General features: G+C 39.7%; 1 protein-coding gene and 1 long non-coding RNA gene across 2 annotated transcripts; one reads left to right on the top strand and one right to left on the bottom strand.

The window, feature by feature from the left end:
• The first annotated feature begins 12,456 nt into the window (after positions 1 to 12,456).
• Positions 12,457 to 67,172, top strand: ARID4A (AT-rich interaction domain 4A). The gene is made up of 24 exons (XM_076345674.1): positions 12,457 to 12,517; positions 13,404 to 13,475; positions 14,738 to 14,848; positions 17,319 to 17,384; positions 18,322 to 18,412; positions 29,329 to 29,408; positions 29,511 to 29,605; positions 30,234 to 30,366; positions 32,336 to 32,415; positions 34,174 to 34,250; positions 36,133 to 36,299; positions 44,836 to 44,908; positions 48,631 to 48,725; positions 48,873 to 48,970; positions 50,909 to 51,137; positions 54,277 to 54,527; positions 56,447 to 56,644; positions 57,876 to 57,960; positions 58,137 to 58,338; positions 59,524 to 60,654; positions 60,848 to 60,952; positions 64,271 to 64,486; positions 64,713 to 64,859; positions 65,348 to 67,172. Exons 2-24 carry the CDS (start codon positions 13,470 to 13,472, stop codon positions 65,449 to 65,451), a joined length of 3,840 nt encoding a protein of 1,279 aa, XP_076201789.1. The 5' UTR covers positions 12,457 to 12,517; positions 13,404 to 13,469; the 3' UTR covers positions 65,452 to 67,172.
• On the bottom strand, positions 64,861 to 66,726 carry LOC143163799 (uncharacterized). Its single transcript, XR_012995965.1, has 2 exons — positions 66,412 to 66,726; positions 64,861 to 65,499 (listed from the first exon to the last, which is right to left on the bottom strand). It is a non-coding gene; the product is annotated as an uncharacterized LOC143163799 (long non-coding RNA).
• Positions 67,173 to 67,666: the final 494 nt, after the last annotated feature.

Genomic DNA, 67,666 nt, shown 5'->3' with positions numbered 1-67,666 from the left:
GGGATGGGAAGCGTAACAACAGTTACACAAGTCAGGTTTCAGGGTTAAGTGAGCAGAGCGAGATCAGTTGTGTGTATTTACAAGATAAAGTGGAAGGAAGGTGTTCTACAATATGCAGAGATATAGGTAGGAACAGAGCCACCTACTTGTTTATTCAGAATTTCCAAGTTGCCATGTTCTCCAATAAGTAGCTATCTATCTAAAAAGCTCCTTTAAAAGAACCACACTCTGATTTGTTGCTTGTTGTGGAAGGGTGTATAATAAAGTCCAATGAGAAGCAATTCAAGAGTATGTGCATTTTGCAGTGGAGAGTAGTACATACAAAGTACTGCACAGCAGTCTTGCCTGTCATGGCAACATTTAGTTAAACAATACCAAGGTGATTATTACTGTCAGGTTCTCTTCCAAATTAAATCACTAAGTTATCAGAGTATAGGCTCAACCTGTTTATGAGAACTGATCTTTGTCTATGGTAAGGAAAAAAATCTGTTGCTTCCATTTCCATTGACTGCAGTTGGGGAAGGAGGATAAAAGTGAGCATTAGAAGGTGGGGAAAAATATTTGCCTTAATTCAGGAGAGGGGGGCCAAGGAGGAAAAAAGCAGGAAAATACTGAATAAGCTATTTTAGTATTGAAATTTGCCTTAACTTTAGAAACAGAAAGCTAGCAGGCTTCTATTTGATCTGAAATTAAGCATTGCTACCTTTTAACAGTAAGGCCCGGGGAACATCAGAGTAGGTTTCTAGTCCAGAAGGACTCTCATTTCAGCAGAAAAACTACTGCAAACTCCCCATTACAGCTATTTTTGTAGCCTTAACCTAGTTGCAGTTCCAACTGGGATAAATGCAACATGGCTGTCTCATTGGTTAACAAGCAACTTACTAATTTGAAGCTAGTTACTTAAGAATGCTTAATTATACAGTTGTGCAGTAGCCATCATAATGTGTCCCTAATTTAGTCCACACCTGATAGGCTAAGTGCCAACTTTAATGAATTTTGCTACTGAGAATTAGTATTTACTTGTTGCTGTGTCAAACAGTTGAGCAGGGGAAGAAGCCTTCCAAAAAGAAGGAAGTGGCTACTCACGGCAGCACTGACCACATAAAGACTGAAAAATGCAGTGGGACAGCACAGCATCATTAAACTTTGATTACATGTTGAAAAGCATGGGGTTTTTTTTTCCTAAATATATAGAACTGTCTGAGGCAAATCACTTGGTGAAAGCTAAGCTCCAGAAGGGCTCAAGCTGGATCTGAGATTATTATGTAAGTGAGGACTAGATCTGTTACAGAACAAGAGAAAAGAATATTAAATCTCAACCAAAAAAAAAAAAAGCTTACTTTTAGCAGAGGCTCTGTTTTAAGTACAGGACTAGGGAAAAAAAAAAAATTCTAGCTGTGTTATAGATCCTTCCTTACCCTCCAGGCTTAAAGTATCTAGGGCAAAGTGTTTGATTTAAGTTCAGAGAATAACAATTGATCAGGTAGCTAAAACAAAGATTTGAAAGCTTCCACAAGTCAGTCTCCTGTATCTTCAGCTGTGGGGCATGTCTGGAGAAAGTACATATGCTCAGAGCCTGCAGAGTTGAAGCTCCAGAAGAGCTGTTCCTTGAGCCAAAGGACAGCACGTACTCCTACTTAAATCTTAGTACTTTTGAGTAAGCTCACTCTGAGAACAGCACGTCTCATAACATGCAAAGGGACTAGGGCAGCCCAGCTGGCTGACTCGATTCAGAGCTGCTTGCAACACATGCAAGCCCAATACGACAGACCTAACAGCAGCAGTCTGTGACAGTGACCTCTGAAGGCTCCCAGAGCCAGCCTTCAGCAGCAGAGGCAGCATGCTTTCCTACAAAAGTAGGGCTTTTATTAAAATTGGCTTTTCTAATTCACTTTAAAATGGCCAATTACAACTTCTGTGTAACACTGAAATGTGAAAATGCATTGCGAGGCTAACAGCTGGGCAGGGTCGAAGTTTCTGAATCAGAGATTTGAGCAAGAGGTGATTCTTAACAGTCTCATTTGGATTGTTTCTGCCCAAAGCACTGTGAAGTTTCAGTTCTGAAGATATCAGAAAAAGCCTAATTAGCCCATACCAAGCAGCACTTCTTGCTTCAGGCTCAAGTAACCTACTTAGTCCAGACTTTGGCCATTTATGGGAATACATAACAGCAGAAAGTCAAATACCCACTTGGAATGTGTAACTGCAATTCTTGCCATGCTGAAACATTTTACGTTCAGAATTCTAATGGCACGTGCTGTTGCTTAAGACCCAAAGCACAGCCTTTAACAGAGCACCAGGAAGTGAGACTGTATAGACCAACTCATCTCTTAGCTTAAAGTCTTCCCTCCACCAAGGAGCATTTTCAAAACACATAGATCCAACAATGACACAAGAGTAGGATGTACAGTAAGATGCTTCCTCTCCTTTTAAGTCTCATACATCCACTGACTGTTACTCAGCACCTGATGAATCACTGCTCTGATATTTAATAGGACTGGATGTGTCACGTTCCCTGTTATAATTATTTAGTCAGCAAGTCCACATACAGAAGCCTTGTTAAAGAGAATTAAGAAGAGAACTATGGTGAACTGCAGATGACAAATTAAGAAAAAAAAAAAAATGCGTCTTCATGACTGCACCAGGACAGATTTTAGAATATGCAACTGGACTTGCAGAGCTCAAAAATCAAGTTCAGGCTATTGCATCAGGATAATCAGTTTTCATTCTTTGTACTACCTTTACATGGCCATAAAAATTACTGGTTTGGATAGTATCTTCATTACAACTGACTAGTACCGCTGATGGAATTATGGTAAGATTGAGCTGTTACAGGCTTAAAGAAGAACAGCTCACAGAAGTAACCCATATGCAAAATTTCCTGTGTGGCAGACATCTGTAAGGGTATCTCCAGAAGAAATACTACTCATCTGTATTTGGTGCCGACTCTCAGAAAGGAAATGTTTCAAACAGAATTCATCTCATGCAGATCTGAAGTCTGCTAAGCATCAGGTCACTTGTTGCTTCCTTCTCATCACCAAAAATAGCTTGATGGCCTGAGGTTAAAAGCCCCGCGTGCTGAAAGTGCGACTGCCCATACGGATGCAATACGGCTTGAGACGCTATCTGGCTATACAGTCCGAGTCACCCTTAAGGAAGAAGATTTGGATTAACTACATGTGCTGTTTTGCAAGTCTCTTCCTCAAGATAAAACTGTAACCATAGAAGGGAAGACAAAACAGTGAATTCAACAATGCATCTTAAGCATTTATCAGCTGGAAGATAACCATGACCTTAAAATAAAGTGCACAGTTTCAAGATTCCGAAGAGAAAAATAGTATTAGTTGTCATGACAATTTTGAGACTAATAGCACCAGAAATACAGTACAGAGACTGTTCGTTCCCCCTCATTTTCTTCCTTCAGTTGGGTATGCCTATAAGACAAGGACTAGCTTTTCCTCCACCCACCAGTTTTTCGAGATACACGCAGCAAGGAAGTTACTTTTGCTTAAGAATTGAGAGCTATTTTGAGACACCAACTGCTTGTAACTTTCCATCACAGAAGATCTTGCTACCTGTTATGTCTAATTATACAGAGTTGCAGAAAACAGGTGGTAGAAGAGGTAAGAGTGCAGCCTACCTGTTTGTCCAGTAAATACATTCTAGTATTTGAGAACATGGGATCTACAACCAAGCTCAAACCAAGTCTCCTATTTCCAGATGGACTAAGCGACCACCATGCAGTGCTCTTTCATCTTCAGTACACTGCTGTTAAAGGGCTCTGAAACAGTTGTTTAAAAATGGTTCTTACAAGTTGCTGTGCCAACCAAAAATGGGCAACTAGAATAAAGCAGGCAGCAGCATCACACAGTTTACAGTGCAAACATGTGCATATAATCAGATACAGGAAAAACTGAAATCCCGAAGTCTTCCCTAAAGACAGTGTAAGAACTACCCAAAATACTATTTTAGGTGACATGGCAAGACAAGCCAAGTAAGAGTTTAGAAAGAACATGGGGTGGTTTATTGCTGCATAAAGGTAGATATCATTTGGTATATGTATTGCCTGTGTATCCAAAATACATTCGTTCAGATTCCAATTTCAGCGGATTAATAGTAGGTTCAATTACAGTAAGTTCACCCAGAAGCCGATACATTCCAAACGCGCACACACACAAAACCCAAAAACCCACCCAAGTGACACCTAAGGTTTTAGAAGTGAAATTTTGTTTGCAGGGCTTTTAGAAAAGCAGGAAGTCTGCTAATTTCATTATTTCGGGGAAGGACAGAGACATATTACATTAGACTACATTAACAGGTGTCAAGAGCAGCAGAGGAAGTGCTAGATGACTTTAACGGAATGCTTACATAAAAGCTCAGTTTCAGCTCCAATTCTAGGTGTTTCCACAGTCTACAAAGCACACCACTTGAGAGGCTGTTTTTCCCAAATACTCTTCTATATACATCAGGAATAGAAACAAATCTGAAATACTGTTTTAGGAGGCAGAATCAAAAAGTGCCTTAATGTGTTTCCTGTCAGTCAGTTTAATGAGCAACTACCCCCCCCAGCCAAATGCTTGTTTCTACGCTCATACCAGTTTGTCCCCTGTTGTGCTGCTTGCAAGGAGATCACTCCCACACTAATACAAGATCTTTCATTGATCCAGAATAATTAAACCCTCCAAAGAGACAGGTATTTTGTTCTTTTAGAGTTCTGGATGTCACACACACAGCTCATTTCAGTGGTTCTGTTTACAGCTGTACCGGTGTAACTACTGGGGTGACAGACTACACAGAAGCACCGCAGGGGAAAGCATATCCCTGAAGGTACAAACCTCCTGCAAACAGTACAGTCTTGCAATTAATTCACAGGTTAAGTGTGCTTTACACAGCGTTGATTGGCCAGCTAACTCCCTGGCCACCTGGAAATTAGCTACCTGTAATAATATCCTCCAAACAATATACACAAATAAAAAGTATCTTTTGAAAAAGGCGGCTAAGTAGGAAAAAGATCAGAATTTAATCACTGGCCAAACTCTAGATTCTCACTAACAGCAGCTACTTATAGCTAAAAACATGTAATTCAAAAGATTGAGGGAATTAATATTTTTAAAAAAGAATCGATACTGACCAACTGCAGTCTTGTTAGCTGAGGCTGAAGAGTAAGTTAACCTTAAGTGGTTAAAGTAATTTGGACAAGCAAAAGCCCTAGAAGAAAGGCCAGGTAACCACTGCCTTCAGAAAAGCTTTCTTTTGCTGAGCCACCATGCTTTGCAGAAGCAGTGCTTGCTTCTTTGTGCTAGGCTGCATACTATTAGTGGCATACACGTTGCTTTCTGGAGACTAGTTACAAGGAAGGACCATGCATCTACAGCCCCGATTCAATTGGATCGTGTCGCTCTACAACCTGCGTCTGTAACAATCCGTTATTTTAATCAACAGCTTATCAGCACTGACAAGCTTGAGAGTGACATGCTGGCAGGTGGACCACATCCAGGGACTCACCGTCAGTATTAGAACCCTATTTTTTATCTCTACAAGTATGGAAAGATGTATTTTAGTAGAAATCCAAACTGAGCGAGCCACTTACCAGTGTCTGCAAAGGCTTGCGTATATGAGAACACAGCTCTTAACAGCTTTATTTCCTCCTTGTACTTTTTCACATGGCTACTTCACATGCAGCGAAGAGTCTTATTGGGGTGCAGGAGGGAAGCCTTCCAAGATATAAACTAGCAACAGGTAGCATAAGCGAGGAAGATTCTTACTTCAGATTGGCCATGACAGATCATTCAAAACTACTTCTGAAAACCAAGAAAACTCTAATCTACTAACACAGGTATTGAGAAATTAATCCAACCAGAGTTAGTTCTCTTTGCCAAAGTGAAACAGCCTATTTCAGCTCTCCAACGTCAGCAGCAATCGACATCTTAGGATATGGATAGCATTAGACACCTATTCAGTACGCATTTACTCCCAGTCTGGTATTACAAAAGGCTGAAAAAGTGACCACGCTGTCGCTCCAAAGTAGATGCCAGAAGGTAAAGGAGGAATACCTTCTATTTCAGAAGCTTAACTTATTCAGAAGATTGCAGTAAGGTTCTTCAAATACAACATGCAACCTCATTTAAATGTTAAAACTTTAAAGACTTTTTCTCCTGTTAGTTTTCATAGCAATGAAATATGTAATTGCCCCTCCCCAAAACACTCGGGTGTTGCATTCAAGTTTTACCCTGCGTGTTTGATTTAGATGGGAGGTTACTCAAGCAGTAGTATTTATAAGCAAGATGTGACTCTTAGGAAGAATACAGACTATTTAGAGATTCAGATGCAAATTTAAATGTTTTCAACTTAAGTTTATTTCAGGAACACTAAAACTGTATTTGCTCTGTAGACTGGTGACTGACTATATTTACACAGAAAACCACTCCCCCAGTCCTGTAGAAAAACCATCTCTTCTCACCTTGAAAGATCAAAACCTCCACAGATAAAATGTTTACATCGGTAATAATGTCTACAGCTCAGAAGCCAGGAAAAAAAAAGCTGCATGCTGTAGAGATAATTTGGAAGCCAGTTAAAAAGTACAGAGTTTTAAAAATTAAAGTTCACAATACTGGAATGGCTGATGCACTAACATAGCCCATATGCGTACATGCGTAAGATACATTTCTAGTACTAACTAGTGTCTTGTGCCTGTCACAAAAAATGTTATTCATAAAGCCTGAAATAGAAGGTTTGATTACTCACTGACAACAGGTAGATCTAATCTTTTGCCTTTACTGCGGGCATTCAGAGACAAACTGTTCTTTTGAAAAACAGGTAAGGATGCTCTCCTTCAGCAGCCGCGTGAAGTAACGTTACTACCCAGAACAGTAACTAAATTCTAATTTGACTTCAAGCATCTACTTCAAGTTTTGAAAGACAGACTGATCACTTGATTGCAGATGATGACAACTGAAGTCCTTTGCCGCATCTAAATTAAAGCCGCTGTACAAATCTTCAGCTTCTCTGAAGTACTGTGCGCTATTGTTCTGCAACACTGCACAACCTCCCCGGTGTAACTGCAATAGCCTCACTATTGTCAGCAATGTGAACTTGTAGTCCTTAGAAACAGTGCACGAAATTAAGTAGATTTGTAATCAAATTCCGTATTTTGCATCCCTTTGCTAGGCAACAGAAGAGAAATTAAACATCTATATTCAGAAAATTTAACAGCACATGACAAAACATGCAAAAACTGGCTTTAATCCAATCTTAAGTAAACCCTGGCAACGGGCACCCTTCTTCCATAATTGCTAAATTAGCTAACGTTAACATTCGATACAAATATGTTAGCTATCATAATAGAAAATTACAGACCAGAAAGAATAAAAATAATCTCTTACAATACAGCTCTTACTCTGTCCAAACACAAGATTACCAAATCAGTCTTAAAAAAGGAACATTTTATGTTTGGAATTAAAAAATTGCACGGTACATGCCAAAACACCCCCACACAGCTAACAGGCTAGGATGAAAGCAGCAGTTACATCAGTTGAGAACTAAAAGCTCTTCTCCTGGTGCTAGGCTGCTAATAACACACATCAGTTGATTTCCGCTCGCATTTTATAACACATGGGATTGTAGTTAAGATCTGCAGCCACGGAGCACAACAAAGTCTGGACACAGTTTATTCAGTAAAAATGGGACTACTTCTCCCTGGAGATCTCTGAAGCCGCTAACAAGAGCTACTCTGACAAGCTGAGCACGTAACATCATTTTACTAGTGTTACTGGAAAACAGCAACTACAAAGTCAGTAGTATTGTTAGCTGCAGAGCTGACAGGAAACCCAATTCTGAGATTTTCCTCACACAAATATTTACGGCAGAGTACTCTATGTCATAAATATTTTCATGATTATTCATATCCAGAAGAGATACTGCACTACTGCAAAACATACCCATACCAGATTCAAGAAACAACTACTAAACTTCAGTGGATATAATGCACTAATTCAGGCTTCCTAAGGGTTGCTAAACTTTGTGTCTTCTCCAGCAGCAACACTCACTAGGAAATGATGAAAAACAGCATGCAGAGTTATGTTTGAATAGCTAAATATCCATTTTTCTGAACATGGGGACAGGAACGTGCCAGAGCTGGGGAAAGTGCGGGTAAGTGTTTAGCATCACCAGGTATTTTGGGGTTTTTGTTTGTTTTCTTTCTCTCACACACAGTAATAGGGAATATTATTCAGTAATAATTATTAATTAATAATAATTAAGTAGTAATATGAAGGAACTTACTGCTGATAGTTAACAGTAAAGCACAATTTTCTCCATGACTAGGAAAGAAGGTCTGACCTTTTATTTTTTACAATCCAGCTATTACTGACTGAACTTTTCTTGTTGTCAGCTTCACATTTGTTGGGATTTTTTTTCCTTTATACCTGCACACCAAGGACTTCGCAACTTCTTACCACGCTCTTGACTGAACAGTTTGCAATCACTTAGATAATAAAGCTTTGTGGGAAGCATACATCTGACCTTCATTTGTACAGAAATACAGCAGTTCCACGCAGACAGAGGTTCTGAACCGCAAGGCAGATGCTTGCTCAACCACCACTGGAAAAAATGTTGCCTATTTACTTACAGAATAGAAACACCAAGGGGAAGAGCATTTAAAAAAAGGAGAACTAAACATTTGAGACAAAAATAAAACAAGCTAAAAGTCTCCTGAACATCTGCAAAGTCTGACATAGGATTTCATTACATACAAAGAAGTTCATTGTTAGAACAAGTATTTTTAATATTTCTAGAATATTTTGGCTGTGATTGTATGTGTATTCCGAGTTCTTTTAGCTATGTGTAAATGTAGTATGTCAAGAGCAGCATGTGACTACTGAACAGAATTAAAACATCTTACCCCAGAAGTCTCTCATTATTTTGTCTCTCTTCTCAAGGAAGCCACATGATACATTCAACAGTTTTACTTGGCTGCTTACTCTGCTATTCTTATAGAGAATACTGTAAGATACGGACATTCCTGTACTTGCCTTTTCCTATCGAGTGCCACATATATGGAAGACTTCGGGCAAAACTTCTGTATGTTCTGCAACTAATACACCACAGACATTTTAAAGTATTTTTTTCTAATTTACTTACAGCCATCACCCAAACTCTACAATTACATATTACCAAAGACCAGCGTCATGCTTAGAGTGCCTTAATGCTTTTCTGTTAACTGGTTTTAAATTAAGAAGCCTTGTGCTAATTTGCACAAGCTAAAACCAAAACATATCCCCAGGTGAATCTCTTGTACTTGTACTAACAAAGTACCAAAAGTACAAGTACTGCTGCTTTGAACAATGAGGTTAAGAATTTTCCTACCTTATAGCATGTCTATTTACAGGGAGATTAGATACTAAAAGGACTTACTACGATTGTCTCATTCTAGAGCTTCTAAAGCGTTAACTTTGTAAAGTTGAGTGGCTCATGATAAAGTGGCTTACAACAGAAGAGTCCGCTGCTCATTTCTTCCACTCATTTCAACCGTTTCCCTATAAGGGATCGCACTGGGGGACGGGACACAGCTGCGAAGATCCTGTATGGCCAAGCTGTCTTGAAGTCTCAGGGCTAGTTAATACTGACATACATTTAGGGTGTAAAAATTCAGTATCATGGCATAACTCAGAGTCCTGAAGTTCATATTCCAATGATGAGTTATTTTAAACCAAAGTTAGACGCTTTCTCTGGCTTGCCAAAGGCGCAGCTTTTTCATTCCATTATACCAGACATCATCCCTAAGTTCTGTGAGAATGTTTACGCTCTTTGTTGAGCTGCCTAGCTAGACATTCTTAGGTGCTTTAAATACCATAAAAGAACAAGTCACCTCTCCTGCTGACTGGCTAGATAGCAAGAGAGTCCTTTTGCTCGCGATAGCTAGATGCATGATGTGCCATGAACTTCCTAAGCATGCCAGCTGTAACAGATACATCCAGGTGGACAGGATTTTTCTGCTAGAAATCAGAAACAAGACTGATTAGTTTTGTCACAAACTGTTATTTATTGAATGGTACTATACTTAGTACAGAGATACAAATTGTGCCTCAAAACCAGCTCACAATCTAAGTCATGATTTGGCCAATACATTCCACAGAGAGATGAGAAGTTCACATTCAAAGTGAATTTTTGAAGTTAACATTTGGGTTAGATTTAATATATTCTGAACAGTAATTTGCTCTTCAGTTTATCCACTGCATAAAGTGGAACTACAGCACAGAACTGAGGTTCCCTCAGCACTAAAAGAAATGCCTCAAACCTTTATACGTTTTGTATACATCTTCAAGCATCTTTATATTTACAACCCAAATCCTAACACCAGAACCCTAGAGCTACCCTTCCCCCATGTTAGACATCTCATGCAGCCAATTCTAAACATGCCTCGTGTGCTTATGCCTTACTAAGCCTTCAGGACTTATCTATACTATACACCACTGCTCATTAAACTCCCTAGAGAACTGCCCTTTTGCCTGCTGCTTTCCAAAGCATCAGATTTAATTTAAAAAAAAAAAACAAAACACAAACAAAAAACACCTTGAAACCAGAACCTACATGGAAACCGTACCTCAACTAACAGTCCATTTCTGTCAAATTAGCACAATGGATCTCTTAACTATATTAATAGGTCCCTCCACTGCTGCTTTGGATAAACCTAAGGTATGTCTTGCAGCCGAGAGCGAGCACTGTCAAACATGCTCGTTATTTAGTGGAAAAATAATGGATCTGCATTACATTGAACCATGGGGCAAACTTTACATAAGAAGCCAAAATGTGAAACTAATGTTAAAAAAAATAGAGTTTATTATAGGCTTCAGTTCGTAACTACTGTTTAGTAGCGTCAAAGCTAGCCCCTAAGAGCAGACTCCCTTAGAGGACCTCTGACAGGTGCAGATATCCTGCCTCGTAAGACTGCGCCTTCAGAGAGCATCCCTCACAGGCACGGAAGGACCGCACAAGACTACAGTCCCCCCCCCGCGCACCCCGAAAAGCACTCAGCCCCGTCAGCACTGGTCTTCCCCTGTTCTTGCTGCGTCTTCCTGTGACGAGATGACCTCAGCCGCCTTGGCAGGAGGCCAGGCGGCCATCGCGACCGCCAGCACCATGTGCAGAAGCGACCGGGCAGCGAGAGGCGGTCACATCCCCCTCCCCGGGCTTCACCCCAAATGCGTCACGGGCGGCGGGGGATGATTAACGGCGACGGAGCGACGCCTTCCTCCGAGGGAAGCGCGGCCGCCCGCGCCCCGCCCGCACCGGCTGAGAGACCGGCGCGATGGGAAAGCGGCACGGGCGGCGCCTGCAGCCCCTACCTGCAGCCCCGGCGGCGTCTCTGCTGGGGCGCTCGGCAGCGACCGCGGCGGGCGGGCCGCCTCAGCGCCGCCGCTCGGCTCCGGCGGGCTCCGCGAGGAGAGCGGCGGGGGACGGCCGCTGGCGGGTCCGCGCCTCACCGGTCCGCTCGGCCGGCCGACTCCTCCGCGCCCTCTCGGCGGGCGGTTCCGCCGCGCGCCGCCAGAGGCGCCGCCGCCCCTCCATGGCCGCCGCTTCACTTCCGGGTGCGGCCGGGCCCGCTCCTGCGCCATCGCCGCCGAGCGGGAGAGGGGGCGACGCGGCCGCCGCCACCATCCAACGCGGGGGCGGGCCGCGGGGAAGAAACGAGGTGCGGCCTCTTCGGAGCGCAGGGACAGGCTTCCCGCCGAGCCCATCGCCTCTGCGGTCGCCCGGGCATGGCCCCGCGGCTCCCCCGCCTCCCCCCGCGGGAGAGGCGCCGACCACTCCCGCTCCCTTCCTCCCGCGGCCTAAAATGGGAAAGAGCCGCACACAAAATGGCGCCGGGAGGCTGACCGCGGCGCATGCGCTCTGCGTGCCCCGGGCCGCCGCCGCCGCAGGACGCTGTCTCCGCCCCCCACCGCCCCCCTTCCTCCCTCTCGTCCCCGCCCCACCGCGTCTCCGAGAGACGGCTCGCACCAATCACACCGCGCCGTTCCCCTTCCTGTCCCCCGGTCGTGACCAATCACCGCTCCCAGAGCTCCATCCGGATCCAGCTCCTACCAATCAGCCGCGAGGGAACGCTGACTTCACTTCAACCTCCACCAATCGGCTGGCGCTCCGAGGAAACACCAATCAAAAGTCTTCGTGGCTCTACCTGCGTCGACGGCTGGCCAATGCCCTCTGCCGGCCGCCCCGTGACCAATGGGGGTGCTGTCCGCGGCGCCCAATCCGGGCGGGGCAGAGCCCCCGGGGCGTCACGAGGGGGCCAATGGGAGTTCAGGCAGGACAGATTCTGCTCAACAGCTTGTTATTGGGCTCGTCGCTGGTGACTCGGTGCGAGTCCGGGCTGGAGGGGGTGGAGCGGGGCCGCGCTCAGCCGCCGCCGCTCGCGGGGCTGTCGTCGTCTCGGAGGGGGCTGCGGCGCTGGGAGCGCGGCGGGACCGGGCCGGGCCGGGCCGGGCAGCGCGGGGCTGCCCACTTCGCTCCGAGTTTCCAGGTAGGAGGCAGCGAGGGCGGCGGGCGCCTCGGCAGCCGCAACTCTGCCGCCGTCCCGGGGGAGGGGGCGCAGAGCGGCGCCGGGAGCTCCCCCCTTCCCCCCGCGCCAGCGCGCCCTTCCGCCCCGTGAGGGAGCGGGGACGCCCGCGGCTCCTCTCGCGGCGGGGACGGGGACTCCCTTCCCCGCCGAACTCCGCCCCGTGTCCCCTCCGAGCGCCCCGGCCGCCTCCCCCCCCCGCCGTCCCCCCCCCCCCCCCGCCGTCCCCGGGGCTGCCCCGATGCTCGGCGGCGGGGACCGCCCGCCCGCGCCGCCCTCCGTCCTCAGCCCCCCTCAGCCGCGCGGCGCCGGCCCGCCCCCGCTCCGCCTCCCCTGCCCCGGGCCGGGGGGCTGCGGCGTCCCGGCGGGCTGCCCGGGCGGCCGGCCGCGGCGGGTGTCCGAGGGGCGGGAGCGAGGAGTCCGCCCGGCCGGCGGGTGAGGGGGGCGGGGAGGAGGGGCTCGGCGGCGCGTCCCTCCGCGGGCCGCAGAAAGTTGAGAGGGCCGGGGAGGGGCGGGGAAGGCGGCGGCGGGCCCGGCGAGGAGCCGCCCGTGCGGGGCGGCGGGTTTCCCTCCCGGGTTGAACGCGCGCCCCGGCCCCTCCGCCCCGAGGCCGGGGAGCGGGAGCAATGGCGACGTGACACACCGAGGGGCCGCCGGGCGGGAAGCGGCGGGCGGCGGCCGCGGCCCCGCTCCCTCCGCGGCCCGGCGGGGCCGGGACGGGCGGCGGCTCCCGCCCGCCCGCGCTGGGCTCCCCTCGCATCCCGGCCGCCCCCTCACGGGGGAGACCCCCGCTCGCGCGGGTGAGCCCTCACCGTCCGTCCGTCCTCCCCCCCCCCGCCTTGTTTTGCAGTGTTTTCCCGTGCGCTCGCGGGGAGGAGAAGTCTTTGAGCTGGAATCCCTCAAATAACCTTTAAAGATGAAGGTAGGCTGACCGCGGGGCGGGGAAGGGCTCCCTCTCCCCCCTCGCTAGCTGCTCCGGCGATTTCATTTTTAATCGCACGCCTCGGCCGAGCAACAGTAGGATAACGCTGGACGGGGTTTCGGTGCATGCTGCAAATCCTGTTTCTGCTCTCCAGCTGAGGTGTGGGTGAGCTAAGCTCTTACCGTCTTGCAGTAGTAGTCTGAAAATTCACGACGTCTTTGAGTTGTTGTCCTTTGGGCTGCTGCCTTTAAATGCTTCCTGTATCAGCAGCTGCTATTGCAAGTTTGCAAAACCGCAGCTTTTGTCCCGCCTTAGCTGTTGCCGGGTTTTTTCAGTACAAAGGCTTAACATTTGCAGTATGATTCACAAAAGAGAGAAAAAACTTTTTTTTTTTGCCGTCGGAGTTGAAGAAATAATAGCAATTAAAAAAAAAAAAGTAACAGAAAAAGTTATTTAATATTCTGTGATTTCCTGTCTCGATAGACGTTTTCAACACAGTAATTTTGTCCCTGTTGATCAGTTGCTACAAGTACAATAAAGTGAAATGTTGAGTAATAAAGTCCAGATTAAGGAAAACATGATGAGAAATACTTCTCTCTCTTAAAATGCATAAGCAATTAAGCTTTGATAAAGGCATTTCAGGAAAGAAAAGTACTAGTTAACAGCTGTTTGAATGATTACAACAAATTTCTCTAGAGGTCTCCTTCTAGTCAGCAGGAAAAAAAAAATTCCTATATATAGAATATTACAGGCTTAATTGTAAGTATTGGGATGTTAGCAATCTCAAACGTTTAAAATAATCTGTGTCATTGGATTGCTTATAACTGTACTTCTAAGTACAACTATTTTTTATACTGCCTTTTTGCAGTTGAAATATTTTCTTTTTGTATGCTGTATAGGAATGACTTGAATTAATAGTCACTCCTATACGTTACTACCCTTTTTATAAGGAGATGTTCCAAATATCAGTTCAATGCCCTCAGAAATATTTCTGGGAGACTAATTAGGCTGACAAAATTGGGGGGGGGGGGTGTCAACATCACTGGTAAAATAAAACTTCCTGTAACTTGTTTGTTGGTTTCTTTTTTTTTTCTTTCTCCTTTTAAAGAACAGTCTGATTGCAGTTCTGAGTGCGGACGTTGTTTAGCGCTTAAAAGTCAATAGGTCTAAAAGTTTAGACGTAAAATTAAATATATAACGATGTAGCTGTAAAAATAAATAAGAAGAACTAAACTTTGTTCTTATTTTTTGTTTCTTAATAGGCAGCAGATGAGCCTGCCTACCTGACAGTGGGAACTGATGTCAGTGCCAAGTACCGTGGTGCCTTCTGTGAGGCAAAGATTAAGACCGTGAAAAGGCTTGTGAAAGTCAAGGTAGTATGCTGTGGTTGTTGCTGATTTTATTAAAGCATTGTGTTGAAAGGACTGTCAGAGGAGATCCTAGTCCTGAAGATTAGGAAATGTTCATCGCCTCACTGTATGAATTTTAAAGAAGACTTGAATGTTGTTTTTCATAGTTTGGCGTTGGGTTTGGGGTGGGTTTTGTTTGTTTTTTGTTCTTTTTGGGGGGGTGGTAGTGTTTTTTTTATTTTTTTAGGAGGATGCTGGAACAAGAATGTGCTTTCAAATTACCTATTCTCGCTACTTCTTTCCTGATCACAGTTGTCTTCTGTTTGTGAATGCATCAGTTTCACAGCAATCAGTTTTGATGTCACAAATAGAGGATTATGGCTTTACGTGAGTAATAAGGAATAAGAGCAACCTCTTCAGAAGCAAAAGTTCCATTTCATTCCAGCTGACATTCTCAGTTTTATAGCTCGGAACTTAAGAGGCAATGCCAAAATAAATCAACATAAGAGCAAAAAAGATGGCAATAATTAGTTTCTTAGAATAGGTTTTAGAAATGTCCAGGATAACATTTGTTAAGTTTTGAGCATCTTGCTGCCGCTTCTAAAACAGCATGCTTTGGCTGTAGCTGAGTTTCTACATATGCATAGTACTGGCACATAATACTCATTCACATTTACCGGTCTTACGCCGAAACAACCAAAAAAGAAAGTCATTATTTTGGTGTTGCAGTACTGTTGTTAATGCTAGTATGGGAAAACAAGAATAAAACGTAGTTAAATAAAAGTGAAGAATTCAAAGTAAATACAGAAATTATTCTTCTGCTTTGTTTTGTCAAAATGTTCCCACTTCCTACTTTCTTGTCTACTGTCCAGGATATGTAAATAAGGCATTAGTGACCCAAAAACCCCTAACATAGAGATCAAAGCTTCTTTTTATAACTACACATCTAAGTTTTCGCATGCTTTAATGCGTACATCAAGTAGAAAAAGCTATCAGCCTCTTCAGTTACGTATATAGATCATATCACTTTATCAAAGTGCTTTTCATGATAAGAAAAAAAACCCCACGATTCGGATCTTGGAGTCTTTTCCCCTGTTCTTAATGAGTACTTTTAGAAATTTGTGATGTTCTTTGAAATCTGTGTTAATGAGAAGCTCCGTAGGAAGCAGCGTGCTGCCCTTCCTGGTCTGACATCCTTGATTTTGTATCTGTATCTTTGGTCTGATAGAGTATTTAGACTGTTAATAGGTGTGAGTTTCTTTTTCTCATTAGAATCTTATGCTTTATTACTCCATAGTAAGATTTGGAAGTGTATGAGGCTGCTGTGATTTGGTGGAAATTCCTGTCACTGTATCTCAATTATGTTACAACAATTAAGTTTTAACAAGCTAAGCCTGATATTGTAGTTAAGAGCGCATAGGCACACCCCGGCACACTTGCAGAGAGTCCAAAAAGTCCAGTAGTCTTTTCCTGAGTAGCAACACAACCTGTATTCATCTCAATATAAAATATAAAATTTGAAATAAAAATTGCATAAACTGCATTATTAACCTGAATGTGCGTTAATACCAATGCTATTTTAGCATGCCACTAGTGTTGTATATATAAATACAGCTACAGTGTAGACTGTGGTTGGGGAGTAATTGGGGGAGCTAGAAAACTGGACATCTTTATAGGTGGAAAGGAAGCTCCTGGAACTTTTGATTCCTGAAAAGAAATAGGAATTTTATTATTAAAACACCGTAGGTGTGTTTGCTATAACAAATGGTGGTGAAACAGTTAACAGTGTTGACATCTAAATATTCATCGATTACGTTTCTAAACTGAGTCTCTGCAAACTCAGGGATTCAGATTGCATAGGTTTACATTCACTCTGTCTCATCAGTGTTACCTTCTCAAACAGGATTTTAAAGGGAGAAGCGTAGTTTACTTACACTGTAACTGATCCTTATTTTCATTACACTCGTAGCGATTCATATCTTTACCGTAAAAACTTTCTCTCGCTCAAGGTAGCAGAAGTGGTCGTGTTGCGGTCAGTTCGGTGATTTTTTTGATATATATTTAATAAAGAGAGCTTTTTATTTTGGTTATAGTTTAGTACTCAACGTGTTGTTAACAAAGTGGTACAGTTGAAGTAGAGAGAGAGAAAAAACCTGCTTAATCTTCTGATCTGGAAGCCCAATTCCAGGAATGCCCTGGATTGCATCAGTATCCAAACTCACATCAAAACATATTTTCTTTGCCTTGGAATGGCTGATGTTTCGTTTGCCCTGTTCTTTAACTATGATGTTTCAGATTAAATATTAAGTGTGATACTTGGGGCTTCCTGTGAGTACCACCGTCCATGCCAAGTGTTTTGCATTCAATAATGTTTGAGTCCATTTGATTGATAAAGATCTTATTTTCCAAATTATTATCAATACAGTTTCATATGCTTTTTGTATGCCATTGAAAATAAGAGATATATATATAAAAGTTTATGAATATCTTTCAGGTGGTCCTGAAGGGGGATAACTCAACTCAGTTAGTGCAAGATGACCAAGTGAAAGGACCTCTAAGAGTATGTATATTGCATGCCTTTTTTTTTGTAATCACATAATTGATTTGTAAAATTCTAAATTTTGATGCTGTTTAGGTGGGTACCTGTTCTACAGAATTTAAATCAAAAGGAGGAGGCTCATTGCTTTAGGTCAGATTGATTCTGAGTAATTAGCCTTAACTCTTAACTCTTGTAGCTGAGGCTGTTTATGCTTCTCCAAACGCAAACAGTTTTGCACACACAGTGATTTTTGTATCTTGTAAGACACAAAACTTCTTATAAGAAGTAACAGAGAACTTGATTATGAAGCTAAGTTCAAGCCTGTTAGACGACGGTAAATACGATTGCTCTAACTGCATTTTAAAATAGTTGATGTATTTTATATAAAAGTATGTGTTGGTTTGTATTTTTATATGTAACGGTTGTCTGCTAAAATACATAGCTGCATTATAAAACACTGACTGCAAATAGAGCTCCTTAGAGGAGATCATCTTTTTTTGTCTTTGTGTTTTCTCTAGCTACTGCAAGAACACCAATGCATGTTGTAGGCTGCTAGTGGAATTCTGATCTAGTTGACAGTATAACAATGTTTAAAGGATAAAAAATAGTAGTAATTGCATGCACATCAGTAATAAAGTAATAATTACTTTGATTGAATATTTGAATATTTTTTTCAAATTGGCCTTCTGTTATTTCTTGTGATGATGTAAGTCATGCTGAGATTAGATGTTCCGAGTTTCTTACTGCTTTACTGTCTACTTGCAGTTCAGCCTTCGTGCTTTAAGGACCTTTGTTCTTACCAGCTAAGTAACTACATTTTACAAAGTAACATTTAGCTAAAATGAGTCTTTAAAAAAAAAACAAATCTAGCTTGCTGGAAGAATTAATGTGTACATGTGTTTTTCTCCATTATATGGGTTTGGGATTACATGTAACCTTGAGATACTCCTTTTTGCAGGTTGGTGCAATGGTTGAAACCAAAATGCCCGATGGATCCTTTCAAGAAGCTGTTATCAGCAAGCTGACAGATGCTAGTTGGTATACTGTAGGTGAGTAGCCACATGCTGCCATTTACGGTCTCTAATCTTTGAACAATATATTTCTAATTATAGGTAATAACGTAAGTAATTATATCTTGTGTTGTAAGATCAGAGATAGATTTTGTAGGGGACTTTTTTAAGTCTTCCAGGTCTTGTTTCCTTTTCCATTTAAAATAGGATAATAATTATTTGATGTTCAGGGGGGCTGTTGCAAAGGTAATTGCAGGGCTGAACAATCGAGTTTTATTTGGCACAATGTATGTATACTGATGTTAGCATCACTCACTGGAATTCAGAAAAATTTCTGCAGATTTTAAGACATAAACCTCGTAATTGCACTTCTAGCTGAAAACCTGTGGCATGTAATGAATGACTGAAACGCAAGCCTTCTTTCACTGCATGCAGTCTTGTACGCAAGGAAAACATTGGTCGCACCACTATGCATTCTGAAGTCATTCCTCTGTTCTGTGTAGAGTTGAGGGTCGTGTTTTGTATGAAACAATAGAAAGAACTTTTTTTTTTTTTTTTTTGTAAGAAACAAATTGACACGTCACACCTTAAAAAGAGAAGAGGGGACATTCGCTCATAACGCAAATAACTGTTTGCTTTAAAATAATTTTCAAATAATGATTATACCTAAAGTGAAATAGAAAACTACTTTGCTTCTCGCGTTGGAGGCTCATGCACTTTTCAGTGATTGAAACAGAAACCTCAGAATGCAGGGTCAGCGAAATTTCAATGTTGAACAAAAATTCTTTGCAAGATAAATTTATTTTGAATAATTAGAATTGCTCATTCTGATATCTAGATTTTTCTGAAACAGCTCTAACAGTAGAATGACAAAACCCAGCAACATTCAAGTAATACTAGATAAACAAATAAAAAACCACAGTATTTGAATCAAAGAGCTTTGCAAGCACCCGTCCTTTTTTGCACAACTTTCTTACAGCAGTGGAGCGTTATATTCACTAATAGTAGCGTGGAGGGAATGTGCTCCTCTTAATTCTCCTGTACCTGCTACTCTTTGGCATTGCTTTTGAGATTGGTACTTGTAAATTTGAACTGTTTGTTTCTTACTAGCTGCCTTGTATACTGAATGTATTCAGCTTTACTTCATATTCTTTTGTACTCTCTTGAGGAGTCCTCTACTGCATGGTGTCAATTATTTTGATTCATTAACCCCTTTTTTAAGATATAAGGAAGATCTTTTCAGTAATCCAACATTTCCATTGCAGTAGATAAGGTTATGTCGTCTTTGGTGGGATCAGGATAAGGCTCTCACTGCAGATAATTTGGAAAGATTTATCACTTTATGATTATTATTGTTATTGCATGTTTTAAATATAAGCCAGTTGACTTACCAGTTGACAAAGCTCACTGCTCTTTGCATTTTTCTTCAAGATCGTAACCTTGCTGTAAAATTGTAGATTTAGCTGTAAAATCGTAGTTTATGTCAGGTCAGGGAGGAAAGGCAGGATTATTCTGGAGTGCAGAAGATTTAAAATCTACTTGGTTTAGTACTATGATGTGACATACTCTGTGAAGAACACTGGACCTTCAACTTTGCTTTATATTGACTTAGAGGTTCACCGTTCTGATACAGAAGAGATAAGAAACACAGTCTTGCACTAATAATTTCATGGTTTATGAATTAGCATTTCCATTTTAAAAGTCTGATTTATTTTATTTTTAAAGTAGCGTGTTTAGCTAATTCTGTTCGAATTTGGACCAGAAGATTTACATCAGTAAACCAACCCTACATATTCCCGCTTCAGTGATTAAAAAAGGCTTTAAACTATTAGTTGATAAAACAAACATATTTGTCGTCTTACATTTGACAGGTGAACTTTAAATCCCCTGTTTTGGGGGTGAATTTTGTCTGTTTTTTTCTTTTTTCTTTTTTCTTTTTTTCCCTTTTGAGCAGTACATTTCTGCCAAAAATCTGTATTTGATGAGCAGGTGATTTGAACGGTGAACACATGCTCTGCCCTGTATTAGTGGATTGTTGTTTAGATTTAACAAGTTGTTGAACTCGCCCCAATAATGTAAGAGAGAAATCACGCACGCTATGATTTCTGCTTTATACATTTATTGAAGTGCAGTTCCTCAGAAACTTGAACCAATGGATTAATTTATTATTTAAATTTTCTTTCCCCAAAAAATATTTTTTGACAGGCGGAATAGGGAAAATAAACTCATATGTTTTCCATATGCAAATGTATTAAGACTGCTAGGATTTCATAAAAATCTGGAGCTGGGGGTGCGTGTAGGATTTAAGTAATTTTACAGTAAGTTAACATGAAGTACTGTAATATGGCATGTAGAGTATATATACCTATGACAATGAAAATACAATTGTAACACATTGGAATTGTATTTAGATCTTATGACCATTTTTGTGAGTTGTACGTGGTGGCGTGCTTATTAGTGTCGAAAGCACAGTTAACATGGACCAAAGTAAACAGAACGTGAAGTTTGTGTCTTAAAAAAAGTGGTTATTTTACTTTTAAGACTGGGGAAGTGTTCTAGGTTGAGTACAGACACACTGAGGTGTGAAGAATAAGCCTTATCTTTTGCCTGCTGCTTCCATTGTATCTTTGTAGAAAGTTTTGGATAGCTATTAGGTGTATGTTTATGTTGCTGTGAAGCAAGCAGAGTTGCATTGGTTCCTTTTTAATAGATGGTGGGCTGTACTACTTGGCAGTCTTACTGACTGATTCAGTCAAAGCTAAAGAGTTGAGAGGGAAGTGGATTAAACAGCCTTCAGGTTTCTAGAATGTCTTCCTGAATGTGGTCAGGCTTGAGATGGAAAGCACAAGGGAAGGCCTGTGTTTCAGTAGCGTGTGCTTTTCCTGTACTATTTATTCTCTGTTTTATGTAGCATCTCTTTCTCAGTGATCTAAAAGTAGACTGATATGGATAGGGAAACGAGTAATACATACAGACAAACATTTTCAAAGTACTAACTACAAAAATCCACCAAAACAAACCACATGCATGTCTAGTGAGAAGTGATGATGTTCACTTTTGCAAATCAGGTTCTCTATTTCAGATAGGTATCTAAAGAAGAAAAAAAGTCAGTTGAAACAACTTTGCTTTGTTCAATAAGGTGAACCAGTAGAAATGCTATGTTGAATTTGCTGTAGTAGGCTACTTTGCCACCAACATAACGAAAGAGCTGCAATGACGATCAGTTAGTCTATTTTAACAGCGTCTCCTGTCTATTAGTAGTGTTCGTGTACCCAAAATAAATAAGGATTTATTTTTATTGTAGCTGCCATGGAATCACTTTTTCAGCTATTTTTACCTAATAATGACGTTACTGTAGCCATTTAGTCGTATTGAAATTTTCAGCTGTGATTTGGAAATATTTTTGAAATTACCTTTGAAATTCAGGTTTTCAGTATAAGTAGGCGAAGAAACAAAAGCTGTTTGGAGTGAAAGTTTAACAATGTCGGGAAAATGCCATTGCACAAGTCAGCCCTCTCATCTGCTCAGTTGAATCTAAAGTGGGATGACAGTAATAGTGGTTCAAGTTCTTTGGATAACAAATGGCTCAGTTGGATGTTTTAATCTTTAAAATGCAATTATTTAAAATGAACTTACTTAATTTACGAATTTTAAAGTGCTGCATTGATGCTTTTGAAGTGCCGAATATATTGCTAGGTGATAATTGCATAGCATTAGAATGGTCTATCAGATCTGCTTTCAGCTGAGCCATGTTTGAATTATGGCTTACTTAGCGTACCATCCCCCTGATTCTCTGTTAACTTGTAAAATGCTTCAGGTAAATACTGAAATAATGTCTGAAATGACTAAAAAAAAAAAGAAAAAGAAACCACAACCCAGACCACACCTTACAAAGTGCATAGCTGTATTTTCCTTCTTTCACATTCTCTCTGGAATCTTACAAGCATTACCAGAATTTCAGAAAACAGAAATCCTTATGTAGATGTTCTTTGAGGAAACACTTTTGCATCACTTATGTACAGAACTAGAAGCGATGTAATGTCTATATAAAAGTGAGAAACAGTATTTCAATTGAGCAAGCGTCCGAAGAGTTGCTGTTAGAACAGCCTTTTTTATTGCCCCATCAAAACGAAAGTGTCATCTCTCTTTTGACAAAACTCAGGTCAATAATCTGTATGTGCTTAGATCTCGTTAAGTGTATGTAATTTAACCATATCTACAACTTTAAACAAAAGAAAACAACAGATCAAACACACTGAGCCTTCTGCCTTGTATTTTGCTAGATAAAATAATGGAAAAGTTTTTCTAAAGAGAGAAAGAGAAAACGTGTTAACTTTCAGTAATTTTTCCTCTGAAATGAGTAGGAAATAGGGAGAAAAAACCCAAAACACTGAGGCATTTGCAGTTTCTAGCAGACCTTGCTGTCAACAGTAGGGCTTTATATACTGTTTAGAGTGAAAGGGAGCGTGAATATTTTTTGAGAATTATGGCTTTCAAGCTTCATCTAGTACTTTTATGTAAGCGAGGACATATCTTTTCTCCTTTTAAAAGCTATCATGAAATGGCAGAATATTTTAACGTAAATAGTAAAGAATTTATTTTTCTCATTCTTTTCAACACTGCATGAGTCTGCAAAGCCAACAGAGCTTTTCCTTTTTGGCTCTAGTACGGTGTTGTACATCAACATGGCCCAACTTTGGCTGTGCTGTAAGCCAGACACCACTTCTGAGACACCTCTGTGAGCCCCATACCTCTGCGTGTGCTGCGCTCCGGCCTCACGTGGTGGTAACTCCCTCCTCTCATGTAGTCACTGTGGCAGTTTGCAGGGAACGCTGACTCTGTGCTGGGAGGAGTTAGATACCTGACTGCTCGTCCTCGTGCAAGTGAAATTTTGGGTAGTCCGCTTGAGTTGTTCAGGAAATGAAGTGTAGTCTCAGCCACCAGTTGCATCACTCCGGGGTACTGCATTTAGGAGGGCAGGTGACAGAAACAAAAGGTGTTAAGTATTTGGTTCTAGTCCTCTTTCATGTTGCATGGGTTTTGAAAATTCCAGTTCATAATTCTGAGAATGTTTATCAGAAAATGAACCAACAGTGATGTCCTAGGGCTTTCAGGAGCAGGGTTGCTAACAGGAGCTATTTATAGTCACATTTTCCTATCTCAAAAAAAGTTTTGCTCTTCTGATGCAGTGCGGAGGTATCTGTGCTAACAGGAAAAATTGACTTGGTCCTGGCTCCACTACAACTTTAAGCTCCTAACATGTCTTATTCCTGCATGAAGGGTGATAAAAGCTATCAGTGCCACCACGATCAGTGGACTTCATCCATGCCAGAGGCTTGTCGCTTTGTCTTTTTATAATTTCAACAGCACACATCTTGTAGTATGTGCAAGGCACTGGTCACATTTGTGTGGCTGGTTTGACCAGTTCTTCCCAGCATCCTGTTGAGTTCTACATCCCAGAAGCATCACTTCATCTTCTGGCTGTGCGTGCGTCATCCAGGAATCCAAAACCACAAGTGTGGGAGGGGAACTGTCCAGTTGCCCCCACTTTGCTGGTGCTCTATACCACCCTGACCCACCATAAATTTGTTCTTTTTGTCCTCAAAATGTTGCTTGGGTGGATTTTGAGGAAACCCTGAATTTGCCTGGAGTCCTTCCATGGGACGTATCGTTGTTTAAGTGCACCTGTGGCACATAGAAACTGTGCAATAGCTGTGTTGGTTGCTTTCTGGACAATCTAGAAAAAAAGAATAGCACCGCATTTTGCACTTAAGCGTGTTTAGGCAATGGGCAGGTAGAGGAGCAGATGTGATGGTGAAAAAGTATATTAACTGAACCTTGTTACAAATCAACTGGATAGAGCCTTTGGTTATAAAACCGCCTTTGTTACAATGTGGACTGAGTGTTAAAAAAAAAAAAATTGTGTAGGGATACACAAATACTGTAGGGAAAGCAAGGAGGTAGAATTTTTTTCTCTAATCTCTTCATATGTAACAATAGTAACATTACTGTAACATCTCAGAAGAAGCAGTTTCAGACAGTAGGGTTTTGTTTGTAAGGTGATGTTCTTCTATGAGTAGACTCAAAGGTCGCACTTCTGTGTTTTCAGTGATATTTCATATACATTTCTGTAGAGGAACTGAAGCTCATTTAAAATGATTTTTTTTTTTTTTAAACTGAGTTCTGTAGTCTCTCCAGTAGGACAATATACTGCAGTATCTTGCTCTGAAGCCCTCTTACAGTGATGAATTGGTAGTTAGTACAGCCCTTGTCTACAAGGTCATTCAGCAAGTATTGCATGACTCTTGGTACTTTCCATATTGTTTCCGCAGCTGAAAAACAAAAATCTGCAAAACTTGCCCACATTCATCGAGACATTCATAGATAGCATCTCTGATAGTTCACAGATTACTACTTTGTCAGGCAGTTAGTGAAAATAATTAAGTGTGCATAGTGACCCTGGATCAGTTTTCACTTGTTGGTACGTACTTTCATTGTCTTGGTAGATTTAAAAGTTTTTGAATGGGATGAGGAATGAGAAAAAAGGTTTACTTGCTGTGCAGTACAGAATCTCTCCTCCTTTGGGCAGCAACAGGAACATAACTTGTTGGATTTGAAGTTAGCAAGCAGATGCAGCCTTGAGGGTTGTTTTTCCTGTTCACTTGTATATTACAGGACTGCCTTGTTCTGGTAACACTGATTGCTCTGTGAATAAGTAATATTGTAACTATTATGAGGTTGTTATTGCTAGTGTCCTGCTGTGTTCTCCTTTTTCTTTCTTTTTTTTATTTTTAAAATCTTAGGGATATTTATAAACAAGATTTAGTTAAACTGATCTGCAATATTTTGTGGCAAGTTTCTTCACAGTTCCTAAAAATGGTTTTGATTAGTCGACTCGTTAATATTTCTTATATAAATAAATGGGAACTGATGTTGAGAGAGTGTTTTTGTGAGGACAGGTTTAGTGTTATTTTTGTTAATGGCATATATGGGCCTGCTACAGACAGGGAATGGAAGATACCTGCTCATCAATAGTGAGTTGAAAGTTGCACCGTTTCATGCATTTTTGAGGTACTCAACTTTTAATTGAGAGAATTTTTTTCTAACTTTTGGGATGTATTGCATGATTCCCACTGGGAAGCTTTGTTTTTCTTTTTCTGTCATAGCTTTGGCTTGCCTAGGCTTCCATAAACAGGAAAAAAAAAAAATCCACTGTTCAAATACGCTCTGTACGGAGCATATTGAACTCCATTCTTGGGACGAGAACAAGCATTATAAGAGACTGTTCTTCCAGGTTGTGCTGCTTAGTCATCTTTTTTCCCCTTCTGTCAGCGTTCGTCATTAAGCGACACATTTGGAAGAAAGGCCTCTGGCCAGCAGAAATGTTGCTTTTCTTTCTGTCATTCCTAATTTGTTATATTGACTCTTAAATAGGAGTATATAGGTTCCTGGCTCGTACGTATCATTCTCTTTCCAGAAGTATTTACTGAAGTGGTCAGCTGGTACACCCTGTTTCCCCAACAAGTACATGCCCGCTACAAGATTAGACGATGGTAGTACTTAAAGGGCTTTTGCTTTTTCATACTTGTTTCTTTGGAAGGACAGGATCGTAAGTTCCTCTTCTAAGATAAATATTGTGGCACTGTAAAGGTATCTTTTGATGACTACATTACATGTGTATGGGGAGATATCTCCCTCTCTTCCGTTCCTGTTTCCTTCCCCCCTTAACACAACTGATACTGCTCAGTAAATTCTTTCTTATGGAATACAACCTCTAGGAATTTCTGCTGCAGGAGAATTTGGAGTTGTAACAATAACCTATATGAGGAATTATAAAGTAATTAATACAAGCTATTCAACATTAATATAACAGTTTTTAATTTGTCTGTTTGTTAGTACTAGGCATTTTAACTAAACAGTGTTACTTCTGGATGAGGTTAAAAAGAGGAATGAATTTGCAGCTTAGAGCATATTCTAAGAGTGTATTAAGTTCTTCTGGCATGACTGCTATCATAGCATTACAGTATCACATAGCCAAAAAACATGCCATCTGCCCTGCTGCCCTGATTTATGAAATTCTTAATAGATGACACTGTACATTGAAAAGACTTTAAGATTCTCTTGAAGCCTCTAGGACTAGCATTAAGAAGTCATGCATAGGGTGGCAGTAATATGAACGGTACGTCTGGTGAAGTAGATTTTTCTTAAAAGTGAGATGGAAACCACAAGGCCTACTTACTTTAAGAAGGGTATGTATTTTTAAAGGTGCTGAAACTATCAATGTGTGTTTCTGATTACCCTTTCAGTATTGATATTTTCCAAAATTTCCAATATTTTCCAAACAAATATTTTCCCTAGAAGAGAAGCAAGTTTAAAGTAGCTACAATTACAAAATATTTCATGCATTGTGATTGAGAGACTTCTTACTTGGTCCCACTTCAGTAATTCAAATAATTGGTATTTTTGTATGAAAAATGGTGCTATTCTTTCTCCATTGACACTATAAAGTGATCACTAATTTAGCTAAGGAAATCTTTCTTTTTATGCTGTTCTGTTACACACTTTGTTGTTCTGCAGAGGTGGTGTTTTGCTCTGAGTTGTGCAGCTACGCTGTCAGTTGCAGGTGCTGTTGCACACGTCCACAACATAAATCATTGTAGAATGAGCAGACAATTTCTTATGTATCTAAAAACTCTTATGTGGTCAAAGAAAGCTTCAGTTTATCCTTGAAGCAAATAAATGACTTTGAAAGACCAAAAATATTAGTGCCTTCTGTTCCTGCCCCTCATGGGCCTTCTACCTCTGCCCCTACTGGTCCCCATCAAGACAGAAAATTAAATGTAACTGTCACTTTTCTATTAATCATTTAAAAAAGGCAAAGTCTTTTTAAGTAATGATAATGCTATAGTATTTCCTTCTATATAACACCGCTTAGTTTTTGTTGTTGAGAATTCTGTTGTAATTGTCTAAAAGCGTTTTCGGTACTGAGCAGGTGATGTCTAGGGATAACCACACACAGACTTGATGAAAATGTTCTAGTTTTGTCGTTTGTGTGTGCGTATATGGATTTACACATATTTATATGAGACTTTCAGGGGTTGGATGTGTTGACTCTATCCATTCTTTTAACCTGAATGAAGAGTGAGGGGGAGAGAAACTTCAGTCCTGGAAGAAAATTACCAAGGTGAAATGGAACATATTGGACTCGATCACTTTGAAAGAATCACGCACTCTTACACTGCCATGCATTTCCTTTTCCCCAGGCAGGACACTCTCACGTGGCTGCTGAAGGGAGATATTTTTCTACACTTCCATTTAACGGTTATGCCAATTCCTTGGCCTGCTGCAGTTCAGGAAGGAGGTCTGAGAACTTGTGCTTCTCCACCTTCCTTTCCTGAAGTTATGTGATAACTGCCTCTTGTATGAAAGGAAGTACTCTATCCTTTTGGAAAGAGTAGCTTTCCTTTTAGGGGCGGGAGAGGGATTTCAGAAGGGGCTTTGAGGTTTTTTTTGTTTTCTTTTTTCTGTCGTCCACCTGTTTCAGTTTTGGAAAACGTAGAGTGGCCTAGCACTTCTTCCCTGTATGGCAAGGGACAAGCAGCTTCTGTAGAACAGGCCACTTCTGTACCTTCAACTAGAGAAAACAGAGAAAAATGGCAGAAAAAGACCTGTAGGAAGAGGGCTGCTTTTGAGGCATGGTGTAGACTTGTCTTCGTTCAGGTATGAAACGGGGAATAGGACTGAAAGCATGACTGTCAAGCTCTGAAAGCATACTCATGCTTTCGTTGTCTCTGGGTCTGAGGGGTGATTAGGAAAACTTAATTATTCAGCATTAATTATTTTTTCCTCCATGTTTTTTTTGTCCGTGGAGGTGAAATATAAATTTATTTGATATTTATGCTAGCTTAAGAGATCTATTTTTTTCATAGCAGTATGCCAAAATTATCATACCAATAAGCATGACACTTGAAACTTTTTTTAAGTTCACTACTGGACAAAGTATGTTTCAAGTAGTTTAGATATAGAGTAGTATTCTGCACTTTGACCCATACAAATAAACTTTTACCTTACTGGAATGCCAGACTGCAGCCACCTGGTCTCTGCTCTTTGAAAAGGGTCTGTTCACATGGCTCAGACAGTGGGATCTGAACCAGGGCGGGGGGGACTAGTAACTTTTCTTTCCTTCTCTTCGAGGAAGTTTTTGTGAAAAGGTTTTATTTAAACTGAGTAGATCAGTTTTATTTAGTAGATCTTTTATTTAAGAGTAGATCTTTCTCTGGCAAAGCTTGCAATAGCCTTACAGCATTCTAGTTGTCTTCAGCTGTGCATTGATGGAACTTCTCTGTTACTTATACATGAGTTTTAAGAGAACAGGATGTCTACTAAGTATTCTTTATAAATTGGTCACACTTACAGTTGCAAGTTTCTAGCACTCCCAGTCTGTTGGTAGCACAGTATTGATAGTGTAGCAAAAACTATCACACACTTGTTTTTCTTTCCATTCCTTTGTCTTTTTGCAGGGTTGTTTGTAGCAAGAGAGAGGATTAAAAGGTAGCATAGGTAAGGAATAAAGGGGTAGGGTAAAAAAAACCCAAACCCAAACAAAACGCTAAGATTCTTAGATAATAGTAACTGATATACAGCCAGTAGCTACGGTTTGAAATGTGCAGTGTATCGATAAGAAGGATGTCTAAATTAGACTGAGACTGTTGCATCCAAAAGCCTTACTTTATACTGGCTTGAATCTCTGTGTGAAAATGTTATCTGTTCTTAGACTGGATCTTGAATACCACCCTCCATATTCCTTGTGAACAAAAGTAGCATTTAAATGGAGGTCTTGGAAGTCATGTTTTAGAGAATATTCTAAATTGTGAGATAACTAGTAGACTTGTATTGTCTCTTGGGAAAGATATCTGATCATCTTGTGCCCATGTGTTTTCTTGGCTTCATACTAGTTTTTGATGATGGTGATGAAAGGACCTTGAGACGAACCTCGTTATGCTTGAAGGGAGAAAGGCACTTCGCAGAAAGTGAGGTAAGACAATGATGGACATGCAATGAAAACTAAGTAGTTTATTTATTTATTAATGATAAGAAGAAATTGCAAATTCCTTTTGTTTCCTCTTTTTCCACGTAGACACTTGATCAACTGCCACTAACCAATCCAGAGCACTTTGGAACTCCAGTTATTGGGAAGAAATCTAATAGAGGAAGAAGGTCGTCTCTTCCTGTGTGAGTTTTGATAGTGCTCTGTTGCTTTCCTTTCCTTTTAGTGTCCTTTGTTAAAACTGAAGTAGTACCATTGAAGCTGTAATGGTCTGAATGCTCTATCATGTGAGCTGCGTACACAGCTTATGGACTTAAGTAATTCAGTTCATGCAGACGTGTTCATATGTTAGCAGTATTATCAAACGGATGGGTTTTTTTTCCTGTAGTAGCCTTAAGAATGTTTATGCTTCTTTCATATAATAGGAACTCGTGTCAGGAAATGTAGGATTTTTAACCTTCTTTATACTGCACAAAGTAGGAAAAAAAGGTGCTTTTAAATTTCTGGGGTAGAGACCATTTCTCTTTGTTTCATGTCTGTGCACAATCAAATCCTGATTCATACCTCCAATTCCAACACGATGCTGTTGTAAAATACTACTACTTGGAAAGGATTTCTACAAAATTCCTCTTACTAAGTAAGTGCACTCAATATTTAAGTGTGTTTCAAGCAATTTCAGCTCTTAAAATTCTAATTTTGTTTTTGAAGCTTTGCAGAACAGGAAGAAAGATCTGGTTGTAAGCTGTATTTGCTGTCAAATACTAACTTCAGACGAAAACTTTAAAATACTGTATGTATGTTTTAATAATTTAGTACTGAAGATGAAAAGGAAGAAGAAAGTAGTGAAGAGGAGGATGAAGATAAAAGGCGGCTTAATGATGAATTGCTTGGCAAAGTTGTGAGTGTGACTTGTAATTCTGAGAAGGCAGACTGGTATCCAGCTTTGGTAAGTTGCTTAAGACGTTGACATCTCTAGTACCATACTACTAATATCTTTTTAGACAAGAGTGTCATCTGACTTGTTACATTGTTCATATAGCGCTTTTCCTGGATAGGATGGTTTGCAAACTTCACAACTTTTACAGCAAAGTTGCGAAGGTAGTCAGGCTAAGCTCTGCTGCCCCTATTTGCTAAAAATACAAATATTCTACAGTATCTATCAAGAGTAGGAGAGCAAAGATTAACGTTTATGTATCAGTTACAGTTTTATGGCTCTTAAGACTTTCAAAATTGCACATAAAATGATTGGTATGTAACAATATTTTTCTTCTAAAAATAAGATGCGTTAGGACTTGCACTCCCAGGCAATTTAAGAGCAAGTAGATTTATGAATCTTAATTGCAGTGGAGTTTTTATCTTTTTGTATTTAATGATTACCTTTTTTCTTAGACTTTCAATCTTATGAAATACAAAGTTCCTTTCATGCTTGCATTTACATAAATGGCCAACTACTCTAGCAGCAGAGGTCGGTTATTATTTTTATTTGACTGTCAGTATAGGATATAGCTGTTCATTGCCATTGCTGATAATAAATATATATTAAATAAGTTCAAGTACAAGTAGTCTTGTACTGTAAAGGTAGAGACTTTGCAGATTCTTTATACACACAGAAAAGTTTACAGATGCGTATTAAAAGTTGCTTTCTTTAGTAAACTTTTTGGTATTGTCAGACAAGCTGAGTACGCATCTTCTATCATCCATCAGAGACATGTTTGTTTAAAAAAAAAAATACTTTGTAGCATTAAACATGCAGGTTTGGTTCACTACTTTTTGCAGACTTTATTTACTTAACTGTATATTCTGTAGTCCTTTACTTTGAGTCTTCATGGTTAGCTGGAGCAAGCTCAGCTGTTACAATCTTCTAACTTACTTTAACATTTTATTTCCCTGCGTGAATCCAGGATCAAAAGGTAACTAACCACACAGGCCAGTTGTCTTCCCTTCCTTGAAAGGACATTATGGTGTAACGTGGGGTGAATAGTTGACACTGACTTATCCAGCTGTATGTATCTCAGTTTAAAACGTGAAATGTGGTATTGTTGTACGTGTTCTGATTGTTGTATATCCCTTTACTAACAGCAGATTTTAACTTAACATGGTTCTAACTAGGGAATTAAGTTACTGGAGGCCACGTACCCGTTCTGTCCTCTGCTACCTGATAAACAGGAATGTCTTACCTTGATTTTGGGGGTAAAATTCTGACACATCTGAATGGGGTGGCACAGTTTCCTCTGAGTCCTGGTAGATCCAGAAGTTCATCTGCATTTGACATTTTCTGTCTGTATATGGTCTAGAGCAAAGTGTAAACTTGTTCCGTTTGTGGTAATACAAATGCTGCAAATGCATTTTTATCACCTTTTTAGACTTGTAGAGATGATACTTCTGTGGAAGGGTGTGCTGGATTCCACACTGGCTCGTATTATCAACACCTCAAAAAAACCCCCCAAAAACCAAAAAAAACCCAAAAAACCAAACAAAAAACCCAAACCCTACTTACCTCTCAGTTTGAATGCCAAAGATCAGAAGCTGGTATAAAATAAGTGGGTCTGTAACTTTTTAAATAGATGCTTTAAACAGGTTTTGTATGAACAAGAAGAAAAAAGCAGAGTGAATAAACAGGATCCCATGGTGTTACCCCAGTGGAGTAGCTTTTGAGTTTACAAATGAAACTGCAAACTTTTCTGGCTTGTACATAACAAGTAAATTTAAAAGTTTGAGGTAAACTGCTTCTCGAAATTTGTCGTTGTTGGCTTTGGTAATATAAATTGGAGTAGGTTTCTTTTCTCGGAACTGGTAGTTATAATAGAAGAAACAGGAAAACAGCAGTTTTCCTGCTGTCCATCTTTCTTTCCTTTCAAGATCAGCTTTTTTTTTTTTGTTGTTGCTTAAAAAAAGTGTTTTATTTGAAACTTCAGGTTGTGTCTCCCAGCTGTAATGATGACGTCACAGTGAAAAAGGACCAGTGCTTAGTTCGATCCTTTGCAGATTCCAAATTGTAAGTAATAGCTTACTTTCATTAGATGTATATGGGAGAAGAATGCAAAACTAATTACATATTGCTTCTGAAGACATTATTTCTTCCAAAAGCCAAGGGTACAATTTTGTGTATTGTTGGTTGTACACATTTGTCATTCGTAGTCCATTTCCAGCTAACTTCTTCTGTGCTTACTCGCCCACATTTACATCGTGTGTACAGATAGAGGTCATTGGATTAGTAAAGTTTCTGGTGTTTCTTTATTTTAAAAAAATCAACAACTTCGGGGAAAAAAAACAGATGTTAACACTTTAGATGACTCCTGTTCTTTGAAGTGTGAGTTTTGGTTTTAATTATTTCCCTTAATGTCTTAATTACTATGTCTTTATGGGTGTCTGTTGTAGTAGTTTGGATATCTGATTGACTCATTACCTCCAGTGCCCAGATGTCCATGGCTGTTTAAATAGCAAGGTTGAAAAGTGTTTAATCTACTCTTTTAAATAAAAAAGTGATTGTAAAGTATCCGTTTAATTAAAATTTTTACAGAATCTGAACGAAGATTCCTGTGAAAATAAAGAAAGGTCCTCTTAGTCCATCGCCCCCCAAAAGGGGGAAGGGGAGGGGGGAGAGAGAGAGAGAGATGTGTGTCTTACTTAAGGAATAATATATTCAAAAGAATATGAACACTGTTTTTTAAAGCTGTTTCCCTTTATTTCTCTTCATCCTTACTTCTAACACACCTGTCTCAACATATTGTAGCTAAAAACTTACTTGCCAAAGGCCAGCTGTCACCTCTCTTTCTCTCTTTATTTCAAAGTGAACAATTTGTGGGTTTTTTTTTTTTTTAATAGCCACGATTATGAGTAGGACGTGAGCACTTGATTACTGAAACGTATTTCAAGTAACTGAAGATTTAATTCATTTTGGCCTCTTAATGTAGACATGTATCATCAGCCTTCTAGATAAGTCTGGTTCTTTATATACTGAAGGTAGAATGTTATTGGAAATCATGCAGACTTGCTCTGTTTTACTTTTTTTTGTCCCCCCCATAGTATTATAGCTTTAACTTCAGAAAATGGTGGCCTCCGATTCCTGAGGTTTTACTCCAGTTTTTCTGAAATAATGAAAGAAGAAAAAAACCACCGTATTATAATAACTAACTTGTAAGGCTTTCCTTGCAGGTTGGTTAGTATTTCTATTGTAGTAATTCAGTAACTGAATATTCAGTATAACTTTAGAACAGAGCAACTTCCATATATTTTGCTGTGAGAACACTTTTGTAATTTAAAAATAAAAATCAACTATTTATCAATGCAGATATGTGAATTTGGCTTCACTTGTTCTGTGCTAGTAGAAATGCACTTTGAAAATAGAGGGCTTGTTTCTTCTTAGCTAGATTGCTGGTTTGGGTAGCAACTGTTGATTGATGTGAATATTTTCAGTTTAGAAAATGTTTTTTGCCTATGTAGAGTATTTTACCTTTGCAAATTTGTGCGCAGGTTAAACATTTAAAATAAAGTAGCTTTACAAACTTTTCTTAATTATTTAATTACAAGGGTTCTTTTAGTGTCTGAATTTCAAAGAAAGGTTGGAAACTTACTCTGGTTTCAAATCTTGTATTAGGACCTACAGTAGCAAATGCCTTATGCATTTAGTTGTTAGGAAGAACCTTGAAAGTGAATGATAAATCTTGAAAATTTCAGAAATCGCTGGTTTTCCAAGTCAAATGCTTGCTTTACTGTGATTTAAAAATAATAACAGAACCTTATTCTTTTTCAGTTACTCAGTAGCAAGAAAAGACATTAAAGAACTAGATGTTCAAAACTTACCAAAATCTGAGTCCTCTCCTAAAAAAGGTAAATTAGAATAAATTCTAGGTGTTTAAAAAAAGTAATCTTGTGCAATAGTACTTTTAACTTTTGCAGATAAACGATGGCCTGTTGATTTCTGATAATTGCTCTTGGATATCTTGCAAACAATTTTAAATGTGATATAAAGTAGAGAAACTTTGGGTATAGCCACCTTATTATTAAAATAGCACCTAGCAGAAGTGTTGTTTATTTGATTTTTATTTCCTTCTTTCGATCCACTCCAAATTCACGGAAAGTGAATGGAATATTTTCAAGGTACAGTATTTGAAATGTCATTGAACAACGGAATATATAGTTACCTCTCCGAAAACCAAAGTTTTGTGCTATTGCTCAAAACTCTTTGTCTTTACATTAAAAATACCCAGACAGCAAGGTGTAAACTTCATTAAAACAGCCTGCCTGTGATTAATGTTTGATTTAAAAGTATAATTACAGAACTTGATTTCTGGATGGATGGATGATGTGACTACAATAATCCATCTTTTTAGTGAGCTTGTAAAAGGCCAGATTCTCACTTCAATGTAAATAATTCTTAAACTTTTAGTGTTGTTTCTCCCAATCAGACCTCAAAACACAAAATTTGTTAAGGAGAAATATTTAAAATGTATTTATTAAAAATAAAATAAATAAAAAAAACCAGCAACAACATCCCCCCCCCAACAACAACAACAACAACAACAGTTCCTCTGGTTTGAGTAAAGGTGTGGAACAGCTCCTTAACAAGTACAGATTTAACATCATACTCACAAATGAGAGCTTGAGGTGGTTTTGATTGCTTCGTGTAATACTTAATGATTTCACATATACTTTCTTCTTAATAACTATTTCACAGTGGAAGAACTTTAGAACAGCCAAAAAAGTGATCGGATGCCAGGTTTGACAGAAATTGAAGAAAGGGATTTTTTTTCATGCAGAACATAATTGGGTTGTGACATTCGTTGCCATGAGGGAATATTGTGGAACCGGAGGTACTAATGGTTTCAAAAAGAGTTTAGACAACTTTCTGGAGGTTATTCTATCAGCAGCTATTAAAAGCTGGTGCCTTTTCTTCTCCAGCAACACTGTGAATGGTTCATTGCAATATGTCTCTCTTTTGGGTATTATTCTGCTTTCTCTTTGTTAAAGATTTTTATTGTGTCTGGGGGGCATGTTTTGGGGTTATCTGGGTTTGTTTTGCTTTGTTGTTTTCCCCCCTTGGAGCACCTCTTCAAGGAAAAGAATTTGAGGTATTCCCATTGTACAAGTATGACTTCTCCCCGTCTCATCACTCCCTTATTCATGAGTGTATTTTTCCTCTGTTCCAAACATTAACATAACATCTCTTTAGGCAGTGCTCTTAAACAAAACATTTGCTTTTTTTTTTTCCAATCTAAACTTTAAGACATGAAGATAACTTTGAAAAGAACAAAGTCATGGTACTTGATCTAACTGATGGGTTTGCTTTTTTAAATAGCTTTATTACAGTATTTGTCTCTTTCATACAGAAAAAGAATAGTCCACAGTTGCATAGAGTATATGTGGATAAGTATAGGTGCTTATCTTTGGTACTGTTCACGTACATAGGTGTAAATCTTAGTAGTGTTCATGGAGGCCTATGCCTAGAGAACAACTGGATAGTGTGTGTGGGATGGATGTTCTCAACTCTAAACTCCTTGAGTTACTGATACTCGATCTTTAAAATTTGACAGTCTCAAGATGTAAAGCGTGTAGGCAATGTTTAAAGCTGAAGTATCTGTTTTATCACTTATTTCCGTTTTTGGTTTAAGTTGGCATTGTAATTTACAAGAAGGTGAAAAGGAAATTAAAAATGCTTTGTGACTGTGAATACTGCGGATGAGGTGTAAAACCAGGGCCCTTTCTTCTGTAGGGCTACAGGAGGCAACCACATTTCTCAACACAAAGGGTGTTCCTCGGAACTGGAAAATGGACATAAGTGAAATTCTGGAGTCTTCTAGCAGCGATGAGGAAGATGGAGCTGCTGCAGAAACTGATGAAGAGGAAGAAAAAAGAGAAGAGAAAACCGAAGAAGTAGTGGTAAGTCTGAGCAATTTCAGTCATTCTTCAAAGATAATCGAGTAACTTGCATGCCTGAAGATCCTGCACTTTCCAATATTTTACTCTCAGATGTAGCTTACTCACTTCAACGTGTTTTAAGACCTGTCCATCTTCCCTTTGCTACAGCCATCTTTATTGGGATTTGTGAGCAGTGGCGGATTGCCTCCTATTATCCAGTGCAGAAATGGGAGACAAATCTCAGAAATTAAGAGTTCAAGAGAAGAGTGATAGAAAGAATCTAGGTCAGAAGGAGAGACATAACCAAAAAAATTGATGCTGAGCCTAATAGTAGTAATCCAAACTTAAATAAAAGTAACTTTGCATTTTGCTTCTGTACTTTATATATAGCTTATATAAAAAGTAACTTGTTTCTGAAAACAGTAGTGTGATTAAAAAAAAAAAAGACAAAGTATTAAAGCAAAAGCAGTAGGCTGACTGAAAGTATGAGCTAATGCACGGTGCCTCTTAAAGCTCTTTGGTGCCTAAGACACTATTTAAGAGCAGTACAGGACTTAACCTTTTTAAGTGTTGGGTTTTTCTTAAGACCAGTATTACCGGTTGGGAATCGTAGAACCATATGCGACGCTGTGGATGGACTTTCTGTCTAATTTTTATGGTAAAATGTTTTTCTGCACTGGAATATTTTGAGTGGCTCCTTTTCCACAAAGTTAGCCAGTTTCTTCATGTCATCAAAAACGTATTTACAGAATTTCCTTTTATTTCTGCTACCTGTTTTTAACCTTGATGTTATATTTGGAAGGGGGGGGGGGGTGTGTTTGATTGCGGGATTTGGTTTTTTTTTCTCGTCGTGCGATTTTCACCATATGCTCGGAAACATTCCTTTCTTTACATCGGAAAAAATCAAGTGAAGTTTGCCTTCTGAGGAAGGTCAAACACCGTTTCCCTTTCCTTTCCCTTCCCCTGCAGCGTGCGGTTTTGTCAGCCCGAACACAGAATGGCCGTTCATACTTGGAGGCGGCCTACAGCGTTGCCGCGGCAACCGAGTGTTGGCTGGCAGTGCGCATGCGCGGAGGGCGGGAACGGGGTTGGGGGGGGGGAGAGCGGGCGCTGGAGCGGAGGCTTGGCCGCCGGCCAGGGGGAGGCTTGCCAGATGTTTTGAAATGGGCTGTCTCTTTTCTTTGCCTTTCATGTAATGTCTGATTTTTTTTTTTTTTTAATTTTTTTTTTTTTTTTTAAATTTTTTTTATATGGAAGAGAATGTAAGTAATGCCGTATAACTGCGGGTGCCGTGCAGGGAGAGAGAAAGCCAGCAAATATTTGGAAGTCAGGCTGAAATATGTCCAGGCAGTGGGCAGATTAGATAGAAAGGAAGTAAAACCATTTTACATTTGAAAGAATGCAGCTCCTAGGTAAGGATTCTGTGTTTTAATCTGTAATGTTAACATGGTTGTTAAGAATGCGGATTTGACTTAGATTTCTGATCTGGGAACTGTCTGGTGGAGCATGCAGCCAGGGTAGATCTTTCCAGGTAAAAAAAGACAATAAGAATCTATTTTTAGGTGTTAATTTTATGCCTTGATAACAGTGCTCTGGAAAATGGAGTAGATGTCTGTATGACAATAATGGTATGATCAGATAAATATAAGGATAAATGTGTGCAGAATATAAAATCCTCTGGTTTTTTTCCTCTGTTTGCAGTGAAAAGGACTGAATAGGCCACATTTTGCAGGGTGTGAACTGTTGCAGTCTGTATTGGTCTGTTTGTATTAACGTTGCTTAAAATTGCAGAATATCAGTCACTAAAAATCAAGGATTGCTATACTAGTTTTCTAGTATCCATTTTTAATATCATTTTTCATGGCTATTGCATAAAAGTGCTGTGTGTTTCAAACAAAGAAGGGGGAGGGGGGAGCTTGGTCGTTTAAAAAAAAAAAAAAAAGGAGGAGGAAAAAAAAAGGCATTCCTGTAAAAGAAATAGAGGTTATTTTTAAAGAATAATCTAACTGTAGAGTAGTGAAGGAAAGGATTCCAGACAGGTAGACGTGCTGCTGGGAAAAGCTGTAGAATCCATTATTTCCAGGTGACAAGTAGGCATGTAAAAATAACGTGAGCATCTTCATGCTGAAGCTATGGTATTAATCTTTTTAGATTATGTCAGGGCAGAACTGTCATTCGAGCCCATTAAATCAAACTCCTGATTCAACTGTTATGATACGTATTCTAATTGTGGGCCATGCTAGATATTACAATTAGAGAGCATTTAGGGAATTTACCGTGATTTCTTTTTTCTTTTCCCTTAGAAAGGCAGTAATACGGGTTGCAGAGAGAATCGACAAGTGAATGATATTGCCTTACGTTTATTTGACTACAAATGTTGAATTACTCAAATTTTGCATTTACATTTTTGTAGAGTTTCTCCTTTATTAATCAAGGTCAAAGCAGCTTCTGTCCATCCTCTGCCAGAATATTCTCAGTGGACCTTTTGTTTTACAACTGCAAATTGTTATATTACTGGAGATGGGAGGGAGATTTTTAAAATTATCTTCCCCCCCCACCCCCATCTTCTGAAATGCACAGCAGCTTTGCTGTCAAGGCCTGGCCAGCTGCTGACCAGCCGTGACAGGCCTTCATTACATCAATCAAATGGACACAGACCTACTTAATATGTAATGAGAGCATAAAGTCAGTCAGAAGAGTCTAATTCTGGGAATGGAAAGGATCCTATTTTTCTGAAGTAGGATCTTTTATAATTATAATGGAGCAGAGAGACCTACTGTAGCTGGTGAGAATAGATCCTACCATTTTTCCAGTGGCTGGATTAAAATCTGTAACTTTGTTTTGACAGAGACTGTCTTTCTAATTATGCTGCCTTTCATGACATCTTAAGAGTATGGGAGAATTGGTACAACAAGATTTCCAGGCTTTACATGGTTGTTCTTTGATGTCTTTTGTAAGCTAAGGAGTGGGAACCAATATGGTGGTGGTGAGATGCTAATCCTCCTTGTCGGTGGTAACTGACTTGCTTGGCCCAGAGTTGACTACGAAGGAGGAAAATGTGGAAATCGCTTGTCATTGACTTTAACAGGGATTGTGTTACACTGTGTTGCTCAGCATGTTCAAATTGTTGGATTTTTGGCCATAATTGCAATATATGGTGCAACTCAGGATTACTTTTCATTCACGATGTGAGGCTTGAATAACAGAACAGATACTGCTTGTGTCACAAAAAGTGAAAAAATCCAGAGGTACTATAGAAAAAAATTCTTTATCAAATAAACTTAAAGAATCACGCACTTTGTTTGAATCCAGCTAAAAATCTGGATATTGCTTTTGGTTCTTATCCAGTTTTCAACATGTCAGAATAAGAGAATTAACTGTGTTTTGAGGGTACATTTGGAGTCAGAATGCACTGCAGCTAAAAGGAAAGAGAAAATCTAAACTCCAGTATCTCCTCGTAGGAATAGAAGCTTTTGGAACATTACCTGATTTTTATTAAAAATCAGATTATATATGCTACTGTATCTGCTTGTATTTAAGTTGTTCTGTCAGGGAAGAAATCATACCTATTTGTTTTTCAGGATTAAATAGTCGAATACTCCCCATTTTACAAGGGAACGTATAAGCAACATTTGGTTTTGCCTCTCAGTCTACCTGTAGGCCATTCTGATTCCAAAAGAATCAAGATTTTAACATGCACTTATTTGAAATATATTTTCAGTACGTGTTCTTAATAGATACATTCACATAAGATCAGAGTAAAACTAAGGAATTTGTTCTTTAGTGTTTGAATTTTGCAAGTTTCAAAATTGTATCTTTTTATAATATCAAAGGCTGGAAAAAGGGATTTCTATCTTGCCTGTAGAATTGGTTATAATACCATATTTGAGAGACTCTTCCAACTTATCTGTGTCACTTTAATAGCAGTTCCTTGTTCTTTCACTCCCCCCCCCCCAATCAAACATGCAGAAAAAATTCTGTTCAGAATTTTTGAATTCATAAAAAATTTCTAGCGAAATTTCAGAAAAAAAATTCTAGCGAGCTGGTCTCCATACCTCTCATTGGAGAAGGAGTTGTAGCACCTCCAGGTGTATGCTTAGAGGAATTTTCTCTTAGTCTTCATTTTGACAATCACCTGAATTGTATCTGTATATATATCACCTGATGTATCCGTGCTATGTTTAATAGTATGCATTCATTTAAAGTTTTTAGGGTTCTTGTATCACAACAGCATCAAGAAGCATCAGTCAGGGTTGCCTTACATTGTTGAGCAGGGAAAATGCCAGAAGCATTTTCCAGTATACCTATTCTGCAAATAAGGATTTCCGTTCTCATGATAAGTGATTACAATATATTTTATTAGCACTAAGTTCATAAAGGATTTCAATATGAAATCCATGACGTGTTTTAGGAGGCCTGAGATTCCTACAAATGATCAGTAGTCATCTATTAAAATAATTACATTTTGCTTCAAAGTAGTTCTTGTTTCCCATGTAGTCTTTTCTCTAAGTGACTGTGGGAGACCACATAAAATGATACAGGAACCATCCATTTCTGTTGTTGCAACCTATGTGTATTTTAAGATAACATTGAAAAAGCTGACTCTAAAAATTAAATACAGGAATACAGTAATTTCAAAGTTAATGAAGCATGGTATCCAGAAACAAGTTGTTTATTTGCATATATTAAAAAAACAACTAAGCAGCTGTGATGTGTAATATGCAGAATAGCCTTTAAAAAAATAGCTAAACATTGATTAGCTAATCATCCTTCTCATGCATGCATGCATTTGTAGGAGGTTTGGCTACTGTGAAGCATGGCCTCCATCATACCATGCACAAATGCTCTTTACAAAGACCTTCTTGCTCACAATTTTATGCTCGCAGGCGTTCTCAGAATATTCCTCAAAGAGGAGCAAAGAAGTTGCAAACTGAGGCGCAGCTCTAGAGTGAGTCATTGTTGAGGGTGGTTGAATTCCTGGTTCCTGTTGGTAGAAATTAACATTTTAAGACCACTCTTATCTCCACGTGGTGTAAAGCTGTTAACTTGTAATCAGTTTAATTCTTTTCATTTCCTTAATTGATGTTCAAACTTGGCATCAGAAAGCAAATGTGCAAGTGATGAAAACGCATTCAAGTAGTCTGAAGCAACTAAATTACGTTAACTCTAATTCTGGCAGCTTGTCTTGATCATATAGTCTTCTGAACTCCAAATCCTGTACACATTGTTCTTCCTCTTAGCTTGCATTTATTTCACAGAAGAGTTTATGGTATTGTCAGTCTATTAATAACATAAAAGAAAGACCTGTCCCTGGTACCTTAGCCCCGTATTGATTGAGTATATGGCATACGTGCTTCTAAGCAGAGATTCTTTCTTTGTTTTGTAAAATAAACTGTTTCATCCTTTGTGTTCCCACTCAGCTCTATGGGTTAGCATCCACAGAAGCTTTAACATCTTTCTGTAGAGTAAACGATGAGTCAGGGTAACAGAGCTATATTCTTGCTTAAAATCGTGCTAAAGACAGAGGCAAAACTCATGGTGAATAAAGTGGCTTGAAACCAAATGCAGCAAAGCCAGTTACAAGTTTTCTAGAAGTTTCTGTGGGTTTTACGTTGTGCTTATTTGCTGGTTGTTATTCTCAAAATAATTTTACAAAATACTTGAACACTGTTAGTATTACTTGGAAGGCAGTAAGAAATTGAGTTGGGAAAGGAGTATGTCCCTTACACAGAGATCCTGTGTTCATTGTTGATTTCGTTGTTTTACTGTTTACAATATTCTCTAACTGATGTGACCTGCTAGTCAGAAAGGAGGAAAAAAATCTCAAACCCATAAAATTTCAACTTTTTAATTATAAGCAAAAAAAGGGCATCTTGGAGATTCTTTTTTTTTTTTTTAAATGAAATTCAGCCTGTCACCCTGAAACAAAAAAGTTTTCTCGTGTTGCATTTAGTTATGGGTATTGGATGAAAGGTCTCAATTTTGAACTCCCATCACTTAAAAATTTCATATTGTTTTGCCTCTCACTTGGACTTATCTTTGGCTACAGTGTCGCCTTTTTTTGCAACATCTGTATAGGAGAAAAATGAAATGGAGAGACAGAACTCTCTTAAGAAAACTGATTTTGAACAATTGTCATGTGAACTTACTTATGCCCAGTCTAAAATGGGCATAAGTGTCTGGATAGGAGAAGTGAGTTTTGGAGGGTAGCAGTGTCGCCCCGGTGCCTGCTGAAAAGAGATGCTGGCAATTTTAGCTCTCCAGTCACTCACTGATGGTGATAGCAGGTTGTGGCATCAACATTTCTCAGGTGTTTTCTTCACTTTGGGTGCAGCTTTTAAGGTTGCTGATACAGCAGCTTAGATGATGGTTGATGTATTTGAAATAAAACTCAACTCTAACTCAAACCAGTAGACATTTCTGGGAAGGCAGTATGTCCAGTTACAAATAGATAACCGTGATGAAAATTGACCTCTTATAAAAATCCATGTATCTTAATGTCGCAATAATCATATCTATGAAGGGTTGATCTTTCTCATTTTGGCCAGTAGCAGAAAAAGAGTTTGAAATAGCTGATAGATGATTTATTCCTTGGGGACAGTCATTCAGGTCTTATTCAAGTCACCTCTCAGAAGGATTCGGTGTCTGCTCTGGCATTGGTACCAGGCACAGTTCAGACTCTCTCTGTCAAGGAGTGCCAACCTAGCTCATGTACCATCAGCAGAGAGAAGTGTAGGTACAGGGTTCAGGATGTCTCTCACAGGTGGATGAATATTGCAGTCAGGTTTTCTGCCCCCGTCCTCTAAGTACATAAAAGCTTTTCATCTTTCCTTTTTGCTTTTCTTCAGCTGAAAATACTTGGCATCAGTGAAATGGTTAACATTCTGTCTGCAAGAGTGCTATTTCTAACCTACATTTCTGCTGTTCTGACCTACAGTTCTCATTTGGCATTATGCCCACATAAAAGACATGGTTTGAATTCAACTATTCAGAAATATTTCTGAATGTTTACTGTTATTTAGATATGTTTTGTTTGCATAGTTTGAGTCGTATTGCCTTTAATCGGTAAACATTACAGTAGAGGGTAGAAATTTCTCGATCTTGAAGTTGGTTTGCAATCTAGATGGAGAGAAAAAAGCTGTGGTTTCTATAGCAATAATTCATTTGTTAACCTGGAAGAACATAATAATTCTATAGATAACTGTTTCTCTTTATACAATCCCTATAATATGCAGTATGAGCAAATGGTAACTGATGCTGTACAGTGTTGTGATTATTCATTTAATTTCCTCAAATTATTTCCCAAGAAAAAATAAGAAAATAAGAAACAGATACTGTCTCTGCCTGATTGTAGGTGATCCCTGTTGGGCTTTGAAGCTCAGAATTCACTGAAGCAGGCAGGGCTGAAATTCATTCTGATGCTGGGCAGATTGCTTTCTGGTTAACAAGGCAGTAGCATATACATTTACATTTCACTGCCTATCTTCCTGCCTTGAAGCTTAAAGTTTACAAAATGCAGAGATGACTGAAGCTGAAATTGCTATTCTGGTTTCCTTCTGGAACTGCTTGTGACTTTTCTGTTATTTTTAATAATGTAGTGATAAGATTTTTTGACACGTACTGTACGTCTTTCCTTCAAGACAGCTGCAGTCTTCCTTGTGCAAACTGCCTTACCAGCAATCCCTATGATTGCCAGGCTGGCAGGAAGAAAGCGACATGCGTAAAGCGTTGCAGGGGAAAGATTTATTCCCCCCCCCTGCCGCACCGGTCTCTGCTAGCATCTCAGAATCCCATGAATTATATGTAGATATGTAGGAATTATTTTCCTCCCTGTAATAAATGTACTTTATTTTCATGGTTTCCACCTGAATAAAATAAAATCTTTATTTCGCACTGTGGACTGCTTACCATAAAGTTCATAAGTGTTTATGTCCTTGAGGATTTAAGTTGGGAAGATAAAACTAAGGAGTTTATAATAATAAATTATGGAAATATGTGTTCAGGGAATTGTGGAAGTGACTGTAAAAGTGTTTCCAAATATGAGCTGAAATCAAGCATGGGAGCTTAATCACAAAACGAATAGTGTCTGGAGCATCAAAAACAGGAATGGTTGGAGAAAAAATTGTTCTGCAACCTTAGCTATAGTTGGGGTAAGGAAGATGAGTTAAACAAAAATCCCCCAAACAAACAAAAAAAAAAACCAAACCAAAAAAACCTAGAGTTCCTGTGAACTGCTTCAGTCTTGTAAATAACAAGCAACTTTTTTGTGCTAGAACAATATATTAACTATATTAGTGTTTTCATTTTGAGGGTCACACTTACATTCTTTCTGTCATGGTTTGAGGCTTTCCCTGACCTGCATTTTGTTTTTCCCCTCCTGAGGTGCGCACTTCAGTCTCCAGAGTAAATTTTGTTTTCTGCATATTTCACCATTATATGGGTGCAGGGCCAAATGGGAAGTGGTTTGGGTTTAGTTCTTGCTGTTAGACTTTTGTACAAATAAATTGTTACTTTGCATATTTTATGTTTTCATTATGACTGCATTTTGTTTTTACAGCCTGAGGAAGAGCTTGATCCTGAAGAGAGGGACAACTTCCTCCAACAGCTTTACAAGTTTATGGAAGACAGAGGTAACACTGAAATTTTTTTTAATTTTTTTTTTTTTAATATATATACTTTTTTAAAAAAATATCTAGCCCACTTTTTTAATGGCTTTTAAAAATTGCTTTTAAATGTAATGGATGTTATTACGAGCGTATTCTCACGTCGGTGAAAAAGGATAACAGCTAATCTGGTACAAGGAAAAAGAATTCTACCCATTTTCACATGTGGCAGGTCTGCTTCCAGTACTTTGAAGCACAGTGCACAAAGGAAACTGAAATCCTCCCTGAGGTGTATTGTTTTTGTTTTGCTTTCACAAAATGTTTTTTATGTTAACAAACCCTGTTAAATAAGCTCTTGGTTGATTTCTTGTTGTGACAGCCATGGCTGGGAACTCTGCTGCTGTTAATCTCAGGCTGGAACCTGAGGAGGCTATTCATGGATGGTGAAATTCAACCAGCAGAGAATGGGAGATGTGCCATCTTCAAGTCTCCTTGCAGAACTGTCTTAATCGTGCGCAGATGTAGCAGTGATACTCACCTGAAGAGACAACTTAAAAGATTCTACTTTGTCCAGTAGCTAGAACAAGAAAATAGCATATTTTAAATGTCTGTCTTTACAGAATTAGGTGAGACTGTTATAAATTGGAATAAAGTCCTGGCATAAGACATATATTGGAAGTGCACGTGCTATGTATAGATAGCAAGCATGATATACCTGCTGACTTGGGAGAACTGTTGTCGCGTAAGCCATTCACATTTGCAGTTGCGATGAGACTGACACTGAAATGGAAGGTTTTCTGTTCCTTGGCTGCACACACACACACACGCTCTTTTTTTTTTTTTTTTTTTAAAGTGTATTTGAGCCTGGAAAGAGTTTTATCTTTTAGAGTATATTTGTTCTATTCATTTTACTCATGAACTTGCTACTTTGATTTGAATACTGTAAGCGTTAATCCTGCAGTAGCATTGGTGGAGGTAGATTACAAGTGCAACTACTGACTTTTTACTTTTTTATTTTCCCTTGCTTTTTCCTTGACAAAAGTTACCTGAATGATATTTCTGTAGCAGCATATCGTACAGCAAGTTGATTGATTTCAATTTGAAATGACCAGAGCTAAGAAGAGTAAAATGTAATGTGCATGTAGTGTCTGAATATTTACCCCTTTTTTCCCTTTTAAAGTACAAAATTTTCTTGGGTTTTAAAATTGGAGGGGGGGAATCAAGTTACCTTTGTAAAAGCGGCTCTGCATCCCTATTAACGAGGTGTGTTCTAGATGACAGAATTAAAAAGAACAGTTCCAAGTCTGTTCAATATTGCCAGTGCTTATCACAGTTTAGAAATGCATCATGTATTATAGCAAAGTATACTGGAGTTCATCCAATATAGTTCTGAGGCCTCCTGTGGGTAACCAGTGTTTCTGGAGAATAACCTGCCTTGGGGGAGTAAGAGGCTATGTCGGGGGAAAAAAATCCCTATGCTACTGGATTAATGCAAATTTTTCTTTCTTTTCTAGTAGCCTGATTCTTCCCCCATTTCTGTTTTCCTCCTTCCTCACTCCATTTCTTAAGCACTCTTAGACTACAAACCAAGTAGAGATCATGTCAGGGACTTGCAGAATCAAAAGAAGAAAGCATTTGTGCCCCAAATTTGAAGACTGAGTCAAGAAAATACTCTTTAAGCCAGTATGTCGGTTGAGCAATGTATAGGGCTTTTTCAGGACTGGGTCTTTCCCCTACCTGTCTACTTCCCTCCCCCCGCCCTTATCTGGACTTGTGCAAAGCATTTGACACTGTCCCGCACGACATCCTTGTCTCTAAATTGGAGAGACGTGGATTTGACAGATGGACCACTTGGTGGATAAGGAATTGGCTGGATGGTCGCACTCAGAGAGTTGTGGTCAGCAGCTCGATGTCCAAGTGGAGACCAGTGATGAGTGGCATTCCTCAGGGGTCAGTATTGGGACCGGCGCGGTTTAGCATCTTTGTTGGTGACAGGGACAGCAGGATTGAGTGCACCCTCAGCAAGTTTGCCAACGACACCAAGCTGTGTGGTGCTGTCGACACGCTGGAGGGAAGGGATACCATCCAGAGGGACCTTGACAGGCTTGAGAGGTGGGCCTGTGCAAACCTCATGAAGTTCAACAAGGCCAAGTGAAAGGTCCCGCACGTGTGTCCCAAGCACAAATACAGGCTGGGCGGAGAATGGACTGAGAGCAGCCCTGAGGAGAAGGACTTGGGGATGCTGGCTGATGGGAAGCTCAGCATGAGCCGGCAATGTGTGCTGGCAGCCCAGAAGGCCAATCGTATCCTGGGCTGCATCCAAAGCAGCGTGGCCAGCAGGTCGAGGGAGGTAATTCTGCCCCTCTACTCTGCTCTGGTGAGACCCCACCTGCAGTACTGCGCCCGGCTCTGGGGCCCCCAACATAGAAGAACAAGGACGTGTTGGAGCGGGTCCAGAGGAGGGCCACGCAGATGATCAGAGGGCTGGAGCACCTCTCCTGTGAAGACAGGCTGAGAGAATTGGGGTTGTTCAGCCTGGAGAAGAGAAGGCGCCGGGGAGACCTTACTGCAGCCTTCCTAGTACCTGAGGGGGGCCTACGAGAAAGCTGGAGAGGGACTTTTTACCAGGGCATGTAGTGACAGGACAAGGGGTAATGGCTTTCAAGTGAAAGAGGGTAGATTTAGATTAGATATAAGGAAGAAGTTCTTCGCTATGAGGGTGGTGAGGCACTGGAACAGGTTGCCCAGAGAAGTTGTGGATGCCCCATCATTGGAAGTGTTTTCAAGGCCAGGTTGGACGGGGCTTTGAGCAACCTGGTCCAGTGGAAGGTGTCCCTGCCCATGGTGGGGGGGGTTGGAACTAGATGATCTTTAAGGTCCCTTCCAACCCAAACCATTCTATGATTATAGCAAGATTTCTGTTCCCGCCAGATTTGTTCTACATTCTGTTCTCTCAGTGTAAATGTTTTGATTTGTGTAATCGTGACAGTATTTCCAAAGTCCTATAAAATTATTTTCGTGATTCCAAATATAATTGCATGAAGATGAAGGAAGATGAGAAGCAGCAGGGAAGAGTTTTGATATTCTTCCTTGCTGAGAGGAATACTGTCTGCGTACGCAGCCACTTGCCCCAAGTCACTTTTGGTTTCTCCTTTTACAATTAATTATTGTTCTTTATATCATTGCCACTCATCCAATTTGAGTTCTTTCTTTTTCCTGGAACTGTCCCAAATATTCATGTCTTGTTAGGGCTTTGTGCTTTTTCACATTCTGACTATTTGCCTGCGTATCTTTCTCTAATCCAACATTTCTGCTTCTTCCCCGTTCCTTTCAGACCACAGTGTTTTGAGTTAATCTCTTTGCACACTGCTATGTTCCAGCATTCATCAGGCGTTCTGTAGAGCTTGCTGCAATTCTGGCTGCCCCCCTCTCAAGAGAGGAACAGTGGGATGCAGCCAATTGGATGGGGGTTATTGCACAAATCTGAAAAGGAGGTCGAGAAATCATAGTTATCAAGCGGCTGGTGCCAGTATGCTAATAAACCACCCAGAAATATGTGATGAATTCAAAAGAGGGTGAAGCCTTAATTGGTGGTTGGAAACTACTGACTTGTGACATATCTTAGAACTATTAAATGCAGATTTTAAAATGTAGAAAGACATTTGTAATCAAATGTGTGCTAAAGGAATGGAAGAAGCAGTTTGCTGTTCTTTGTGGTAACTTCTTATTTCTGGTTTTGTTTTATTTAGGTACTCCTATCAATAAACCACCTGTTCTGGGCTACAAGGACCTTAATCTCTTCAAACTTTTTAGACTGGTATATCAGCAGGGTGGGTGTGACAATGTAAGTGTTGGATATTTCCTGAACTAAATACGCCTATTCATTCTTAAAGGCTATGACTTGTGGCTGTGTTAGATATCATTCCTTAATGTTCTTGGTTAACAAAACCTGAAAACTTCCTTTTTTTCTTTTTTCTTTCTTCCCCCCAAGATTGAGAGTGGTGCTGTATGGAAGCAAATTTATATGGACCTTGGCATTCCTATTTTGAACTCGGCTGCTTCCTACAATGTAAAAACTGCTTATAGAAAGTAAGTTGTCATACTGTATAATGGTGAAAACATTTTTCCTTTTTTTTAGTACCATGTACAATATTCAAGCAATTTTTGATAGTTTAGTGAAAGAGTAATTGACGTTCTTCAGTTAGTGAGCAGTTCTGAGCATTTTCCAGTGCTGAGGATTGAAACAGTGGAGGAAAGGAGGGAGTGCTCAGGGCTGCCTAAGTTCCTGTTGCTCTAATACATTGGAATTCCACTCATTTTCTTATCAAGAAGCATTCATTTTCAGCATGTGATGATGCCATTTCAGAGTACAACAATGAAATTTATAAAAAAAGCTTTGGCAAATTCAGCTTTGCAATTTATGGTGATTAACAAGAACAGACTCTGTCCACAGTTGCATGCTCATTGAAGTCTGTAGATGCTGCATGTGGTGAGGAGAATTTTATACCAGTTTCTTTAACTTCCCGAAAAATGTTGATAGAGATAGACATGTTTCAGATTGTGTATTTAAATATCATCTTTGTGGAATCTGTAGAATAATGGCTTTAGGGCATAACTATGTACATTGCTAGGGTGGATGTGACAGTATTGAGTAGTAAAATCAGTGCTGTAATAAAACAATGCATAAACCTTTTTATTCTGACCCCTGGTTTTCAGTTGTGTTTTAACTTTTGAAATGGAAACCTTTTAGGAATTATACTTTTCAAGCTCATTTTCTAAATAAAGATTATTTTTATTATTTATTCTCCTGGAAGTTTGGCAAGAAACAATTGGGCTTTTTGAGTAAAAGGGAAGAATGAGGTTCTCTTGACTCGAACCTAAGGAAATTTGGCTGGTTGAATAGGGATGACTAATGACTCAACTCATGTTAATGTTGATGAAGATGAAAATATTCAGACTATCTTCAGTGGGATTTGAACTGGGCACATATTTAAGGTCTGTATTTTACAGAGAAGAGTATTTATCATAAAAAGTAATTGGTAAATATGTACTAGGTTGCTGTTAGAGTGGAAATAGTTATGTTGTATGGACACATGATAGTATGTTGTAACTTGCATATTTATTCTTTGATGAATAAGCTAGTTCATATTTCTCTCACCTATAACTGGATTAGAGTGTGCACACAGGCAGTTACCAGAGAACAAGCTGATGCATGGCAATTTGTTACCATGTGGTAACTTGTTTGTATGCCCATATTCTATTTCTAGGCTGATTTTAGCTGTCATTGTGCATTTGCAAAACAGTGTACATGTTCTTAGGCTTTACTGTCACGAATTCTTAACTGGATGGGGATGAAGTTAAATTTGTGGGAAGCACCTGTGTGTATTCTTTCTCACCATTTGACTGACTGGCTGGTGAGGGGTCTGGAGCACAAGTCTTATGAGGAGCGGCTGAGGGAACTGGGACTGTTCAGCCTGGAGAAAAGGAGGCTGAGGGGAGACCTCATCGCTCTCTACAACTACCTGAAAGGAAGTTGTAGCGAGGTGGGTGTTGGTCTTTTCTCCGAAGTAACAAGCGATAGGACGAGAGGAAATGGCCTCAAGTTGCGGCAGGGGAGGTTTAGATTGGACATGAGGAAAAATTTCTTTACTGAAAGAGTGGTGAAACATTGGAACAGGCTGCCCAGGGAAGTGGTTGAGTCCCCATCCCTGGAGGTATTTAAAAGACGTGTAGATGAGGCGCTTAGGGACATGGTTTAGTGGGCCTGGTGGTGTTGGGTTGACGGTTGGACTCGATGATCTTAGAGGTCTCTTCCAACCTCAATGATTCTATGATTCTATGATTCTATTTCAAAATCTTCTCTGGCTTTTTATTTTTTGTTTATTTGAGTTTGTTTTGTGTGTTGTTTTTTTTTCCTGAAGTTACTGCTCCTCTTGCTTTTCTATGAGCAGGAAAATAGGTTTTATGCACTTCAATAAATAGAAAATAAAACATGAAATATGAATGAAACTTTATTTGTATCTATAGGTATCTTTATGGTTTTGAAGAGTACTGCCGTTCTGCAAACATTCAGTTTAGGACCATCCATCACAATGAACCAAAAGTAGTAGAAGACATACAGAAACACGTGGAACCAATGGAGGAAAGTTTAAAAGAGGAACAAACAATGCCCCCAACAGAAGTTAAAAAAGAAGCAGAAGAAAATTATTCCAGCAGTGAAAGTGAAAAAGAAGAAATAGAACTAAGATCCCCAAGGGTAAGTGGTTTGAACTGATTTCTGTTTAGTGCTTAACAAAACCCCTTTGTATAGTGAACAGTTTACATAATGAGTTTTCCCTTGTGGAGTGATTGTACGTTTGAATTAGCGTACTTGTACAAGCGTAGGACAGGGTTCTGCAAATGCAGAGTTGGTGTTAACACTTAATTGTGTTCTACCTGTGAATAGAATCAATTTTGATTATTTCTTCATATTCTAAACCATCCATGGGGTTTTCTCAGGCTGTGTTGCGTGTCAGACATGTTTTGATTCAGGGATGGCTTTGAGAGCTACTGAGAGCTGTATATCATCAGAACAGTGAAACTCAGCAGGACAGTCTTGGTTTTGGGTGAGAATTTCCACAGGGACTGCTGCAGCTTTAAGAATCAAAGAAAGACCCATTTCTCCGAGTTGATTTTATCACAATATCTCTTCTTTTAATAAAAGAAAACACTGCAATTTTACAGTACGTAGACAAAAGTAGAGGGAGGAGCACTTAGTTTTTGTCTTCCTTTGTCTTTGAATGCTGTAGAGGTGAGGGTTGTATTAGTAGTTACATAGATAAGACCAGCTAGTGGATACCGAACCTGATGGAGAATACAAGAATACTTTTAAGGTATTTGAATCTGACTGGCTTAGTGCTCTGTAGCGCTCCTGTTAATTCTGTTAAAAGGACATTTTGTGTTCCTTAATAGACCATGGTTACTGAAGGACAAGGAATTGCTACTTTTTAAATTGTTCAAGTTGTAAGGATTCTGTTCAACCAAAATGTAATTCTATTATCGTACTTCTTGCAAACCAGCTTTTCAAGCAAGTATGTGGCCTTTAAACTAATAGGTGAAAAGACATAGTGTAAACATAAGTTTAGATTTGTATTACGTATTATATTTCTATCTAACTGCAAGTGGTTTTTCCAAGCTGTATCGGCCTTAATGAACTTCCTGGCATGACACTAGATTTGCCGTTAGTTTGTTTATTTTTTTGTTTGTTTTTGAAGATAACTAGTGAGAGGATAAAGGAATGGAAGAATTCTTTGTCTTTTTTATCATTGTCTATCTATGTTACTTTGTTAATATTTAAATATTAATTGATTATGTATTTTATTACTTTATTAATCCAGTCACCAGTTATCTATTTATGAATGATTATTGTTCCAAAGTATTTACCGTTATACTGCTGTGAATTTTAATTATTATAGTGCCTTCATTACTGTCATCTTTGGATGGTGTCCAAATAATTAATCTTGCATTTGTAATGTATTTTAAATATTTTGATTGCAAAGCAATGACCCTATCCAAGAGACTTTTAATAGTAAACTGATAAACCTGTACTAGATCCCAAGAACCAGTTGTAGATAGTCCCAGACAGCAGTTGCCTGGCTACTCACAGTACCTTTTAAAGATGTGATACTTAAACTTTTTTTTAAAGCTGACAAATTTATGTTCTGTGAAATCAACAGGTGGCTATCAGGATTGAAGATGCTGAAAGGGAGATTCCTTCTCTCAGTAGTTCTATACGAGCACTTTAATTAATGCTATTGCTGTGGTTGAACAAGGACTTTTGGCCCTTTCTATAAGGGTAACAGACCTTACAGGTCCAAATGAATGTCCTGAAATCTTCCGGAAGTTAATCAGAAGCTCATCCTCTTTATTCCAAACCAAGCAGAATGGCTTTATTTTCCTTTTTTTCCTCAATAACAAGACTTTAAGCTAGTATCTGGGTGATCAGGCCCAGTCAGCATGGGTTTATGAAAGGCAGGTCCCACTTGACTAACCTGATCTCCTTCTATGACAAGGTGACCCGCTTAGTGGATGAGGGAAAGGCTGTGGATGTTGTCTACCCAGACTTTAGTAAAGCCTTTGACACCGTTTCCCACAGCATTCTCCTGGAGAAACGGGCTGCTCGTGGCTTGGACAGGTGCACTCTTTGCTGGGTAAAAAACCCGGCTGGATGGCGGGGCCCAAAGAGTGGTGGGGAATGGAGTGAAATCCAGTTGGCGGCGGGTCACAAGTGGTGTTCCCCAGGGCTCAGTACTGGGGCCAGTTCTGTTTCATGTCGTTATCAGTGATCTGGACGAGGGGATCGAGTGCACCCTCAGTAAGTGTGCAGACGACACCAAGTTGGGCGGGAGTGTTGATCTGCTCGAGGGTAGGAAGGCCCTACAGAGGGACCTGGAGAGGCTGGATCGATGGGCCGAGGCCAACTGTATGAGGTTCAGCAAGGCTAAGTGCCGGGTCCTGCACTTGGGTCACAACAACCCCATGCAACGCTACAGCCTTGGGGAAGAGCGCCTGGGAAGCTGCCCGGTGGAAAGGACCTGGGGGTGTTGGTCGACAGCTGGCTGCATATGAGCCGGCAGTGTGCCCAGGAAGCCAAGAAGGCCAACAGCATCCTGGCTTGTATCAGAACCAGTGTGGCCAGCAGGACGAGGGAAGTGATTGTCCCTTTGTACTCAGCACTGGTGAGGCCGCACCTCGAACACTGTGTTCAGTGTTTTTGGGCCCCTCACTACAGGAAAGACACGGAGGTGCTGGAGCGTGTCCAGAGAAGGGCAACGAAGCTGGTGAAGGGTCTAGAGCACAAGTCTTCTGAGGAGCGGCTGAGGGAACTGGGGTTGTTTAGCCTGGAGAAGAGGAGGCTGAGGGGAGACCTTATCGCTCTCTACAGCTACCGGAAAGGAGGTTGTGGCAAGGTGGGTGCCGGACTCTTGTCCCCAAGTAACAAGCGATAGGACGAGAGGAAATGGCCTCAAGTTGTGCCAGGGGAGGTTTAGATTGGATATTAGGAAAAATTTCTTCACCGCACGGGTTGTCAAGCATTGGAACAGGCTGCCCAGGGACGTGGTTGAGTCCCCATCCCTGGAGGTATTTAAAAGACACGTAGATGTGGTGCTTAGGGACATGGTTTAGTGGTGGACTTGGCAGTGTTAGGTTAACGGTTGGACTCGGTGATCTTAAGGGTCTTTTCCAACCTAAATGATTGTATGATCTTTAAGATTTTAGAATATTTTTCTTTTTGGTGTTATCTCCAACCTTTCTTCTGTACAGGAATAGTATGTTTCACTTTCAGTTGAGATTTGGAGAGACTATACAGAGAACAATTGGCAGGAGTCATTAAACAGATTTTATTTCTGTTCTAGGGACGAAGAAGACTTGCCCGTGATGCAACCCCTGCTAGAAAAGATAGTGAAGAGGATAAAACACAAGACAAATTAAAAGACAGTAACAAAGAAAACAAAGATATAGAGGAAACACCTGAGAATGCAGAAAAGAAAGAAAATGAAACTCCACTAGGGAGAAAAAGTACACCAAAGCAAAAAGAGAAAAAAATTAAAAAACAGGAGGATTCTGATAAAGAGTCAGACGAAGAGGAAGAGCGGCAGAGGGAGAGGTAAATGTTAACTTGTATCACTTTCTTACGAGTATGTCTGTGTCGTGATTGAGCCACACTCCAAGCAGAAGCATACACAGAATTAGAGGTCTGGCCACTTTCTAAAATGTGGAATTCAGGGACTTAATTCACTCAGCCAGACAGGAAAGGGAAAATTTTATTTCAAGCTTGTAGAGTCTACTGTACTTTATGAAGGCGTCTTTTTCTGGTAGATGCGAGACAGTATTTTTCGCTTTCATTTTCTTGGAAGGTCTTGCCAAGGTTGTGTGGGTGTTTTATCACACTAGTACGTACAAACACCAAGTAGACCAGGCTATAAGTATGTCAGGTGCTGTATGGATGGTGAGCAACTGTTTGGGCAGACTGTTCTGGGCAGTTGAAATAGAAATGGAAAAGAGAGCCCTTCTTCTCCCGTGCTTTTGCTTAAGTGTTTAGTGAGGGTTGGTGAACCTACGGCTTGCCTTTTTTTATTGTTACTTGATGTACTGTAGGCAGGCAGGAGGGGTATCAGCTAATAAAGCAAAGGAGAAGGAAAGAGGGAGTTTGAGTGAAACCTAGAGGTAGGTTGAAGAGGAAGGGATGGAGACATGGAAGGGCAAAGGGAAAAGAGCATCCAGAGACTAAGCTTGACAAGTTGAATTGGATTTATAGTCCTGGTTACAAACGAGTTGTGAGCATGTGACTAATATATTACCAGAGTAGACCTCTTCTTAGCTAACTTTGGCTGTGGTCAAGGGCAGTGTCTTACCTGTTTAAGCTGGCTTTCCTACCTTGTTTTTCTTGTCCATGTGGCTAAGTGGTGTGGACACAAGTTGATACGGAATAAAGCCTGACTGTATTTGCATATTTTCATTCAAAGAGCTTTGAGGAGTGGGAACAATACACAGTTATTTTCAAGAAAGTGTCACTGTGCAGTCCAAAAAAACCAATCTTGCAGTGCACCATAGCATGCAGAAATGCCTCAAATGAAGGTACAGTGTGGGTGTGCAGCAGGTTGCAGAGGTATGTCCGATGACTGAGGCATCAAAGAGTTTTCTTTAAATGGTGCGGATGGTGCTTGTCCTGTTTCTTTTAATTGTTTGCCACAAGATAGTTCATCTTTCACTGAAGGCTAGCAAATACATTTCATTAAAAGCAAACCCAGAGCCTTTTTCAGTATTTTCTTTCTTGGTGACTTTTTGTGGTTTAACTTTTACATTATGCTAAATTCACCCTAAAAATAGGGAAAGGAGAAGTATAGGTAAAAATAGGTTAGATTGTAAGTCTTGAAAATATGTTTAAGTAGAATGTTTAAATATTAGATATAGCTAATAAGAGGTAAATATAGCTAATAAGAGCTGTGTAGACACTTTTAATCTTGGTTAAACACTGTTGTGGTCAACTTCTTTTTCAATGGGGTGGTGTTTGTATGCATGAGAGGATCACTGTGATGGCAATTCAGACTTACTATGTGCTGGTAGTAAACTCTAGCCTATTGAGCAAACTGTAGAAGAGAGAATATTTTTTTTTTAACATAGTTAGTCAAAATCAAGTATATTTTAAAAACTGAAGTTAGTCCTTCCTGTCTTATTTAGGAGCCAAACACTGAGTTAACTTATTCTTCTTTTTGTATTACCCAAATGTTCATTTAAACAAAAAAGTCTTTAAGCTTTGAGGTAGTTGTACACCTAATAAATTGTGTTTAGAATATAATATTTTTTTTCCTGGATATTTTTGGCACTTACCCCTGTTCTGTGTAAGTCCTGTTTTTGACTTAAAAAGCTGTGTCCAAGCTAGTTTCGGAGGCAGTGCAGGATGCAGAAAACGAGAAAAATTTTTGTTGCAGCCTTTTTCTTTTGTAGTAGCTTGGCTACAGTAGTTAAATGTTAAAACTTTGATTGTCATTAATTAGTGGGCATTTCAAATACACTTTACTGCAGGGAGGAAATTGAGAACAAAGGAGAATCAGAAGGTGAAGAGGATGAGGAGGATGCAGAACCCTGCCTGACTGGAACCAAAGTGAAAGTAAAATATGGACGTGGAAAGACTCAGAAAATTTATGAAGCCAGTATTAAAAGCACAGAAATTGATGATGGAGAGGTTTTGTATTTAGTTCATTACTATGGTTGGAATGTAAGGTGAGGAGAACAAATTGCCTTTCATTTCTTTGTTTGTTAAAAGGATTATTTGCAAAAGAATTTTTGTTTTTGAGAAAAAAAGAGAAAGATAGTTAGTGACTTGGCTCTGAATTGAATTATCAACATGATAACAGGATCTGACTCTATTATATTTTTCAATCTTAGTTGTTTTGTTCATGGTATGACACTATTGCACTGAAATCTCAGAATATACTTAACTTGTATGTTTCCAAGTTTCCATCCTGCTTAAAGTGAGTAATCCTCACTCCTCACAAGAGTATCCCTGTAATTTATTGTGTCAGCTAGTGTTACCAGCATCAGACTGCTATTTAAAGGGAGTTATTGATAACAGTGAAGACATCTACGATTAAGAGTATCAAGCACTGAAATTTTGGCAACAAAATTTATTCTTGTATTCAGTGTTAACTGTGATTATAACAAACGGTTGTTACGTGTAGAGAGGGTAGGAGAGGGCTAAGCAACAAAGAACTACAGAAAAAAATTAATCAAATGCTTCTCTTGGTAGCCATGCTTTATATTCAATACTGCTGTAGAAGTGGCTTTTTTGTTCTTGTTGTTAAGAGCATTGTGATTATCTATATAAACAAAAATATCACCAAAATGATATTTTTTTTAAAATACCATGCTTCTGGTATATAACTTGAGATGTGCCAAATCCATATTTTTCTAAGTAAACTAAGCAAATTTCTTTATGTGGCTACATTAAGTTTATGTGTGTTGGAGGTATCCCCAAATACTTACATGTGTCCCTTTATCTTATTAATAACAGGAGATTTTGAGGAGCACTAGTAGTATATCTGTGCTTTTCAGAATCTCATACAGTCTGTTGCTATAATTTTAAAAACTTCTCCTTTTAAAAAAAAAAAAAAAGGGCTGTTTTACTGTTGGCACATGGTGTGGTGAAAACTGACTTCTGTATATCGTGTGAAATAATTGACAAGCTTTATAGCTGACGGAGTCCCCTGACTTCCAGTGCTTTGCTAGCGAGAGACAGGGAAGTTTTCACCTCCATTCCCCTGTCCCGTAAATTTTTTTATGGGTTAAAAATGTAATTCATCCTTCTAATGCCAGATACTGCATGTGTTTGTAAATATATTGCTCTGCTTTCCTACCTCTCCTTAATATTTTCTGTAATGCAGTCTTTTAGGCCTCATATTGCAAACAACTTCTTTATATGTAGTAATAACAGTATGCTGTTATTTACTTTTAGATATGATGAATGGGTCAAAGCTGATCGGATTATCTGGCCTGTGGACAAAGGAGGACCAAAGAGAAAACAGAAGAAAAAAACAAAAGTAATGGTTATTTCAATAAGTTTCTTGTGGTACAATACTTACTATCACTGTTCCTTTTTTTTTAAAAGTCATTCAGTCCGCAGTCTAGTTTTTTAACAGAAGTGTAGAGCAAAAGGAGAAAAGGTTTGATGATCAGCAGTAAAACATTGATAAAAATTCTTTTTTTCCCCCGTCAGAATAAAGACGACAGTGAAAAGGATGAGAAGAAGGATGAGGAGAAACAAAAATCAAAGCGTGGGCGACCACCTCTGAAATCTACTCTTCCATCAAACACAGCTTGCAGTTTATCCAAAACACCTAATAGTGAAGGTAAATCAGGAGCCAGAAGTGCACGGAACACCTTGTCAGATTCCTCACCATTACCAAATGGAACAGAAGGTACATCTGGTGCACTCGTGTTCTGGCATGGCAGTGCATGTGAACAGTGATGTAATGTGGTGCATTAATATGACAACTTCAGCGAACACAGTGCTGTCAGCAGCTTTGAAGTCCTACTTAACCAGTCAGTGTTCAAGCAATATAACAAAACAAATTTTTGGCACAGATTTTACTCTATAAAAATTAATACTTTTCATTTTAGTAACACCTCGCAGGCGGATGAGATGTAGCTCAGGAATGTTTGATTCTGATAGAGGATCAAACAGTGAGTGATCTCAGTCCTGTGTATGCTTTTGAAGGTTTTTTCAAAAGAGGTTTGATTTTTATTTTTTACTTTTTTTTTTTTCCGTCCCCGTCCCCGTTGTCCCCATCCCCTCCGTGAATTTTATTGAGGAAGTAGTTGAGCTGACACTGCTGAGGAGCACAGTTTGCTCACAGAAGAGCTATGGCATGGAAATGACTGTGCAAGTCATCCCATATTCTTTAGCCAGAGCCTTTCAGTCTTAATCTTGAACAGACCAAATCTAGTCTACAATGATAGACTTTATTGTGGTAATTAAGTCCTCAACCTCAGTACTACATCATCCAGCAGAGCTGTTAATTATATACAAAGGACAGCAATATTTTTGTTATTTCTGAGCCTCTGTGAACAAGAACTGAAGTGAAATCACTGTCTCCTTTTAGTACAGGTCCCTGAATAATCTTCTGGTAACGTAACAATGCTTGTTCTGTATATGGTGCGTGATTCGTACAATAGTTTAGCAATGAAATGTCCGTATTGTGGTGTGGAAGGTTTTTTTTTTTCTGTTTGGGGGTGCATGGAGGGGAGGAGGCTTGGTTTTTGGTTTTGCAATGTCAGGTGCAGGAGGCATTATCCCCAGGTAGATCATGGGAATCTGTAAAAGTATTTTTGCTACTATAAACTGTAATTTGTTTATATTGGCTTATTTGGGAAATAGTAGAAGTTCTACTACTATTATAGTTTCATAAGAGTTTTGAGTAAAAATAAGAACTGTAATAAGCGTGTTGAATAATGCAGAATTTTTAAGTTTGAAATTGTTTGTTGTAAACTGATGCTAATACCATAGATTACTGGCAAAAAGTGTTTGTGTGGTTGAAAAAAGAAATTGTGCTGAAATTGATGATTTAGGGTGCTGTTTCCTTCTTTTTTAAAATTTTTTGCAGACTCTGGCTCATCTGACAGTGAAGCAGATGAATCATCTGAAAAGAATTTGAATGAAGAATTTTCTCCAGAAACTTCAGAACTGGAAAAAAGTGAAAAACTACATGATGAGAAACTAGATGAAGAAAATCCAAAGATTCCTTATGCGTTGAAAGAAAATGACAGGACTCAAGTACAGCCGTTAGAAACACTGAAACTGGAAGTTGAAGAAAGTGAGCAAATTGTTCAGATTTTCGGAAATAAAACAGAACAAATAGAAGAAATCAAAAGAGAGGCTGAAAAATCACCTAAAGGAAAAGGGAGAAGGAGCAAGACAAAAGATTCCTGTTTAGAGAATGCAAAGATTTCACCAGGAAGCCAGGAAGAGGTGGCAAATGAATCTCTTCCAGAACCTGAAAGATTAGACATGTCTTCCTTGGACTGTAAAGAGATTTCCAGCACTACTGAAAGTGAAACAGAACCTTCTACAAAAGATAAGAAGCTTTTGAAAAGGAAAACTTTGGAACAGGCATCACCTGAGAAGAGAAATCGACGAGAGAGTGAGATGGAAGTGCCAAATATTGTATCGGAAGAGAGGACCAATGAATGTACTGGAGCAGAGGAATGTAGAGGGCTGAATGCTGAAGAGTCCCTCAGAACTGAAAATGAGGAAATGCCATCCCTAGTGGCAGAATCGGTTCAGCACGGTCAAGACCTGAGGAATGAGAACTTCGAACGTCCATCTGAAGAAAATGAGAACGTTCCCTTAAAAGATGAGGATGATGCAATGCCTCAGATTGGTCCTGAAACTTTGCTCTGCCATGAAGTAGACTTGGATGACTTGGATGAAAAGGAGAAGAGCAGTAGTGAAGACGCAGTATCGGAAAAGCCAGACCCTAATGCTTCAAATTCAAATCCATCTGCCTTACCCCCTGCTGTCCAGTCGAGCTTATCAGTGGCTTCACCTCTTACTCTTAGCCAGGATGAATCGCGCAGTATCAAGAGTGAAAGTGACATGACTATTGAAGTCGACAGTGTGGCAGAAGAGTCTCAAGAAGGTCTCTGTGAAAGCGAGTCTGCTAATGGATTTGAAGCCAGTACTACGTCAAGCAATTGTAGCATAGCCGTGCAAGAAAGAGAGATTGGAGAGAAAGGTGAGCACTTCCCGTGAAAAGTCATTCTCTGCTGTAATGATTTCTGAAGTCATCTTAAGTCTGGTGTTACTTTGCTAAAATTTACTGGTTTGTTTTGTCTTCTGGTTTTAAATTTCTTTGTTGCTTATAAAAAGAGCTTGTTAATAGCAGAAGTATTTGAGGTGTCTTGTCTTTTCTTATTCTTCGCATTTAGGTCAAAAAAGACCCAGTGATAGCAATAGTGGAACACTGGCAAAAAAACAAAAGCGTACTCCAAAGCGAACAAGTGCTGCAGCCAAAAATGAAAAGAACGGAACAGGTACATTCCTGGAGGGGGAGAGGGGGAAGGTTATGCTGTCCTATGAACATGTATAAGGGCTCGCTGTTCTCAGTTACCCATTATTTCTGTTGGATGGGACTTCCTTGTCAGGGTTTTTCATTATTATTCGTCATGATTATTGGCTGTTAACTGGAGAGAACTTACCAGCTCTGTGGTAGCAGTGTTGCTGGGAAATCTCTTGGCTATTTTTAATTACTTCGTTAGGAAAAACTTTTAATAACTGTGTATATTAGCAGTTACTAAACATTTACCATTATGCTGATTTTTATATATTGGGTTGGTTATGAATTTGGGAGAGGGGAGCTTGTTCTGAATAGAAACATCTCTTTCTCATGGTAAAAAGTGCATTTATGAAGTACGAAAAAAATGTTTGATGCTAAAGAATAACTTTTCAGCAAAAGAAACCTTGTGTGTTTTTATCTCAAGTATGTGACTATTTTATAACTTGCTATAGAAATCTGGATTTTTGTGTTTCTGTAGCTCATCTTTGGTGATCATTGTTTTGAATGAGTCAATATATTTAGGCCCTGTGGCAGCATTGTTATAACTTTTAAATATCAAACTAAAATATTAATTATCTGACATACCATATTCAGGCATATTTAATATGCCTGTGTAAAACTTTGCAATGATTGTGGGGAATCTAAGATATTTGCATATATCAGCTTAACATTTTCTGTTACATGTTAAAGCTTTTATGCTTTTAATCATGTTTCAGAACTGTTCCTTTAGATGTGTAAAGCAATTTGGTAAATATATACAGTCATGTGCTACCTACCTATATTAATACAGTTTTGATATTTAAAAGAAGGATTCTAGTGTCTGCTTTATATTAGAACGCCAAAGTATATGACTTAAGATAGTTTATCAGTGCTCTAATCTTATTTTAATAAGCTGCTTTATTGCTTCTGTAAAAAAATTTGACTATCGCTTTTTAACTGAAGGCCTAGTCAGCCCTTGACTTCTCCTGCATTAAGCCCTGGAGGGAAGAGGGGCCCAGGAAAGCTGGGTAATATTCAAGGATCACCTCCTCCAAGCTCAGGAGCGATGCATCCCAACAAAGAGGAAGTCAGGCAAAAACGCCAGGAGGCCTGCATGGATGAACAAGGAGCTCCTGGACAAACTCAGACACAAAAAGGAAGCCTAGAGAGGGTGGAAGCAAGGACAGGTAGCCTGGGAGAATTACAGAGAAATTGTCCAAGCAGCCAGGGACCAGGTTAGGAAAGCTAAAGCCCTGATGGAATTAAATCTGGCCAGGGACGTCAAGGGCAACAAGAAAAGATTCTATAGGTACATTGGGGATAAAAGGAAGGCAAGGGAAAACGTGGGCCCTCTCCGGAACAAAACAGGAGACCTGGTTACCTGGGATATGGAGAAGGTGGAGGTACTCAAAGACTTTTTTGCCTTGGTCTTCACCGGCAAGTGCTTGACCCTCACCACCCAAGCCACAGAAGGCAAAGGCAGGGACTGGGAGAATGAAGAGCCACCTACTGTGGGAGAACATTAGGTTTGAGACCATCTAAGGCACCTGAAGGTGCACGAGTCCATGGGACCCAATGAGATCCATCCGCGGGTCCTGAAGGAGCTGGCAGATGAAGTTGCTAAGCCACTATCCATCGTATTTGAGAAGTCGTGGCAGTCCGGGGAAGTTCCCACTGACTGGAAAAGGGGAAACATAACCCCCATTTTTAAAAAGGGGAAAAAGGAAGACCCGGGAAACTACAGGCCAGTCAGTCTCACCTCTGTGCCTGGCAAGATCATGGAGCAGATGCTCCTGGAAGCTATGCTAAGGCACATGGAGGACAGGGAGGTGGTTCGAGACAGCCAGCATGGCTTCACCAAGGGCAAATTGTGCCTGACAAATTTAGTGGCCTTCTATACAGGGTTACAGCATTGGTGGATAAGGAAAGAGCAACTGACGTCATCTATCTGGACTTGTGCAAAGCATTTGACACTGTCCCGCACGACATCCTTGTCTCTAAATTGGAAAGACGTGGATTTGACAGATGGACCACTTGGTGGATAAGGAATTGGCTGGATGGTCGCACTCAGAGAGTTGTGGTCAACAGCTCAATGTCCAAATGGAGACCAGTGATGAGTGGCGTTCCTCAGGGGTCAGTATTGGGACCAGCGCTGTTTAGCATCTTTGTTGGTGACAGGGACAGCGGGATTGAGTGCACCCTCAGCAAGTTTGCCAACGACACCAAGCTGTGTGGTGCTGTCGACACGCTGGAGGGAAGGGATACCATCCAGAGGGACCTTGACAGGCTTGAGAGAGGTGGGCCTGTGCAAACCTCATGAAGTTCAACAAGGCCAAGTGAAAGGTCCTGCACGTGTGTCCCAAGCACAAATACAGGCTGGGCGGAGAATGGACTGAGAGCAGCCCTGAGGAGAAGGACTTGGGGATGCTGGCTGATGGGAAGCTCAGCGTGAGCTGGCAATATGTGCTGGCAGCCCAGAAGGCCAATCGTATCCTGGGCTGCATCCAAAGCAGCGTGGCCAGCAGGTCGAGGGAGGTAATTCTGCCCCTCTACTCTGCTCTGGTGAGACCCCACCTGCAGTACTGCGCCCGGCTCTGGGGCCCCCAACATAGAAGAACAAGGACGTGTTGGAGCGGGTCCAGAGGAGGGCCACGCAGATGATCAGAGGGCTGGAGCACCTCTCCTGTGAAGACAGGCTGAGAGAGTTGGGGTTGTTCAGCCTGGAGAAGAGAAGGCTCCGGGGAGACCTTACTGCAGCCTTCCTAGTACCTGAGGGGGGCCTACGAGAAAGCAGGAGAGGGACTTTTTACCAGGGCATGTAGTGACAGGACAAGGGGTAATGGCTTTCAAGTGAAAGAGGGTAGATTTAGATTAGATATAAGGAAGAAGTTCTTCGCTATGAGGGTGGTGAGGCACTGGAACAGGTTGCCCAGAGAAGTTGTGGATGCCCCATCATTGGAAGTGTTTTCAAGGCCAGGTTGGACAGGGCTTTGAGCAACCTGGTCCAGTGGAAGGTGTCCCTGCCCATGGTGGGGGGGGTTGGAACTAGATGATCTTTAAGGTCCCTTCCAACCCAAACCATTCTATGGTTCTGTGATTCTAATGACCAGTACATTTGAGAGTTCAGTGCGTGTTGTGTCTGGTAAGGTTATACATTGAATCTGATACGGTTCTTCCTTGTGTGCATTCTGGGATGATCTGAACAAGAAGGAGCAGTTTTTTCTTAATAATTTTTTCTGCCTATACTTACAATTTTAAAAATGTCAAGGTTGAGGGGTTTTTTTTCTGAAGTCCAAATACATTTCTCTTACTGCAGGACAAAGTAGTGACAGTGAAGACCTTCCTGTCCTGGACAGTTCAAGTAAATGTACTCCTGTAAAACACATAAATGCATCCAAACCACAGAAGATTTCTCGATCACCGGCAAGAGTGATTTCACCTCACATCAAAGATGGAGAGAAGGATAAACACAGAGAGAAACACCACCACCAGAATGCTTCGCCTAGAGTATATAAATGGAGTTTTCAGCTCAGTAAGAATTCTTTAAGTTGACTTGATTAGAGGGAATTTACAAGAAATCTTGTTCTGAAAGAAAAATGTGCAAATTTGGGGATTCTAAAGTAGGCATAGGCTTTTTATGGTGTAGTTATGGAAGCGTGTTATCTTTCATGCTGCACCTTGTATACTCTTCAGAATTGCATTCATTTGTTTAAAATCACCTTGATGAAGCTATTTTTTCTTTTCTTCCCACTTTTAAGATGAACTAGACAATATGAGCAGCACTGAAAGGATCTCCTTCTTACAAGAAAAACTACAAGAAATACGAAAATACTACATGTCCTTGAAGTCAGAAGTAGCAACCATAGACAGGAGGAGAAAACGATTAAAAAAGAAAGACAGAGAAGGTAATTTTCAGATTTGCTTTATGCTTCTAATGAGAAGTTAATTTTCTTGAAAATACAGAACTCAAAGCAACTTGGGTTTAATTGACTATTTTTGAAAAAAAACGTGTTATCATCTGTTCGTGTGTATACATATTTAGAAAGAACATTTGTGGCTTTTCAGAACTCGAACCTAACAAAAACATTCACTGACTATTTTATAACTGCATATTAGAAACTTGGACTTCCTAGTGCAAGCTCGGTCTGAGTTTTCAGTCAGTGTAATGACTCATCTGATTCATCTTTTCAATTGGTGTGTGATGCAGAAAGGGGAAGGTTACCCAGTTTATGGGAACATAGCAGTGAAAGCGATTGACAAAAAATCTATATCATTTTTTTGTGATCGTGCCACTTCTTTGAGGTCTTTTAAACAACCTAATATAACCAAGGAAACCTTCATTCTGACATGTACTTTGATAATCTGATGCTGATCTGTTGTTCTATATGTTCAGTGTCGCATACAGGAGCATCCATGTCATCTGCTTCATCAGACACTGGAATGAGTCCATCATCATCTTCTCCTCCACAAAACGTGCTTGCTGTAGAATGCAGGTGATACACATTTCTCTGCCTTGCCAGCAACTTGCTGCCATGGACATAAATCCTGAAATTCAACCACAGAAAGCACTCAACTGGTTTGACATTGCCAAGTATATTCTGTACACACTTCCACTGCTGGACTGTACCTGTTCTCCCCTCCTACCCTCTTCTTTTGTTTAATTTACTGTTCAGAGAAATTAAGCTCGTTGGTAACTGAAGGTTTGTAGGCACAATGTGACATGCTTGTCATTGTGTTTGTTTCTGTTTTGTTTTGGTTTGTTTTTTGTTAATGCAGAGAAAGGGCACTTATCAAATTTGAAAAGTTATGTCCAATGAAGCGTTCAGGTGTTCTAGGGAGATCTTAGAAAAGCAAGTGCACCAAGCAGACATCAGAGTATTATCAAAAAGAATTGAGTAACTGCTGCACTTTCACCGAGCTGTACGTTAACCCTTGGTGAGTAGTTCCTCTTTGTGGAAGCACTTGCTATACAGAACTGCCAAAGTATGTGTTCAGCAGTGTGCCCAGTTTTAAAGGTGTAAATGGGACAAAATAAATTGTGAAAGGAAGTGTAGTTGACTGAAAACTACAGTTGTAATAAGTCTTCCACTTTTTATAGGATTTTTGAGCACACAATTATGCAAATATTTTAATGTTTATTAATGTTTACAGTGGAATTGTGAATAGGTTTTCAGTGGACTATCTTATCCCTTGACAAAAATATTTTGTCTTTTTTCTATGTAATTTCAGAGTTTTTATTTTGTTACAAAAAGACGAAAAATGAAATATATAACAACAATGAAGTTATTTAACAAGATTTCTAAAGCTGAAATTTTTGTGTAAAATAAGGTATCTTGCAACTTGTTAAATATATTTATTCAGACATTGGATGTTGTATTTTTATGTATTTTTTAAAATATTAATAAAATTGGAAAAAAAACTCTAGGTTAGTTCACTCTTTCGATAAAACACACTTACCAGTTACGGCTCTTAAGGAGGTTTTATCCAGTAGCCATGCCTGTATTTCAAATGGGTCTGTCTACGTACCCTCCGCAACGTAGATCTGTAAGCGGGCATCTGGATTAAACTATGACTTTATTTGGAAACTTTGGCAGTCCTAGTACTTACGTTGTTTTGAGGAACAAAATTTATTGGGTTGCCCTTAAGATACTTTGTCACAAGGTCTTATGTTTGCTGTACTGCCGAATGAATTTATATCTCCCAAAGTTGAGATGCAACAATAAAGTAAAGCAACTGTGTATGCTTTGTCTGTGGATTGTCCCACAGACAGATACAGTTTGTAAATAACTCTTCCAAAACCATGTATTTAAAACAGTTTGCATATACATTATGTATAAAAGTGATTTTTTTATCAATTTTTTTATTCATGTTTGTACATTGAAAGGGGTTCTTAACCCCTTTTTCTGTGTTTAATATGCTGTAGAGTAATAACATAGATGCTCTAGACTGTATATCAGGATATTCTGGTTCACACGGCAGAAAGTCAGAACGAAACACTAGTGATGGCGTAGCATTACTAAAATTGATGTTTCCTGAAATTTCATTTTACAACATTTGTCAACTTGTGATTCCAATTCCTTCCATTTTCACAGAAAATTAAAGAAAAAGTACTCTTGTAAATGCACTTTTTCTGTCTTTTCTTAAGCAAAGCAGAACTATTTCAATGTAAGATAAATATGGAGCTCACTAGACAGCGTCAATAAAGGCCATGTTTTAAACATAGGCTTTATATTCTATTTTTATTTAAGTGATTGTTCTTGTAAATGTCTGGACTTACCTAAATAGGAAAATTAATCTCCATAAATTGTTGTAAAGACTTTTTTCAGAGCTAACTTCTACTGTTAATCTTATAATAGCTATGAATAAAAAGCAATACTCGTTTAAAAGGAAATAACATGGGTCACATTTTCTCAGATTATCTTCCATGTTTAATAGTTGCAGAAGTAAATTTTAAATTTGGTGAAATAATAGGATTAATTACATCTTATGCGGACATCTAACCTCTGTCTACAAACTGTGTGAGACCTTAAACAGGCATATGCGCACACTCAGCGTGCACAGGTGACGGGTGAGCTCTGAACTGTCTGTTGTTCAGGACAGATGTTCACAGCGTGTACACTGACTGCTTCTCCTTCTCTCTTAGGAATGTTTAACATATTGCATGGAAGACTGCAGGTATGGTTCCATGAAACACGGAAACCCATTCTAACAG

The sequence above is a fragment of the Aptenodytes patagonicus genome, chromosome 7 (genome assembly GCF_965638725.1).
Source record: "Aptenodytes patagonicus chromosome 7, bAptPat1.pri.cur, whole genome shotgun sequence".
Taxonomy (NCBI): Eukaryota; Metazoa; Chordata; class Aves; order Sphenisciformes; family Spheniscidae; genus Aptenodytes; species Aptenodytes patagonicus.
This window is presented reverse-complemented; position numbering and strand designations above follow the sequence as displayed.

Bases quoted from the DNA above. Each gene is read 5' to 3' on its own strand.
- ARID4A (XM_076345674.1), top strand. The intron at 14,849-17,318 runs GTAGTATGCTGT...AATATCTTTCAG, and splicing joins AAAGGCTTGTGAAAGTCAAG to GTGGTCCTGAAGGGGGATAA. The intron at 60,655-60,847 runs GTGAGCACTTCC...CTTCGCATTTAG, and splicing joins AAGAGAGATTGGAGAGAAAG to GTCAAAAAAGACCCAGTGAT.